General features: G+C 54.4%; 1 protein-coding gene across 1 annotated transcript; it reads left to right on the top strand.

Annotated features, from left to right (window-relative positions):
• Positions 1–33,506: 33,506 nt before the first annotated feature.
• Positions 33,507–60,872, top strand: RUNX3 (RUNX family transcription factor 3). Its single transcript, XM_016216303.2, has 5 exons — positions 33,507–33,823; positions 35,636–35,792; positions 43,382–43,486; positions 53,273–53,431; positions 57,877–60,872. Exons 1-5 carry the CDS (start codon positions 33,536–33,538, stop codon positions 58,419–58,421), a joined length of 1,254 nt encoding a protein of 417 aa, XP_016071789.2. The 5' UTR covers positions 33,507–33,535; the 3' UTR covers positions 58,422–60,872.
• Positions 60,873–70,092: the final 9,220 nt, after the last annotated feature.

The raw sequence follows: 70,092 nt of genomic DNA, 5'->3' as shown, positions 1-70,092 counted from the left end.
CACTCCAACTGCTTTCAGTTCTGTTTCTGGGCCGTGTGCTGAGGCCAGCCTCACAAATAAAAGCCATCACTTTTCTCTCTCTTTTTCCCTTTCTTTTTTTTTTTTTTTCCAAAAAGAGAGAAAGGCAGCCACAAGATCGGCTAAGAGGTGGTGACATCACGGCCCAGGTGACCGCAGCTCAGCCAATGGGCCAAGGCCGCGAGCTGGCTTCTTGCATCCTGTGAGCTGAGGTTGGGTTGACACTGTGAAGGCCTGGTCCCTCAACCACAGAACCACAAGACCAGGCCCTCAGCTGCCTTCAGGGCCCTGCGCAGGAGCTGGTTGGCTCCTGGTCCTCCCCACCCCCAGGCCACCCTCGCACCCACTGGAGCCTGGGCTCTGTCAGGGGGTGAGCCTCCTTCATTCATTCCCTGTGGCGCTGAGGCTGGTCTGGCTTTGCTCTCGCTGCCCCGCGAGCTCTTCCGCCCTGGCTGCCGAAGGCCCCTTCCCGCCATCTAATGATACACTCTGCATACGCTTCTGTTGAAAATTTGTGGCTAGACATTCCTGTGGGACCGAGAATCCAAATTCTTGGGTACAAACAGAAACTTACTTTCCTTGGGGATTTTTTTCTCTCTCGCTCACACACACTCTCGCGTTCTTTCCTTTTTTCTTTTTTGTAGCAGTGGGGGGGGGGAGAGACAAAACAACAAAAAAAAAAAACAAACAAAAAGCAACACCACCGCCACCCCTTTACTTTCAAAAGTAGCTAGGAAAAAATAAAACAACAGCCAACCAAATCGATCCCAACCCACCCCCCTGAAGGGCCGACTTCTCGCCTTCCTCAGCGCGGGGCATGGCATCAAACAGCATCTTCGATTCCTTCCCGACCTACACGCCGACCTTCATCCGCGGTGAGTAACTACTGCCCAGGGCCCTGGGCTGGGTCCTCTCGGGTGGGGAGCTGTGGCCGGGCCCAGATCACGTCCCTCCGACGGCCATCCTGGCTGCCTTCAAGTGCACAGCCTGTCTACCTAAATCCGCTGCTTGAGGTGGGAAGAGGGGTTGGTGGCCTCGGTGGCCTCCTGGACTTTGATCCTCGGCTGGTGGGGACAACTGGTGGTGGGGGCAATGGATACCTTAAGTCCTCAAGACCTCAAAGGGCATATCTTGGAGGGTCCTGGGGTAGAGGATTTGGGGAGTGTCCCTGTGACCCGTGGCTTCCTGCCTCACTAACGGGGCTCCTGGGTCCTGCAGCCCCAGTCCTTGGTCCTCCCGGAGAACTTGGACCCTCCACCTGGGCTCAGGCAGACACGGACTCAAGGAGACACTTAGTGTTCCCAGAGCCGGGCCAGCTTCTGAGAGCCGGGGAGCAGGCGGGAGCAAGGCTGCCCCTTCCTGAGCCCCTCCTGAGGACCTTCTCCCACGTTCTCTGGATGATCCCTGGGGTGAAGGAAGCCGCGGGACAAGAAGGAGGCTACAGGCTTTTACTGAGAACTTGTGTGACTCTGGATGGCACTGAAACTGTGTTGGTGTGGGGGAGCAGGCCTCGGGAAAGTTTGCAAACTTGCAAACTCGGGAAAGTTTACAGAGGACAAGAAAGTGTTTCTGGGCAGCTTTTGCCTCCATTCATGGCCTAAGGTGGCCCAGGGGTCTGGGTTGAGTCCCTCAACAAGGATAGGGGTCTGGGACCCCCCAATCTCTGATTGAGGCTGGAACTCAAGAGGAGACTTTCCCTGACTCTTTCTGGTCCGTGGGGCTGATGTGCCTCAGACAGCCCCCTACTGCCTTCCTTTCCCTTCTCCAGTGGGAGCTCAGATGGGCCTGAGGCACCTGAGATGCAGGGGGGCAAGAGTCCCTGAGCTTGAGTCCCAAGTCAGGTGCTGCTTTGCTGAATGCCCTTAGTCAAGTTACTTAACCTCTCTGTGCTGCAAACAGAGGCCCCTCTGGCTGAGATATGCTGATGGTCTGAGGCTGGGAATGGGCTGCGTCTGAGGGCAGTGAGTCTGGGCTGGACATGGAGACCAGCTCTCCCCCTGAATAGAAGGGCTGAGTATGCTCTAGAACTCCAGGGTTTGGGGGCTCGTGTTGCTATTCCCATCTGAGACGCTCAAGTCAGTCTGACTGTCCATCTGCTCTTCTGCCTGTCTGCCTGTCCAGCTGTTGGCTAACGGTCCTTGGGCGGCTGGTTCTGAGCAGGGACGGAGGCACATTTGGGTGCTTATCATCCGAAGGGCTTGCCTGATGGCAGGACTCTTCCTCCTCCCTGGGGAAAAGCCAAGGCAGGCTGTGCGGCTGTAGACAGGGACTGAGTGGGGGAAAAGGGGGACCTGCTGACCTTGCAGTGGGGACACTCCCAGCAAACCTGGTTGTGGCTGGTGACAGCAGCAGCCCCAGTCCAGGAGCCAAGAGCCGTGGGCTCTTTCCTTTAAGCTGCTCCTATTATAACGCTGTTCCCTTTGTAGTCCTCAGAGCTAATTAAAGGCAGTTCTGTGGCAAGAAAATAAGAGTTTATAAAAACCATTTGCTGGGTCTTTGTAATCTGTATTTCCCCTTCCATGAGCAAAATGAAGAAATGTAGAGTTTAAAACAAAGGAACACTGGGAGACGGGACGAAAGGGCTGACCCACCTAGGATGGGCTCTTGACGCCCTGAAGCCCCAGAGATGGCAGACGGCGACATGAAGGAAGAGAGAAGAGAGCTGGCGGATGGTGGCCCATTGTGTGCCCAGAGACAGGAGGCCACTGGGCAAAGCAGGCTGATCCTTGGTGGATGGGGACACTGATGTGATTTGTAGGTCTGGGGTCTGAGGCTTTCTCTGCAATTCCATGGAGAAGTTCTGTCCATCCCTTTGGTGCCCTCTCTCCTTCCCAGGTCTGTTCTCCAGGTTCCGTTTACAGCTCACTTTAGGGGATCTGTCTCCCGGATTCTGTCTCCGGAGGCTCCCAGGGCTGCAGTTGCCCATTTGGTCCTCACAGAGATCCAAGCTCTGGGTCCTGCAGAGCTCGGCTCCACGCTGCCCCACGCAGGGTCCTTAACCTGTTCTGGTCCACAGACCTTTCTGGAGTCTCCGGAAGTCTACAGACTCCTTCTCAGAATTGCATTTTTAAATGCATACAACAAAGTCCATAGGATTACAGAGGAAACCTAATCTTTGGAAATGTAGTTAGTAAACTAAAAAAGCAAGGTTGTGAGGTCGTGACCACATGACTCTTTAGTATCACAGTGAGTGAAAAGATCACAGCAGCTCTAGCAATTGCTGTGATACAGCGGTGATAAACAGTATTTCAAGATCATCTGTGACAACCCTAATGAGACTGGAGAATATCTATGATTTCCATCGTGACAAAGTCACTGTGGAAAAAGATGCTAAATTTCAGTTAGAGGTCAGTGAAAGGAAAGAAGTCTATGTGTTTCCTGCCCAAGTTCACGGACCCCTGAATTCTATATGAGCAGAAACTCCAGTCCCTCAGCAGGAGGTGATGAAGCCAGTGGGTCTGGGACATCACCACCCCTAGAGAGCTTTTAAACACCTGGATTCCCAATTCCCACCTCCAATTGTGGAATCTGAATCTCTCAAGTTGGCACCTGGGCACGTGTGGCTTTGAAAGTCCTTCCAAGGTGACTAATGCCCAGCCTGGGCAGGTTTCAATACCACTCACCTGGTAGGAGTCCTCTACTCTACCCGGCTCTGCCACCCATGTGCTGTGTAGCTCCACCTGAGTCACTTGACATCTCTGGGCTGCCATTCTTTCATAGGTAAAAGGGAACCCATGAGTTGGAATCGATGCCCAGCCTCTAGTGTGGCCTCCATTATCTTCATTCCCACACCCACCCACCCAGAGTGGTCGCCAGCACCATCACCAAACTCCTGCCACCTGTGTCCTCGTAGACCAAAGAGTGATGGCTGCTCTTATTTACACAGGCAAAGGCCGGGTGATGCTGAAGCATCTTACCCATCCCCCTGCCTTTAGGCATCTACACCCGACTAATGACAAGGAGCCTGTTCAGGGGCCTCTCGGAGGCAGTAAGGCAGATCCCTGCATCCCCTGAAGATCTGACTCCTTGTGAGTAACATCCAACGACTGCCCTGCACCACCCCTCGCCGGGGTTTCTCTGACTCAGGAGAGTAGGGAGCACTCATTTTGAACCAAGGACCAGGACTCCTCTCAGTTCACTGTGCACACGAGGTTTGGGAAGAGGGTGGAAAGACATGTGACTCCGGCCTGCAGTACAGGGTGAGGAGGAGACAAGGAGGGGGCACCGCTTACCCCCAAGAGCTGGCAGGCTGACAGCAGATTGCAGACACTGAGACAAAGACGTGAGAGGGCAAAGTGGCCTCCTAGGGAGCCGCTGGGCCCTCAGCATGGCATCCTGCCCCCATCTCTGCTCCAGGGACTCCCCTAGGCAGATCAAGGGATACCTAGTCTTCCCTGACAAATGGGGAAGCCGAGACCTAAGGTTCTGCCACTCAGCCATACTGCGTGACTATGGACAAGTCCCCTCTTCTCTTCGGGCCTTGGTTTCCCCGTCTGACAAACATGGGCAATGGCCTTAGGCTGCCTGAGGGCCAGCACCTTTATCCTCAAGCCCCATGAAACTCTTCTCTGCAACCCCTCACAGCAGGTCCCCCTCGCAGCACCCCTAAACTCACCCCCACAGACAAAAGTGCTCTCCCCAGGACAGGGAACCAGAGACAATGGCCCTCACTGCCACAGGCAGGAATTAGAAGGCCCTGGAGAGGCAAAGGTTTTTCCATTTATTCATTAATTCCACAAAAGCTTATTAAGGAGCAGAGCGGCGAGATTCAAGCTTGGGCTGTGAATCAGACACTCCAGTTCAAGTCCTGACTCTGCCTTTCACTAGCTGTGTAGCCTGAGGCAAGTCACTTCACCTCTCTGTGCCTGTTTCTGCATCTGTAAAACGGGGTGATGATTATACCAACTGCACCGCGTGGGGCTCCGGAGAGAATTAACTGAGCAGGCTGCTTGGCACAGAGTAAGTGCTCAATCATTGTTTCCATTACTCTGAGCCTGGCCTTGTGCTGGGGGCTCCGGTACCAGGGAGATTCACTGGGTCAGTCTCTCTTCCCTTGGAGAGCTCATGGGCTGGTGCGGAAAGAGATGGGCAAGCTGAAAACTGCACTGGGGTGTAATATATGTTATGGGGGTTTGGGGCTGGAGAGCAAAGAGGGGTACAGGCCCACCTCAGGGCAGAGAATAATTTCTCTGGAGGAGTGACGCTCAGCTGAGTCCTTCAGGGTGAGGATGTGACAATGGGGGAAAGGCTGTCCCAGGCAGAGGGAGAGGCCTGGGCAAAGGCATGGAGGCAGTAAAGAGTAAGACATCCCGGGCCTCCTGGGGTGGCTGGAGGGCGCGGCGCGGGGTGGGGAGCGGGAGATGAGCACTGCTCCGCTGTCTGAGCTCCTCCCCTGCGGCGCATGGGACGAAGGGCAAATGGCCTCTGCCGCCTGAGGCAGGCGTGTGGGGAGGCAGGGGTGGACAAAATGACCCCTCAAGTCTTGCTGGATGGTCTGACTCAGAGGTCACTGGACAGGAAGGAAGCTGCCTAGACCAGAGAGGTCGGGCACTGTGTCCTTTCCTGAACTCTGGGCAGTGGCCAACAGCAGGGGACTCTCCCGGTTCTAACAGCAAAAGTCTCGAGTCCCAGGCACCCCAGGATGGTTGGTCACCCTGAGTGGTGTGCCCATGGCGGCCTCTCCCTCCCCTCCAACCCTGGGAGATGAATGGACCGACCGCCAGCCATCTCGCGACCACCATGGCGCTCGCCTGGCGCCACCTCTGCCAGGCCCCTTTGATGGCAGCTCCTGAGGCCGCCCGGCACACATCCGTCTCCCCAGACCACCCTGCCTGTCCAAAGTGCCCCCCAGGCTGGAGGGGCATTCCTGGGAGCCCCCCACCGGCCACAGAGTCTGGGCGGGCATGAGCTGGCCCCACACAGTGGGACTGTGTGTCCAGGCCGCACCGCACCCACTACGGCCAGCGGCCCCATGGTCACATAGAGGGCCCATTGACAGTGCGGCCTTGAGGTGGCCGCATCAAAGCTGAGGCTTGCTCAGTTACCTGAGGGGGTGGGGAGCTTACAGAGGAGGGGAGGGGCTGGGAGATGGATGCCCCTGAGCAACTGAGCCTGAAAACCTGATCTTCCAGAAGGCTCCGAGAGGCAATATCACAGCACTGACCCCGGACTCCAGCCAGTCCAGACTCCCCCACTGAGGGGGTAACAGGCCTGGGCTGAAACACCAGCTCCTACTCCAATCTCCCAGGGATGCCTCCTCTGCAGGCCCTTCCTCAAATCCACCACCCCGAGTGGGTGGAGAGTCTCACCCACTCTCCAAGACTGAACTCAACATCCCTTCTGCCAGGAGTCTTCCCAGCACTACCTGCAGCCACCAGGGAGCCCTTTCTTCCCTGGTGGAAATAAAGGGGAGGGAGGGCAGGCTTTAGCCTCAGTGGATTTGGAAGCCGGGCCTCCATGACCAGCCTTGAAACAGCACCTCCTAGAGGAAGCACCTGGACACAGCGGGGGTTAAGAACTGGGACTGGGACTGGGGCTGGGAGTGAGACTCGGTCAGACCTTGAGAATCACAAGAATCAGGACCAATGAGCAAATTCAGGAGAGGTTCTGAGTTCCAAACAGAGGTAGAATTCAGCAGCAGGAAGATGGACTTTTCTCAGTTACCTGGGCTTTCTCAAAACCCTCTGCTTTGCGCACTGGTTGAGGGGTCAGACCAGATTTAAGCTGTTTATACCTGGGTGACCCAACATGTTAATTGACCTCTTTGAGTTTGTTACATCTATAAGATAAGGCTAGGAGTGCTGACCTCAAAGGCTGGTCGCACAGAGTGGATGTGACCTGCCCTGAAGCCCCAAGCATGGCACCGGGTACGTAGTGAGCGCTTAGGCAGCAGGGTTGGCCTCCTTGGGCCCCTTGGCTTGCCTCGGGTTGGATCACTTGCCACTTTGCAGATGTTCCCTTGTCTCACCCCCCCTGCTCCCTCTCCAGTACTGACCCCCTGGTGGGCACAGGGGAGACTGTAGAGGGACTGTCAGGCCCTTTTTCAATGGCTTCCGGAGACGGGGGTGAAGGAGAGGGCGCTCTTTGGGGAGGAGGCAACATGAATGCCTTTATGAGACCCAGGCCCCACCGCTTTCTCACTGTGTGGCCTTAGATGGGGTGCCTCCCTTCCCTGAGCTCAGTTTTCTCATCTGTTAAATGGGAGAACAAACAGTACCCACCTCCAGACATGTTGGGTGGATTTAATGCGATAATGTACATTATGTGCTCATTACAGGCCTGGGGCAGAGGCAAGCCCTCCGGAAATGCTACATTTATTACTATTTTATGTTCTCCATCCCCTTGGGCAAAAGAGGCTCTGAGCAGAATGGGGAAGGGGAGACACCTGCCCTTCTCCTCCCAAGGCCCAGCCCCTCTGGCGAGCCCTCCCAGGTCCTTCCCCTTCTCCCCTCCAGGCCTTGGAGTGCCCACCCTGTGCCCGCGCGCCTCCGCCCCACTGTCAGGAGGGCGGCCCAGGGAGCCGGCGCCTCGTTTCTTGCTCAGTGGACGGAGGAAAGGAGGAGGACTGGGAAAATAAATGAATGAACCAACGACTGGCCGGCCCAGAGGTTTCCAGCTTCTCCCCTCACTTCCCCCTTCACCGTCTGGCTTGGTCTTTGAGACGCTTCCTGGTGAGAGCCCGAGCTCTCACATCCAACGGTCCAATCAGTGCGGCAGCGGGAAGGTTTAGGTTCCTCTTTGGGGTTTTCTTTTGCGTCTGGGAAAAGTGTTTTTGGCAAAAGGTTCAGACTTACGTGTGGGCGGAAAGGGCAGATGCCGTAACTTACGATTTGCAGAGGTGACCAAAGTCAGCCCCCTCCAAACATCCTTCACTGTGACATGGTGACAAACACCACTGTGGGCACACGACCCCTTTGGACTGAGGCGTCACCCATCTGGCCTTTTTAAACATACACGGATGGCCTTTCTAGTCATGCGGACTGTGCTGTCTCAGAGTCCACCTGACCTGCTCACCTTTGTTAAGGTTCGAAAGGTGGCCGGTATTAGGGGAAGAAAAACTTGGGGCTCTCAAATGGACAAGAAACTGAGATGAAACGGGTGAAAGGAGGGCCGTGCCCCTGCCCCAAACTCAACTTGCCTGGGTGCCTGGTGGCTGAGGGCCAACACTCCGCAGCCCCAAGGAGTCCCCCTTCCCTGAGGGTTTTCCTTCAGCCCTCCCTCAGTGAACCTAAGTTTTGCCCCCACCCCATGGAGAAAGCAAGAGCAGGAGGCTAGACCTTTTCCCCCCCATGCAAGAAGCAGGAGCAAGAGGCTAGACCTTCCCCCCCTTGGAGAAAGCTGGGACAGAAGGCTAGACCTCCCCCACCCCATGGAGAAAGCAGGAGCAGGAGGCTAGACCTTCTTTCCCCCATGGAGGAAGTGGGACACAGGCTAGACCTGCTGACACCCCTCCCACAGCTCAGCACGCCCTTGTATCTTAGGAAGACGTGTCAAGTCTGGACTGGATGGAGCAAGGAGCCCCATGTTAGGGGTGGTAGGTTGCCCAGGGGAAGGGACCAGGCCACCTTAGAAAAAAGACTAGAAGGAAAACACTAAAATGCCATGGGTAATGCTACGCGGTGCACTAGTGCCTCATTTCTAATCCTATTGGTGATTGTGTGTTTTCCAAGCCTTTAAACACTAAACATGTATGACTTGTAGATTTAGTTAGAAAACTGCTGTATTTTTCAAAGAAAGAAAGAGGAAGAGGTAGCCCCACCCTCCCAGGAGCAGGTGAGCTGGGCCTCCCCTCAGGCCGGGCGGACTGCAGCTGGGAATGGGCCTGTTCCTCCTCAGCCAAGGCCCTGCTGGCCACCCCTCCTCTCTCTTCCTCTTCCCAAGTCGCTGTGTCTACCGTCTTCTTCCCCAGCCTTGCCCTGTCGGGCTGTGGAGCAGGGTCCGCCCTGGGCTGGGCAGGGCCGTGCATACAGCAGGTGCTCAGGAAATGCTGTGGCTTGCATTGTGGTCCCAGTCTGGAGACAGTCTCCCTGCAAAGGGCTGGTCTCCCTGGGTTCTCACATTCCCAGAGCTCAGGGCTTAGGGTGTGATATGGGCCAGTTGGTGCTGCTGATCATTCAGTAGACATTTATTGAGCATCCACTGCACGCCACACACTGTTCTACACACTAGGGATTTAGGAGCAAACAAAACTGGCAAAGGGCTGCCCTCCTGGAGCTGACATTCCAGTGACATGTGGAAAGAATTCGCCTCAGGAAAGCACCCCAGTGAGAGAGGCCAGCACCCCTTGGCTTGTGCCTTTTCTGTCGATGTAGAATCTCAACCTTCTGGAACTTCTACAAATCCTCCATTGCAGAGATGAATGAAAAAATAGAGTAATGAGGTGACCTGCTAAAACTAATATTTAAGAGAAGAGGCAATGAGGGAAGGCGAAGGGAACCACATTTGTTGATGACTTACAAGGCACTGTGGTGGTTCCTTTGCAAGCGTATCTCATTTCACTAAATCTCTACAATAATCCATGTAGTAGGTGTTATCATTAATATTCCCATTTCATAGATGGGGAAACTGAGGCTCAGCAAAGGGAAGTAACTCATGCAGCTAATCACAAGCAAAGCCCAGATTCATGCCAGGGTCTGTCTGACATCCAAGCCAGCCCAACAAAACTCTCCCTTCTACCTGGCAGACATCTCTTTTTCCTTAAGGCCCAGACTCACCACCTTGATGGAGCCCTCCCTGATTCCTCCAGACAGGGTGATTCATATCCTCCCGTATACCACCAAAGCACCTGCAGGCCCTTCTCCAATATCTCCAGAAGGCTTCCCAAAAAGGGTAGAATCCGATATGGGTCTAAAATAGGTATATCTGAGAAGGAAGAAACATTGGTGGTCCAGGCAGAGTGAACAGCATGGCAGGGCTATGGAAGAGGCTGAGGAAGGGGTAGGCCAGGCCTGGAGGTTGGGCATGGCCTTCAAGGCAGTGGGGGTCCAGGCAGGGTCTGAGCTGGGCAGTGATGTGGGGCAGAGAATCCCATGATGCACTGGGCTGCTCTGAAATAGGCCAGTGCAGACGTGCGCCTCGAATGCGTGCATGTGTGTGCACAGAGACCACAGGGCCCTCCTGCACCAGCTCGCAAGCCCTATTTTTATCACTCCCTAGACACATCTGAGCAGCCGAAGCACACTGGTTCTCAGGCACGTAGTGGGCTCCATGGATGAGCCTGTCTGTGGTCTGATGAGGACCAGGGCGGTGGTTCAGGGCAGTCAACATGCGGCCTGTCCTGGGGAGAATCTCAGGACTAGCGCCTATGACACAATTTGCCGGGCACAGCGCAAAAGGCAAATGCTGGGTCCCTTGTTCAAAATCCATTAAGAATTTCAGGATGGTGAGCGCAGAACATTAAATCAAGCATGGGGCTCTTCTAAGCCAGGGACCCCGTGTGATTGCACAGCTTGTATACCCAGGAAGGGTTCCTGTCTGCAACAGCCCCGACTGAAGGGGCCCTGGGCATGCAAATAAGCCTCTGTCTGCCTTTCCTCCTTTGCTCTTTATTTTTTTACTTGTGCAGGCTCCCATTCTTCAAGAGTTCACAATTCAAAAAATAGTAATAGTAACGGAAGCCTTGGGCGAGATCACACCTTGAAGATTTTAGAAGAGCAAGAACATCAGGGAAAACACAAATCCACAGCACCCTACCCCACCTACATTTATACTATAGCTCACCCAGAGGACCTGGGCAATTTAAAATGAAAGTCTGTTATCTCAACACCCCGGGAAAACCGCTAGCGTTGGGTGTACTTCCTTTCCGACTAATTTTCCAAGTGCCTGGTTTTTGCCTGTGGAGGCTCTCGTCCCTCCAAGGGTGGGGCCGCACCGAGCCTTATGACACATCCAGGAGCCTCACCAAGAATATTAATAATTATTGTGCACGTAGGCCAGCGTGTGTGTCTAGGCAGAGTCCAGAGCAGCACTGGCCCATAGCACTTCCTGTGACAATGGAAACATTTTTGTCCACACTGCCCAGCGCTGTAGCCACTTGCCGCGCGTGAATACTCGGTAGTTGAAATGTGCGGGCCCAGGGCCACAGCCTGTGCAACGGAGGGACTGAATGTTGAATTGTTTCATTTTAATTATTTTAATTGAAGTAGCCACATATGACTAACGGCTACCTCGTTGGGCCACGCAGATCTGGAAGAGCACTTGTCCAACTGTTAACCCAGGTTATCTCGTGGGGTGAGACTATGGAGTTTCTCATTTTCCAACTCAAAATGTTTGAAAAGTCTTATATGCAATAAGAATGGATGCCTTTAGTAATCGGAAGAGAGCTACTGAAGATTTTAAGGTTTTAACACAGTCAATGTTATAGGGGGAAAAATAACTTTAGATTTTCAAAGCAAATCGCTGGGGAGGATTGATCCTGGCAGAATGGGATCTATTTTTATTTTTCCTATTAATGCACAGAAGAAAGAATGTGGGGTTTAGAATCAGAAGCTGTGGGTTTGTGTCCTGGATCTGCCACTTACTGGCTGTATGGCCACTTAACCTCCCTGAACCTCAATTTCCTCATCCGTAAGATGGGGCTATCGACTCTGTGACCTCCCAAGGCTGCCACGGGGACTGAATCAGATAGTAAAGGCGAGAACGTAGGGGTCCGGCTGAGCGATAGGAGCGTGGTGTTACCGGAGATGATTTCTGTGGAAGGGAACCATGCATCTCTGAAGGGAAGTACTCTCAGCTCTCACTCCTGTCTGTCATTTCCTAGAAACAAGGGAACGAGGGGGCATCTCCCAACGTGTGTTCAGCAGGTGTTATCAAGTGTTAAGCAGAAATTCAGGGGCTCTGTGGCCAAACAAGATTGGGGATGGCTGTATCGAACATTGTTCAACAGGGTGTTTAGCTGCAGAACTTTTCAGAGCCTTTGATATGCTAATGAACGTAGGCTTCTCCCTGGGAAGTGGGGTTGCTTCAGGGAGCCCACTTTGGGAAAAGCTGCTCCAGGGAGAGATATGAAATCCACCTCAGCTTTAGACTCTGTGTTGGCAGAGAATTATCTTTTCAAGGACCTAAGAAACTGTATGAGACCTGAAAGGGAAATATTCTGGGTCCCAAATACAAAGAGGAGAAGTACAAAATTGGAATTAGTAAATGCATAGTTGTCCAGAAAATATAAATTATGACAACTGAACTCTTATATAGTTATAACATCAACAGCAAATGCTTACACAGCCCTTACTAATGGCACGCACGGGCTAAGGGCTTTACAAGTCTTCAATCATCTCATCTTCACAGCCTGTAAGACCAATTGCTATTATTAAGCCCATTTTATAGATGAGGAAACTGAAGTCCAGAGAAGTTAAACAACCTGTCCAAGGGCACCCAGCTGGGGTTCAAACCCAGGTAGCCTGTATCTGCAGCCTGTGTGCCTCACCACAGCGCAGTAGCTAATGAGTTAATGAGTTAATCGAGGTTTTCCTGGCTCCAGGAGCATCCCTTGGCTCCCACTGGCCTCCTTCCTGGGAAGAAGGTGGCACTTCCATGAGCCTAATCAATCGGAATCAGGTTTCTCATGGGAAAAGTGGGCCAGTAATCATTTGAGAAGCAAGAGAGGGGAGATTTGTACAACACAGTGCATGGTCCACTTAGCAGGCACTGGATGTGTGGTGGTCCTCTCCTTCACCAGAGCATAGTTGAGGAAACTGAGGCACAGAGACGGGGACATGGACAGAGCTGAGCTTGGATAGCATTCTGAGGAGCTGAACAAAACTCCCATGGCTGGCCCAGGTCCACAGCAAAGGGATTCTTTCTCATTGGGCTGGGACACAAGTTATCCTTCTCATAATAGGAACTTGGTGGGGGCCTTTCCCCCTGGCTCCTCTCCTGGGCCCCCAGGTCTCCCAGGGGCCCCTCCCACCTAGTGCAGGCTCTGTCTGATTCAGTATCATGCCCAGGCCTACTGCCCTGGGTGTCTTGCCAAAGTCCCCTCTCAGGTCCCCCACATGTGATGAAGGACATGCACACAGAAAGGCCTCTGCCCCTGTTTGTGGACCCCAGTGCTTGCCTAGGGGAGGACATTCCTCTGCCCGGAGTCCCTGCTAATTCTCACAACCCATGCTCAATATTTTTGTCCCCATTTTGCAGAAGAGAGAAGTGCAGCCCAGAGAAGCAAAGCCATTAGCCAAAGTTCACGTAGCTTACAAGTGGTGGAGCTGGGGTTCAAACCCAGGCTCTGCTCACCACTGCCGCAGGATCCCCATGGGCACAACCATGTGCACAAAAGGCAGCTCCTGAACACATGTGCTTGACTACACACCGCACACCCCTGCAGCCCGGAGGGGGTGGCGGACCCTCCTGTCTGTGCTGGGTCCCTCCCCCAGGCAGGGCCAGCTTCACAGGCTGCAACCCAGGGGGTGTCACAGGGCTCCAAGCTCAGAAAGGGGCCCCATTCTGCAGTTTCTGTTTTGAAATTCTTAATAATTTTATCATTAGATGAGTGTTTTGTAAGTGAAGTCTGATGCAACCGTGACCCCCACCATGGGCAGGGGCCTGGACACAAGTACGGGTTTGGGGAAGACAGAGGCTTGTGACTCATATGCCAAGTTCTGGGGTGGGAACCCAGGTGTCTGCGAAGGTCTGCATTCACCCCACAAGTATCCCCCAGTCCAAGAAAGTGCAACATACAAAACACCGTCACAGGTCTAAAGACAGCGGAAGCAAAAAGCTTTTTCCTTCTTTTTGATCAGAGGCCCCATATTCTCATGTTGCACTGGGTGCCACCAATTAGGTAGCTGGTCTTGACTGAGGACCGGGGAGGACACACAGGGCCCCCCAAGATGTGGTGCAGGTGGGGAGGGCATCCAGACCAGATCCACCCTGTTGCTTTTTTCCAAGTAAATGGAAGGATTCTCAGTTCCTCAGGTGTCCGGGGGTGTCCGGGGCCTTGTCAGGAAGAGGAGACCCTTTTTGAGGGTTTGAGGACTTGGGGACATGGAAGCCCCCCAGTGGCTGCCCTGAGTTCAGCAATGCTGTCTGGGGCTGCTGAGGGGGGTAGGGAGGCATGTGCACCAGCTCATACTCCCAGGGCAGCCCCATGCAGAGGCTCATTTGGCCAAGTGCAAGACGGGAGCTGAGCTTCTGTGCTCACCCTGGTCAGCAGGCCCCAGGCCACCCTCAGCCCCAGCTCAGTCCCTGCCCCAGGGAGTCTTGGCCTAGAGTAATGGGCCTGAGGGGGTGGTTGATGGTGTACAGTAGACCAGGTGAGGTGGACCTTGGCTTTTAGGACACATAATGGCCCATGAAAAGCTCATAGAAGTCCCTGCCGAATCGGGGAGGTGGGATAACAGCTCAATCAGCCACAACCTGGAGTTGAGATCAAGCTGTGGTCAAGGTTGGGGCTCAGTGTGTGGCCATTTGGGGGCTGAGACTGGGGCTTTGTCTGTCTTGATCACTGCAGAGTACCCAGGGCTGAGCGAGATCTGACTCATGGGAGGTGCTTGGCAAATGCTGCAGGAGGAATGAATAAGTGAACAGTTTGCCCAGGGATCCAAGACCTGCACCCTGAGAGGAGCTGAACCTTCAAATTAGCCAGGCCTGGGTTCCAGTCTTGGCTCGCCACTTGCTCCCCAAGGAAGATACTTCACCTCCCTTTCAGTTTCCTCGTCTGTACGATGGGGGGAAAGACAGTACAGAGAACTAAGTAGGACACTATTTAAGGCGCTTGGCTCCACCGACGGCACATGTGAAATGTTCAGTGTGTGAGAATTAATACGATTCTACAAAGACCCTGAAGACCCCCCACCCCTTCAAAGATGCTCACTCTGGCTCTGAGATTTCAGGCTTCAACATTTTAGTGTTTTTCTGTATTTTCCAATTTTTTTCCATTGTGCTCATATTACTTGTATAGCACACGTGTGTGTGTGTGTGTGTGTGTGCGTGTGTGTGTCTGTGTGTGTGTGAGAGAGAGAGATTCAATTAATGTTATTTATTAACAGTATTGTTTTAAATAGACAATAAATAAAAGAAGCAAGTCAGAGTCAGTTCCCCTCAAGCATTTACTGGGGCTCCAACTTCCTAGAGGCCCTCACAGCATTTGGGCCCTGTGCCCTCCCAACATGCACCCCTTCCCCTGCATGCACTCCTCTCCCACACACACCCCTCCCCTGCATGCACCCCTCTCCCGCATGTGCCTCTCCCCTGCATCCACCCCTCTCCCACACGTGCGCCTCTCCCATGTGAATCCCACCTCCAGGTTAGACCAGCACCAGCAGAGAGATTCTGGGTAGGAACCGTGGGTGTGGTGGGGCCTCTGTCGCATAAGCTTAGCAACCAAAGTCTGGTCCTACCCTCACCTTGTGCCTACCAACCCCCGCCCCTCATGCTTACCCCCCACCCCGCCTGGGAGCACACACCCTCACACAGGATAGCACACATCAGAAGCCTAACCCACTGTGACAGACAGCCAACTTTTCAGGAACCCCTGCCTGTGGGGACCAAGGGACACCTGGTGGTGTGGTCTGAGGGAGGCCGCAGGGGGAAGCTGCTTTTCCCTACCCAGGCTAGTCCCTGCTTCTCTGCTCAGGAAGTCCCTCCTCCTCCTGGGGGTCCCCAGACACTTTCCACTGGCCCTGTCCACTGGGCTTATGCTGCTGTAAGAAACCCAGGACTAATGGGCCCTCCTCAGACAGGTTTCCTGTCTAGGAGAGGCCACAGCACCCAATAGGTGGATGGGGAAGGGTCACCCCAGGAAGGTGGAGGCAGAGGAGGTGACCTGGCCCTGTGGAAGCACACAGCAGGGACAGCAGTGAGGAAGGCAGGCTTGCTCAGACCTCTCAGGGCTTCAGTTTCCTCACCCATCACACTTGGGTCAATCGGGGATCTTCCAGCTCCACAATCTGATGTGCTGGGAGCTCTAGAAGGCTCCGAGGAGCTCCAGGTGACAGCTACACAGCTCCCTGGCTGGTAGGGGACAGAGGATGCAAATAGGCAGGGTCCCCAGGGACCTGGGTTAACCCCTTGAACTCATTTCTGGCCTCTTCTTCCGGTGGGGTGGTTTAAAAAATAGTTTCCCATCTGGGGAGGCTGAGGGGGCCAGACTCCATCTGGGGCTGTCAGGTCCTCCCAGCCCAGCCTGGGACTGAGACCTGCCCAGTCCAACTCCCCAAAGAGCAGGCTTGGCTGCCTGTGGCGAGGTGGCTTGTCTGACACAGTTCTTTCTCGCTTTGACTCAGTGCTCAGTATCACCACTGCTCTGCTCAAGCTGCTACGAGCCCCAGAGGCTACCACCTGAGTCCCTGATCTCCCATTTTACAGATGGAGAAGGTGAGGCACAGTGACCTCCCAGGACACACGTGGAATCAGGACAGGGAGCAGGATCTGGCCACCCAGCTTTTAGGACGAAGCTCAGTCCTTGCTTCCCGGTGATGTGGGCACTGTGTCCTCCTTGGGTAGCAAGCAGCAGGTGTAGTGGGGCAGGGCCTCTGCACCCCCAGAGTACATGGTCCTGGGCTCAGTGGTCTACATGGGTGTAATCAGTGGTCTAAACAGGTGCAGCCCTCGGAGGGCAGGAGAGTCAGCAGCACACCAAGCCAGCCCAGCCTGGGGTGGATCTGATGCCCAGTTTCTTTGCTCTGTGGCCTCAGCTAAGCCGCTTAGTTCTTAGGCCCTCAGTGTTCCCATCTGTAAGATGGGAGACAGCCATCCTACCTCCGAGGGTGACTGTGAGGACACACTGAGAGGCACAGGCCTAGTACGAGGAGAGCTCGGTGAATTATTAACAAGCATGATGTCTACACAGGCCTGAGGTCACGAGCGCCCTCACTCTGTGGTCATCTCTGAGGCTGTCTTGGCTGGGACAGAGTGTCTGAGATGAAAACCATGAGCGCGAGACCATAATGTGAACAAATGGCTGAATAAATGGACATTTTCAGCCGAAATGGAACCAGGGAGGCCTTGGGTGTAAACAGGGCTTTTCTTCAAAGGAGTTCAAATAATTTCCCTGGTTTCCTGCCAAGCCCAGAAGGCCAAGGCTGCTGGTGGGAGTGGGGCTGGAGAGCCCAACAATGTCGACACCGGGCTCCCCCGGAACTCATCCTAAGTGGGAAAGAAATCGGGGACGTGGGGAAGACGTCGCTACCAGGGTGTACCCCGGCAGTCTCTTCATAACTGAGATCCAGAACACTCTAAAGAGCCAATCACGAGGGACCCCACAATGGTCCAGCAGTGCTGTGAGTGGGTGGGTCGGTGGGTGGTGGCCGCACTCCTGTCCCCACCATGCCCGATCAGCATGGGCAAGTCCCCTGCCATCAGGAAGAGGATTCATGACATGGGGAAATGCACACTATATGTCGGCGAGTTTTAAAAGCATGTACTATGTGTTCCCAACATTGTAAAAGAAGGGAGGAAGGGAGGGAGGAGGGAAGGGAGAGAAGAAATTAAATCTGTACATATAGTAAGAACACCAGAAGGCGAAAAACCAAAATGTTAACAACTGTTCTGGGTGGCAGGATTATATGGGTGGTTTTAATTTTCTTCTTCATAATTTTATTATTTTCTAATTTTTCTTTAATGAATGTGTATTATTCTTATAATCAGAAAAAAATGTGTTTTAAGAGATGGGGGTGGGGGGCCTGTTAGAGATTGTTCCTCCCCTTTTCATAGACTCTAAAACTGAGGCCCAGAGTAAGAACGATGTCCATTCATTCACTCACTCATTCTTTCATTTATTCATCCTCAAATGCTTCTGGAAAGCCCCCTAGAGCCAGACTCAGTTCTAAGTTCTATGGCCAAAGAGCTGAAAGTGACCCATGTCTGTCCAGAGAGAGGTCACAGTCTGGGGGAGTAAAGGAAGCAACAGCAAATCCTTTAAATGCATTCCAACAAGGGGCCATCGAAGTAGTAAAGACAGAGGGGCCAAGTCCTCCTGGGAGTGTCAGAGATGGTCTCACAACAAAGGGAAATCAGGACAGGGCTTTGGTGTTCAAGCAAGAGTTCTACAGTCAGGGAAAGGGGAGGGCACCCCTTGCAAAGGCACCATGGGCTAGCAGAGAGAATCTGCTGTGTGGGGGGAGTGTCAGGAGATAAAGCTAGAATGTTCTGTGAGCCACGTTCTTCAAGGGCCTTGAATTGCCTGGCTCTGTCTCCTAATGGTTGTGTGACTCGGTTTCCTCATCTGGAAAATAGTCTCATTGGGTTCCTGCAAGAACTGAGTGAATAACTGTAATGCACTCAGAACAGTGCCTGGTATATAAGAAGGGCTATGAAGCTGTTTGCTTTTATTATTTGCTATTATTTACACTTACATACCTGCAGGCATTCTGAAAGCCAAAAGGATTTTTAAGCTAGAAATTAATGTTTACTCATTCATTTATTTATTTCACTCCTTCAACAGATATTTAATGAGATCCTAGAATGAACCTAAGCACTTTTTTAGGCACTGGGGTTAGAGTTGCCAGACAAAATACAGGACACTCAAAATGCTTGAATTTCAGACAAACCATGAATAATTGCAACATTTGGGATAATGTGATACTAAAAAAGTGCTTGCTGGCTATCTAAAATTCGATTTAACTGGGGGTTCTGTTTTTTAATTTAATAAATCTGCAACTCTAACTGGGAATGCAATACCAAATGAAAAAACAAAAACCCTGCCCTCCTTTTACGGGGGCAAGAGACAGCAATTCATAAGTAAAGGTATAATTGATCAGGCAGTGACAAATGTGCTGAAAAAATATAAATCGGGGAAGAGGGGTGTATTTGTTTCCTGCTGCTGCTATAACAAATCACCACGCTTAATACAACACAATTTATTATCTTACAGTTTTGGAGTTCAGAAGTCCTAAGTGAGTCTCTCTGGGCTAAGATCAAGGTGTTGACAGGGCTATGTTTCTGGAGGTTCTGGGAGAATCCCTTTCCTCACCCTGTCTAGCTTCTAAGGGGCACCCACTTTCCTTGGTTGGTGGCTTCTTCCTCTGTCTTCACAGCCAGCAACACTGAGTCAAGTCCTTCTCATCTCTCCGGTTCTCGGGTCAGTTTTACATATCACATCTCCCTCTGTCCTGTCTGCCTCCTCTTCCGCTTGCAAGGACCCTCGTGATATATATTGGCCCCATCCAGATAATCCAGAATAATCACCTCATCTCAAAGTCCCTAACCTTCACCATACCTGCAAAGTCCCTTTTGCCATGTCCCTTTTGCATATTCACAGGTGTCAGGGATTGAGATGTGGACATCTTTGGGGACCACTGAGGAGTAGTGGGTCCTGACATTGGGCTCCCCTTGGCTACTGGTCATCATGTGACCTCAAGAAGCCATGTCCCCTCCCCAGACCTGTTTCTCCAGCACGAGAGGGTTGGACTCAAGGATCTTCAAGGTCCTACCAGCACTGACCACAGTGCTTCCCACACTCTAAGACTTTCTGATCTAGGGATCTTATATTCCAGACAAAACCTCATATCTGTGTGACCTTAGGCAGGTTGCTTAACCCCACTGAGCCTCAGTTTCCCCACCTGTGAGTGGCGATGATCATAGAACCCACCTCCTAGGGTGCAGTGAAGATGAGGAGTTAAGCCCCACCAAGTGCTCAGAGCTGTGCCTGGCACACAGTGAGCGCTCAAATAAACGTGAGCTCTGACAGCAAAGATCCTAACATTCTCGGAGCCCAGAGTCCGTGACCTTGTCTCCAGGAGCCTGACATTGGCTGGCTGTGGGATTCCTAGTCTCCAGTCCCCCCTACTGCCAGCATGCCCCCAACGCCCTGGCCTCCCCCACGTGCTGGGTGGCAGACCTACCCCATAACCACATGAAAAGCTGTTCCCCCAGGGTGTCCCCACACCTGGGAAAACCGGCAGCCTGCCCGGCGCTGGCCCCGCCCGGTGGCTGGAACACCGGGCAAGATCAATGAGGCCCGGCTGGGCTCCCAGTGCCTCCACCTTGTTCCAATCAGCGCTGGGCGCCTTCCGCCCGGACCCCCGCCCAGCCCCTCCTGGGCCCTGCCCAGCAGCCCACGTTTCCAGCCCCGTGACCCCTGAGGAGCTGTGCCCACAGCCTGACTCCGTTCTGGCTGCAGCCGGCCTGCACTTGGGCAGCTAAGGATCGTGCTGTATGATGGGGTGGCCCGAGCAGCACCGGGCCAGAGGTGGGGCCGGGTGTGGTCCTGGCATCGGGCACTAAGCAATGCTCTAAGAGCCCCTCCCATCTCGAGCCTCAGTTTCCTCAGTTGCCAGTGGACTACTTAAATTCACCTCATTTGGCCCTGGCCGGGTGGCTCAGTTTGTTGGAGCGCCGTTCCACACACCAAAAGGTGCTGGGTTCAATTCCCGATGAGGACACATACCTAGGTTCTGGGTTCGATCCTTGCTCAGGGCAAGTACGGGAGGCAACCAATCAGTGTTTCTCTCTCACATTGATGTCCCTCTCTCTCTCTCTTCCTCTCTCTCTAGAAATCAATAAAAACATATCCTCGGGTGAAGATTAAAAAAAAATTCACCCCATCTGGGGCTGTTGTGGGAGAAGAAAGGGAGATAAAAGGGAGAGCAAAGTTTTAGAAATGGTGGGCGTGCCCCATGCGGAGTGCGGGGGAGAAAGCCTGCGGGGAAGCCAGCAGTGGCCTCTCCTCCCAGGCCCCTCTCCCTTCCTCTACCCGGGGCCTTCTCAACCTTCAGTTCTCGGCTTTGCTGTCACCTCCTCCGAGAGACCTTCACTGACCACCCTGTCTGAAGTGCTAGCGACCACCCCTCGCTTCACACCCCCAGCCATGCCCTCTATCCCTTTGCCCAGGCTGTTTTCTTCACCTTTGGGAGACACTCGCGAGTTTGGGCGTGTTTATTCATCTGCCTCCCTGTCTGTCTTCTGCCTCCTCTGCTGGAATCGAAGCTCCACGGAGCTCCATTGCAGTAACTCCAGCACCGACAATAACCCCAGCACATAGTAGGTGCTCCATGAATGTGTGTTGACGGAACGAATCTGGTGGCTCCTCCTCCATCTGTATCTTATTTCTCCGTCTCCTTCCCATCCCAGCTCTTTCCCCATCAAGTGCAGGGCTCCCCGAGGCCAGGACTGGGAACATCCCCCCCACCCCCACCCCGGGCTCCTGAGGTGGGGCCAGGCCTCTGTGAGCTAAGAACCTGGAGACTATCTAGCCCACCCCTGATCTGAGGATCGGAAATGGGGCAGGAACGGGGCCCAGCCCCCACCCTGGGTCTGAGCACATTCTATGACCCTCCTTCCAGAAGCCAGCGCAGGAGCAGCCAGAGACTCACACACGATAAACATCACATTCCTGCCAGTGACAAGGTAATGCCAACAGCAAATGACAAAGAACGCCCAGTGTTTGAGCCTGCGGCCTAGACATGCCAGGCGGGGATTTATGAGCTCGCCCTAGCATCTATTGGGCTCTGCCCGCATCCTCAGCACCTCCCCAAGGGCCACAGGCCTAGTCGGCAAGGAGGATCCACAGCTCATTGCATAGGGCTGGCGTCACTCTGAGAGCAGATCTCCCTAGCTGCATCCCCAACCCCAGCCATCCACCCTTGCTGGCCTATAGGCCCTTGGGGTCGTCTGGGATCCTGGGTGACAGCTGTGTCTTGCTCCCATGGTGTTTGTGGGAGCACAGGCCAGGCAGCACAGTCTGCCTAGGTTCAAAGCTCAGCTCTGACATTCACCTGCTGTGTAAACTGGGGCAAGCTACTAACCTCTCTGTGCCTGTTTTCCTAGTGTTATATAAGGGTGATAATAAGAGTACCTTACACATAAGGTGGCTTGAGGATTAAATGAAATAATATGTGTGAAGTGTAATAGCATTAGTTATTATAATTGAGGGGCCTGGCCCTGCTACAGACAGCAGGGCACAATTTCAGCATCACTAGATCTTGGTTCAAATCCCAGCTCTGGCCCTTCCTAGCTGGGTTGAGGAGACTTACTCAATGAACTTCAGTTCCTCGCCTATAAAGTAGTCCAATGCCAAGCGCCTGAAAGGCTTTGGTGAGATTTAAGAGGCTTGGTAGGAAGCGTGCTCAGCAGGGGCTGGGTATCCAGAAACACCCCGCATGGGGGTTGCCATAATGAGGGTGGCTTCAAGGGCCACCAGATGATTCGGCTGAGAGTGATCTGGTGGACAGGTCAGCCTGGTTAAAATGGTGACCTGGCCAAGAATAGCCATCGCACAGCTTTGTTGCACCATGGGCGCTGCTCTGACTCTGCAAATATAAGCATTTTTGTCCATTCTTTTTTCAGAGGTTTGGGGGAAGGGAGCTTTCTCTAATTTTTATTTTTGCTTTTCTTTTTAAATATTTTATTGTAAAATATAATAACAGCATATAAATATAAATATTGTTTAGAGAAAAATAATAAAACAGGTAATTCATATACCCACCACCTAGCTTTTAAAAAAACCCTTTGTTAGGATCTTAGGGTTCCCACCAGTGTCCCCTCCCAAATCACATTCCCCCTTCACCCTCCCCCTGCTATGGCAGGAAGAGGGAACCACTCTTCTGGCCTTTGTAGTAACCATTCTCTTCCATGTCTCTATGCTTTTTGCTTTCAATGTCATTTTCTATTTATAAGAGCAGAAATTTGGGGATGAACTGCAAGGCAGTCATAGGGGATATGAGCTATTAAGCTACTAAAGAAGTTTACATGAGGGGAAGAGCATGAAAGATTGTTAATTCTCCCCATTTTACAGACGAAAAAACTGAGGCTTAAGGAGGCTCAAGGTCACACAGCCAGAAGGTGAAGATGCCAGAGTGGGAACTCAGAGCAGCTATGCATTGAATTGCAGATTGTCAGGTCATAAATGGAGCACCATCTCACTTGATCAATAAATGTTTACTATGAGCCAACCCTGTGCAGGACTTTATCTGGTCCAGCCTCCTGCCCCTTCTAACACTTGGAACTCGCTCTACAATATCCTGGCCTCAACCTGAATATCTTCCCTGACAGGATGCTCTCTGCCTCTGGAGGGATGTGTCTCATTCTCTAGCTGGCTCTCGATGCTGCTTTTTCTTGTATGTTGCCCAATACCCACTGGCCCTAGTTCCATCCCCAGCACCCACATGGTCCCCGCCACCCAGGAGTTCTTCACAGATCTGAAAGAGGAGCTCTCAGCCCCCAGGCCTGCTCTTCTCCAGGACAAAGTCCTCAGTTGCTTTAACAGTTCATCATGTGACATGGTTTCAATACTATTCCCCAGGCTGAAGTCCCTGGAGGTGTCACCTAGGCCCTAACAGCAGGGTTCAGGCTGACTGGTCCTCCAGGAGTTGCTGAGCTGTGACAGCTGCTGTTTCCAAGCTCCCACTGTGTGCCAGCAGCCCCTTTGTACCCCACTTCAAGCAGCAGTAATCACCCCCATTTTACAGGTGAGGAGGCTGAGGCTCAGGGAGGCCATGAGTCGTGCCCAGGGCATCTCAGCCTGACCCTGACCCCAGGCCAATGCTCTGCCCTCCAGCCCTGGCTTCCTCGGGGAAGCCTCTATGCAACCCTCTTGTTATAGCCACTGTTCTCTGAACCAGGAGGTCAGGCTCTCCTCACCGCTATGACACTGGGGACGAGGGGAGAAAGCTTAAAAGTCAGATGCTGGGGAAGAGTCTGGAAACCCGAGGCTGGCAAACTACCTGAAAGTCAATGCCCCTGAGTTAAGGAAAAGTGGAAACTCCCAGCGGCCAGGGTTCCACTCCGCCCAGGGCTGGCCTGGATTATAGACCCAAGCTCTGAGCCCTGATTCCACACCGTCTCAAAGTCTGTGTGTGGATCCATCCACAGGATGGTTTGTGTCCACGCAGCCTTGACGTGTACCTCTGCCTGTGTGTGTCCACACAACTTTCAATGAAGCCTATCTGCGTCCACACTAATGGGTCTGTGCATGTCTCCTTCTGAGCATCTCTGTCCACATGTACATTTAGCTGTTTACATGTGCGGCTGCGTCATTACATGTTGGCCTCCATGAGGGCTTGTCCACACAGATGTGTGTGAGTTGCAGTGAGTGTGTGTGAGAGTATGCCCATGAGCATGTGTGCTGTGTGTCCACAAGACGAGGTGTGTGTGTGCACTGGTGTGCACATGTGCACGCCCTGTCTGCCTGGGGCCCAGTGGAACCTTTCCCATCCTGGCTTCCCGGCACTCTCTCCCTCACCTGCTCCTCAGATCTTAGAGTCTGACTCTTCCTCCCCATTTTCTAGCCAAATTATAACCCATGGAAAAGGAGACTTTGTTATGGAAACAATGACACAGGAAACTGAGGCTTGGGGAGGCCTAACCGTGAATGGAGGGGGAAAAGACGTTGCCATCACCGGGCATATTTTTTTCTAAAGTGAGTCTTTGGTTCCTACCAAAGATCCTTAGCTGTGGATTCCAGATTTGGGCACTGAGGGTGCCTGACAGGCCAAGGTGGGCTGGGGGGTGGGGGAGGAAGACTAGACCAAGGCCAGGCCCCCCAAAGGCTTTTGCAGAGAAGAGCTAGGCCAGGAAGTAGTCCCTCAGAGTCAGTCCAACTGCCAGTGAGCATCCTGTGTGACCTTGAGCAAGTCCCCAGCCTTTCCTGAGCCTGTTTCCCCAGGCCTGTCATAAATTAACATGGAATTCTAGAACATGGGGATCAAGTGCGGTCCAGTGTACTTATCTCCCTGATGGGATGTCTGAGGCCCAGAGAGGCAAGGGATTTTCTCAGGGTCACACAGCAAGAAATAATGGGAAGGCTCCCCTGCAGCCAGTACTCAGGTCCATGAGCCTCAGGCCCAGCCCAGCTTACAGGTCATGACTGTCTTCAGGATCCATTCAGCCCAACTCTAGGATTCATGGGGGGTTAGGACTCGTTTGAGTTTATCAAGGCATACAACTGCTTCCCCAACCAATGAGGATGGCAGGGGAAAACTGGAGCATGAAAGAGCAAAGGAAGTCACAAAGAAGGACTTGCAGATGTTTAGAACGGAGAGCTGCGGGGGCCAGGACTCCTGCTACGTTCCAGGCCTGACTGAGGCAGCAAGCCACATAGAGCTAATAAATTTATAAGTGGAACAAACAACTGTAAAACTGGGACACGCCTCCCCAGTCCTATGGAGCCAGGCCCAGGCCCAGGTTCACTGCTGCACAGCCTAGGACTGAGTGCTTGATTCCTCATTAACTCTGTGTGACCATGAGCACCTTCGCCTCAGTGGCCTCAGTTATCCCTTCTATAATTTGGGAATAAAAAAGCCTGATGCATGCATCACCACCCCCTGGGGAATGGTGAAGATGGGATATTGCAGAATGTGGAGCCTTAAGCCACTTGCTCTAGAGTCAGAGCTCCCTGACTCCAAATCTAGGCTTCCCGGCCACCTGCAAGCCTCTCTGAGCCTGTTTCAACAGCTGCTCAATTCACAAGGTTGCTCTGAAGTTCATCTCAGACAATGTAAGCAAAGCAGGTGCTCAGAAACACTACTCTCCAGGCCTGGGCATGTGGTAGGGGCCAGGAGACGTGTATCAGTTGGCTGATGGAGTAACCTGTGGGCAAGACCGGTTACATAATTTGGGGGGAGCCCAGTGCAAAATGAAACTGCAGGCCCCTTGTTCAAAAAGTAGTAAGAAACTCAAGGCAGCGATGGCAGAGCGTTCAACCAAGCGCAGGGCCCCGTGTGACTGCATGGGTCTCAGGCCAGGAAGCTGTCCTGCCTGTGGAACATCTGGGGTGGCTCAAACCCAGTTCACGTGAAGAGGCCGAGGCCCTTCCACTGTGACTACCATCGCTGCGCTGCGGGCCAGCCCTCTCCCCAGGGCTGCAGCTGGGACCGTGACTGCTGGGCCCTGCCACTCTCCGTGGCCATCGGAGGCAGCATGAAAGACCGACTGTTCTCCACCTCGTTATGCCCCGTTTTTATCTCCTGCCATGCATACAGCACATAGTTGATTTCTTTCCGCAAAGGGCTGCGCTTTTTTTCTTTTCCAAGGGCGACTCTGGAAAGCCATGTGGCTTTTATTGCTGGCAGGAATGTCTGAGGCGTTCCTTCACCACCACATGAAATGGAGCCGTAATCTTCATCTGCGTAAGGCCAAAGCCCCTGGTCTCCTCCGAGCCATCAGCCTCTGAGATTAATTAAGGCTTCACAAGGACTGACAGTCATTAGGACCTTTTTGGGGAGGTGGAAAATCCCTAATGGGACTGGCTGAGCTCGGGAGCCACTGGGTGGGCGGTGGGGTGAGGAGGGCCTGCCGTGAAGAGGAAGGCATCCTGGGACCAGAGTCAGTGGGAGGGGCCAGGAGGGGGTTCCAGACTCTGCCCCTGGCCTGGGCTATGACCTGGAGTGTGACCCTTCCCTTCCCTGGGCCTCAGTTTCACCATCTGATAAATAAGGGATTTGGATATGCTATCTCAGAGCCCTGTTGAGTCTGACATTTCAAAATTCTGAATCTTGCCCACAACTCTCCTGCCAGGATTCTAATTCTATTCCATGACTGTAACTTCAAGCATCTGATTCCCGTCCATGAGAACATAGCGTGGTGGTCAGGAACGTGGGCTCTGGGGCCAGGCTTCCTGGTTGGGATCACAGCTCCCCACTTTTCCAGCTGTGTGTCCTTGAGCAAATTACTGAACCTCTCTGTCTTCAGGTTGTTTACTTGTAAAATGGGGCGATAACTGTACCTCTCCCATGACATTGCTGTGAGGCATAAATAAGTATAAAGTGTGGGATGAGGCCTGGTGTGCCGTAAGAGCTTAACTGTTGTCAGAAAAGATTGATAGAGATCAGGATTCTACTCTCATGGTTCCAATCCTAGTCCAAAAATTGGTTTCTGACTGGCTCCTATTCCTGCTACCTGATTAAAGTTTGGAGGCATTTTGAACCTGGAAATCCTCCTGTCTTTCCTCCACTATAGGGGATGTGAGAGATGACAGCCACTCGGAGGAGCCCTTTCTCTCCCTGACTGCCAGAGCTGAAGCCCATCCCAGGCTGGGGAAAGCACACGCCATTCCCAGAACCCTCTGGGGCTCCAAGCTGCCCAGGTCCCTCCCTCTCACCACTCCCTGCCTCACCCATAGAAGACTCCTCTGATTTGATGGCTCAGCCAGCAGGTCGCTCTGCACTGACCCACTGCTGTGGACAGAGAGACTAAGGCACTGTGACTAGCCTATAGGGCGGAGATGGAGCTTGGGTCAAGTCATGTTGAAAGAAGGGCCCTCAGGTTCTGAGGCCCAGAGCCGGGAAGCTCTTTATGCTCTGATCCTTAATTTCCCCATCTGTAAAATGGAAAGAAAGAATAAAATCTCTGCCGTGAGGGTTAGCGATAATTGGGGTAAAACTCCCAGCACATGGCCGGAGTCCAATAAATTAGGGCAATTATTAGTCATGGACCAAAGGGCTCTACCAGAATTATTTCTCTATTTTATAAATGACCAAAGTGAGAAGCACGGAGGGTGATAAGAATGCCACACTCAGTGGAGGAAGCAAAGCCAGAACTTACTTCCCTGGCTACGGATGGGGCCAGCCTCCCCTCCCTGCACCAGGTGCCCACTAAGACCATCTCTCTTCCCTTCCCTGTCTCTCTCATTCCCCAAACTGAGTGCCCTCTCAGGATGGACCTACCGTGGGGTGGGAGTGGGAGTTGGGAGTTCCTCCACCCCCCGGACGCCAGGGGCCAGCACCACCTGAGTAGGTGGTAAGTGGTCTGGGGGGCTCTGACCCGTGGTCACAGTGAAACTCAGCCGGGGTCTTGTGGGGAGCCTACCTGGTGCCTAGAGAGACCATGGAAGTGCACTCCCTTGTTCTGAAGGGGACTCTGGCATTTCCCCCTCCAGCTATGAGCTCAGGGTTGTTTTCGGGGTGATGTGGCGCCCTCAGGACCATCTCAGGACCACCGTACAGTCCTGGCCCTGGCTCTACCTGCCAGCCCCAGGACCCACTCTTTGGGCCACACCATGCTGCCCCCTGGACTTATCCAACCTCAGTCTCAGTCTCGCTTCGTCCTTGGTTACTCAGGTGACATCTCTCCCCCTTCCTGGGCACCTGTGCTCCCATCTGTAAATTGGGGGCTACAGCTGAGTCTACCTCCTCCCAGTTGGTTCTGAGGCTGAAGGAGAGCACAGGGTGGGAGGGCCTCGGTAGAGGACCCTGCAGCTACCTTCCTGCCTGTCAACCCGGGTTTGAAGGGTCTGCTGATTTCCAACTCTGTGGCTGTTCAACTGACTTTATTCCCTCTAGTTCCACCAGCACGTTCATTGAACACTTTCAATATCCATATACCTGGCTTTTCCCATTACTTTATTCAATCAAGGGGGAGGGTGTGCGCAACCAGGTGGTGCCTCAGCTCCCCCAGTTTTGAGTCAGATGGAGCTTTTAACCTGTCTCCGGTTCTCCCTAGCCCAGGACACCCTGAGCAATGTTCCTCCTCATTTAAATGGGTGTAACACCACATACAGTTGCTGTGAGCATGGGACTTAAAGCCCAAACACAGTGCCTGGATACGGTGACACCTCAGCAAACTGGCTCTCACTGTTGTTCCCATCATACTGGCCACAGGACCAAGGCTCCAGGAGGTGCAAAAGTTACACAGTCGGTCAATGGCAGAGCCAGTAGCTGTATCCTAACCACAGTGCTCCCCCAGCTCCCCCTCCTTCCCTAGGAGTCTGGCCATTTCAAAAAAAAAAAAAAAACTTCCATAATTTGAGAAGCGCATTTGTCTGCCTGCACATTCTGGAGCCTTCCAGAGGCTGCCCAGGAGGGATGGCTTAGAGCTGGATTGTCGGGTGAGGGCCCCCAACCCTGAGGCAACAGCCCTTTAAACATAATACGGTTTTTATGACCCTTTCTAATTTTCTATATATTTTCTATGTAACATATAATAATATATATTATATGTAATATATATGCATAATTATATATGTATAACTCTATATCTGAAACCAGGAGCAGGCGCCTGCTGGTATAATGAGCAGTATTGTCTTTCTTTTTCTTTCACATGGGACAATTAATGGCATTCTGGACCGGGTGAAATACAATCCATCTCACCTCCTAGACGAGATCTTTAATCCTTCGGATTTGTAAAATGGAGCGATTAGAACAACCTCCATTCACAGAAGAGGAAACTCGGGCTCAGTGAGGGACAGCAATGTCCCACCTTGGGTTCCAGGGCATGAGGCAGGAGGGTGACTTGGTGATATGTATCCCTCTGGAGTAGGGGTGTGGAGGCCAGAGTGGGAGAAAGCATTAGCTTCTAGAAGATAGTCCTTGTACTAGTCACTCGACTGGGGCTCCTGTGACGCTGGGGATAAAGGGGATAGATGCCTCCTGGGAGGGTAGGAGGGGCAGGTGGCTGACAGCATCAGCTGAGGCCAGTACCTACTTAGAAAAGTGTCTGTCTGTGGGGGAATGGATGGGGCCAGTGGGTTTCTAGAATGAGGGTCTGAGAGCCTAAGGAAGATGAATCATGAAGATCCACAGGCAGCCCCGTGATGGATGCTGGGAGCCCTCCTGCAAGATGCCTCTGTCTAGAACCAGGACACAGACAGTCTTTACCTCCCCAGGCAACCTCTAGATGAACCAAGGGGGTAGGATGACCATGGACTAGGCTCCGAGTCCTGGCAAGCTCTGAACATGAGAACTGGGTATTTCACAATGGGAAGTATGAGGCCCGGGGAGGGGAGGGGATGTGCCAAAGGCCCCTGACAAGGAGTGATCAGGCTTTATTTTTACAGTATAGCAACGAGGGGAGTGATCAGGCCTTATTTTTACAGTATAGCAACAACAGACAGCTCGCATGGGTGGAGCACCCCCTACGTGCCAGGTCTGTGCTAAGCACTTTACCCACGATTCTATGATGAGGCCACTATTATTACCTCCACTTTCAGATAACACAGGTGAGGCACAAAGAGGTTTTAAGCAGTTTTCCTTAGATCAGAGTAGGTGGTGGAAGACGACAAACTCAGGCAGTGGAACCACAGACTCAAGCTTCCTCCACAACCAGGGGATCTATTAGAAGGTTTTCCAGAGCATGTATGTCCATTGTTTGGCACATATGGGGGATCCTTCACCCTCCCCAAGCACCAGGACTCTCCAGGAACCAGATCTGCCCTTGGAAGCTCTCTGGCCAGCAGCTCACTACCAGGAAAGCATGTAGAGCACACTCCTAGACACCCTCTGGGGGCAGGAGAAGGTCATTCTCACCCCATGGGTTCTCACCCCATGGAAGGAGTGGCTCCCAGAACCAGGGCTCTGCAGGCCCCAGGTTGGGTCCCTGTTTTCCCAGCTCTTGTCTAAGGTAGGCCCAGACTTCCCGGCTTCCTCACCCTGCTGCAGACAACTTAGGGCTTCTTAGGTGGGAGCCATTTGAGAAAGAGCAGGGGGGCTGTCCATCAGTCTAGCGGAAGAGAGAGAGGAGATGGCTGTCCACACAAGATAGGGAAGGGAAAGGGTATCCACGTGTGGCGGGTAGGGGAGTGGGAACTGTCCAACTCTCTTTCCAAACGGTAAACAGAGAGGGAGGGAGAGGGAAGGAGGGGGAAGGGAGAGGAGGAGGGGGAGGAGGGGTGGGGGGAGGGGTGGGGGAGAGAGAGCGCGCCCTAGGTCTGTCGGTCCAGGATGGGGAAGAAGGCGGTCGAAATTGGCAATGAGCTGGTCTGTTCTGTGAGTCCTCCTCACCCCGCCCCCCAGAATGGGACAGAAAAGGGGTGCATTTCTCTCGGGAAGAGTGTTCTACTGGTCGGCGAGCGCAGGGACCCTCGGGATGTCTGAGATGCGAATGCAGAATGCGCCCATGTCAAAGCGTAATGTCCACTGGGGGCGAGGAGGGCAGCCTTCGGTACGACACGAACCCTTTGGTTTGTTCGAGACGGGGCCGCACAGACGGTGAGGAGTCGGACCGGACGTCTGTCCAGAACGCGTAGCTCCTAAGACAAGACCCCCCGGGCCGGGCCGTCCGGACCGCAGCTGACGCACACGTGTGCGCGGGGCCTGTAGGGGCAACTCCGCGGCTGGCAGAGTGCAGGCGCCAACTAGCGGTGGCTCCCGAAACTACTCCAGCGCCTCCGGCCCCGGCGGCCCGGGGCTGCGGACCCAAACGCCGCCCCCCGGGGTCCTCTGGTTCCCGCGCGCACCTTCAGCTAGCGCCCTCCCGAGGGCGGATGCCGAGTCGGGTCCTGTGCCAGGTGCCGAGGCCCACACGAGCCCCATTCTCAGGAAACCCTTCGTACACCCCCCCTCCCCGTCGGATGAGAGGGAGAACTCAGGCAGAGGGGCAAGTAAGGGCACGGGTGCAAAGCCAAACCATTAGACGAATCAAATTGACAAACCCCACATGGAGCGGGTCCTGCCCCACTCACTGCCCGCTTCAGGGCAGCACGCGTCGACCGCCCTCCCCGGCCCCGGGCCCTACCTGGCTAAGATGCGGTGGACCTTTCGTTGAGAAGCTCCCGGAGGTCGGACGCACCAAGGCCTAGGTCCCTCACTTTCTTCTGGCTCCGCTGCTGGTGCCAGCGCTCCTGAGAGCGCTCTGGCCTTGGTGGAGGCTCTATAAAAAGTCCAGTAAGGGTCCCTCGACGTCTCTGCTTTCGAAATGGCCCGAGGAGTTGACAGGAGGATCCCAGAGGGGTAGGGACAAGCGCTCCCAGCGGTCGAGGTTGGGCCAGATCCCGTCTGCTCTGCCGCGCGCGCTGGGCTTGATTTCGTTTGTTTACGACGAAATGGCGGCCAACGGGCCGGGGGCAGATCCAGAGCGGGATCTTGCGATCACCACCGGAGCCTACGCTTCTTTGTTCCTGAGGCTTGGAATCCGTCGTTTTGCACCTGTCGAGGGCCAGGAACAACGAATACCCTTCCCAGTCTCCAGGACGGCGGGGTCACGCGGCACGAGTTCGTTCCCCAGACTCCAGGGAGCGCATCTGGGGCGATCGCCCAGACGAATGGGTCTTCATCGGTTCCCGTTCCCCTCTCCTCCGTAGCCGGCCCCGGAGCCCGCTCGCCTGGCCTAGGAGGCGGGAGAGGAAGGGATTGTTTGACGTGAAGCCCGGGGAGTGGCTGGGCCGCGCCTCCGGGAGCGGGAGCGGGAGCCGGAGCCGGAGCGCGGGCCCAGGGCGGCGAGCAGACCGCGCCTCGGCGCAGCTGTCGGCGTTTCTGCGGCGCGGCCCGAGCGCTCCGCCCGGGAAGCCGTGGGCCTGGGCCCGCGGGAGCCGGTTTGCATCCACGTGGAGGGAGTAAATTCCCTCCCTTTGGAAGCCAGGGCCTTTCGCTTTGCAGCCATTCCCGTCCTCCGCACGCGTTTTCTTCTCGCCGCGGACTAGCGTCCTTCCCCACGATGCAGGGCCGTGGTGACAAGCCCGGGGGCTGGGGGAGGGGAGGATCAGGGGACAGCGCTCGCATTTTTTCAGGCCCCGTCGTGTTTTTCAAAAAGCCACAGGCCTCCCCAACGAAGGACTCGGCGAGGCCTGAGCGAGCCTGACAGTTGTTTTGACGGGAGAGCGTTGAGGAACGGGGTTAGCGGCCCCCTAAGCCGGATGCGGGCCCGTGGGGGACACTCTTCCCTCTGTCCCGGGGTTGGCACCGGGGCCTCCGAGGCCAGGACCAAAGCCGCACAGGGCTGGGCGCTGCAGAGGCCGCTGGCGCGCGCTCAATCTCCTGTACGGTGCAGGCTCCTGGGTCAAAATAATTTGCGGGCGGGGCGGGGCGGTGAGAAGCCTCTTGGGGCAGCTCCCCGCGCGGTGCCGCCCGCCGTGGGGGCCCCGCGTCTCCCCACGGAGGGTGCACGCAGCACAGGCCGAAAGCAGCTGGCGTTGGGGAGGCCCGACCGCAGGCAGCGGGGAAGGGGGAGAGAAGGGGCGGCTCGGCCCCGGGGACGGCGGCCAATGAGCCTCCTGTAGGACTCGGCCGTTTCAAACACATTTTTGAGTCCCGGCCGCGGTTCCCCAGAACCTCGAGGAGCCCCGGGCTATCGCGCGGGGCCTCCGACCCCGGGCGCCCTCCGCGAGGCGGGGCCTTCCGCCCCTCGCGGCGGGGCGGCCCTCGGCGGCCCCCAGGCCTCCCCCCGCGAGCTCCGCCGAGGTGCCCGCGAGGGGGGCGCCGATTGGCTGCGCAACGCGTCGCTCGGCCGGCCCCGCCCCACGGGCCCCGGGGTACTAACCCCGCTCGTGGGCGGCCGCTGCACCGCCACTTGATTCTCGAGGATTTGGGCTGGGGCTGCGGCCGCGTAGTTGGTGGGGCGGCCGCGAGCGGGCTGCGGGCTGCGGGCTGCGGGGGCGGAAGACTGCGGCGGCCCAGCCCGCGCGGGCCGCGCCACGGCCGGAGCAGCCGGGACCCGCGCGAGGGGCGGCCGCCCGGGGGGCCGCGCGCCCAGAATGCGGGACTAGCGGGCAGGTTGCGCGCGGCCGTCGGGGCTGCGAGGCTTCCCGGCGGGCGGGCCTCGGCGGGACGTCCCCGGGCGCCGCCCCCTGCGCCCCGAGGCCCCGGCCCGGCCGCTTCTGCTTTCCCGCTTCTCGCGGCAGCCGCGGCGGAGGAGGCGCCCGCGCCGGCTGTCCCCGGGGGAGCCGCGCCGCCGCCGCCGCCGCCGCCGCCGGTCGGGCGCCCTGACGGCCGCTGTTATGCGTATTCCTGTAGATCCGAGCACCAGCCGCCGCTTCACACCTCCCTCCACGGCCTTCCCCTGCGGCGGCGGCGGCGGCGGCGGCAAGATGGGCGAGAACAGCGGCGCGCTGAGCGCGCAGGCGGCCGTGGGGCCCGGCGGGCGCGCCCGGCCCGAGGTGCGCTCGATGGTGGACGTGCTGGCGGACCACGCGGGCGAGCTCGTGCGCACCGACAGCCCCAACTTCCTCTGCTCCGTGCTGCCCTCGCACTGGCGCTGCAACAAGACGCTGCCTGTCGCCTTTAAGGTGAGTGCGGAGCCCGGGGAGGCAGGACGCGGCCCCCGGGGCGCCGGGGCCGGGGGCGCCGAGGGAGGGGACGTGCCCGCCACCCCAAAGCTGGAGCCAGGCAGCTGGGCCCCAAGCCCCCTCTGGGTCTCGCTGCGAGCTCCGCCCGGAGGCTTCGCGGCGTTTTCCCTCGGATGCACCCCGCGCGGGTGCCTTTTCGGGAGGCTTACCCCTCCACCTTCGGGGCGCGCTGCGGAAACGCGTGGATGTGGAGACGGGCGGATGGGCTCCCCTCCCGCCGGCTCCTGCGGACACGGCCCTGCGGGCGGGCAGGGGCGAAGGGGAGCCCGGGACCGGGGACGCCGGAGGTGGGGTGCTGAGGGTGGAGAGGGCCTACCCTGCGCTGCCGCACCCCTCCTCCCGCGCCGCTTCAGAAACACTTCCTGCTCACACCCTCGACCTCTGGCTTCGGAAACTTCACACCGGGCGACTCCGGCCGGGATCAGACACACTGTCCCCAAACGGTTGCGGCCGGGGTCCCAAAAGTGAGGCAAAGATTGGGGGCGCTCCCCCCCCGGCAGCCCCCAGGCATTCAGAGGATCTTTTTTTCCTTGCCAAGGAGTAGGCGACTGTTTCATTTTCATTTTTTTTTTAAGGGGGCAGCGAGATGAAACGAAAACGCCTCGGTTTTCCCCTAAACCTCTCGCAGCTGCCGCGCGAAGGGCAGGGCAGGAAGGGCCGGCGGCGGGGGCGGCGGTGCCCGGGGCGGCGGGAGCGCGGCTCCCGCGGCCCGGCCCGGCCTCGCTCCCAGGACGGCGGCTCCAGGTTGGAGAGAAGGATGAGTGGCTCTTTGAGGTCTCCCGGGTGACATCTTAAAGTACCAGTGGGAAGAATCTCCCGGGGATGGGGAGGCGGAGACCCCTGTGACTTTAATCCTCGGGATCGGAGGTTTTACTGTCACTTGGAGCTTAAAAGGAATCTTTGAAATTAAAAGAAGACAGGATGTTGACAGGAAATCTGGCCTTTTTAATCAGACCCCAAACATTTTCTCCTTGAAATTTTTACCATCTGGATCCCTTGTCCCCGGCACGCGGTGGCCACGTTCAGATGGCGGAGACTGTGTTTGCAGCAAGATTCCTTTTCCCAAGGCGTCTGCCTCTCCCTGCTGGGGAGGCTGTCTTAGGGGGGCATCTACACCCCCATCCCCGCAGTTCCCAGCAGGTGCATCCTCCTGGTATCAAAGGCCCCCCTGGCACCTTAAAAGGGCTTCTCTGTACAAACCCTCTCAAAACGCCAGTTTGTTTTGCATTTTCCCTGCACAACGAATTCGGGCTACGCAGAGGCCGATAAACTGGGCCAGGGCCACATTTCATATCCCAAACGGCTCTTGTATTACTTGAGTCCCGTTATTATTGTTGTTGATATTATTTCTTTTTTTTTTTTTTTTTTTTTTTTTTAGCTTAGAGACTTGGTTGCTAGAGGCAGTGTTGATTCCTCTTTTGCTCGAGCAAAGGGAAGAAGGAAACTGCACGCTGCATCAGAGTGACTGAGCGCCTTCCCAGCTCTCCCTTAGATTCAGTTGAATCAAAAGGATGATTTTGCAGGACATGGCTTAACCGATTTATCTAGGGTTTTGGTGCGGAAGGTAGAGATCTTTTTGCTTTTGTTACAGTTGGGGGAAGGTCTCTATTACTCTTAAGCCTCTTCTCTACCCAGCATTTGAGAAATCCGCAGTGCGCCTGGGACCTCAGGGAGCTGCCTGCCCCGGCCCCTCCCCCCTTTCCCTTGCCTGCCCCTTCCTTTCTAAGCTGTCCCCCTGCCCCATGCCCTCAGGTGGTGGCACTGGGGGATGTGCCAGATGGAACGGTGGTGACCGTGATGGCAGGCAACGACGAGAACTACTCTGCCGAGCTGCGCAATGCCTCCGCCGTCATGAAGAACCAGGTGGCCAGGTTCAATGACCTTCGCTTCGTGGGCCGCAGTGGGCGAGGTGAGTGAGCGGAAGGGAGACTGCGCCGGCCCAGCATTGGCTGTAGCAAAGGTTGGAGGTTAGGAAGCTGAGAATGAGGCCTTGGGGTCCCAGTGGGAGCCGCAGAAATAGGTCCATGTACAGTTCTGTCTAAAACGGCGGCTTGGAACCTCCTAGGGTGTTACAGACCCCTTTGAAGAAGTGAGGGGAAAAGCGGCAATTTTCTCCCAGTTTCTGGGCTTTACAAACCCCTGAAGCCTGCCATACCTCCCCTTTCCTAAGTGTCCTGATCTCACAAAAGACGCTGGGGGAAGATCAACAAGCTCCAAGGGGGGCCTTATTGGTGTTTCAGCAGGTGGTTTAGAACAAATCCTTGGTCTGCGGGACCCAAGCACCCCAGCCACTCTCCCCACTGGGGCAGACTCTCCTCCACACTTCGAGGGTGCCTCTCCCCAGCTGTGGTCTCCCAAAGCCACAGTTTCCCCAGCCCTTTGAGCCTTAACGTGGTTTAGAAAAGAAGCGAGTGCAGTACAGGATGCTAAATACTGGAAAGCACAGCTCGAAGGCTGCCATCTCTCACCCCAGAAGCAAGGCTGACATGCCTGTCTGATCCACCTCCTCGGCCAGTATGAAGGGACACAGGTCCAGGATGCAGGCTGTGGCTGCCTCCAGGGGCTGTTGAGTAGGAAGGGCTGCTAGGACCTGAAACCCATCACCACTTCTTAGTGGAGAAATCCTAGAAACCCTGCCCTGGGGAGGTGGAGAACTGAGGGCTCGCCAGCCCTTTAAGACCAGCCTTTTGAAAACTGGGGAGCGCCCTTCCCGAGCACCTGGCCTGCCCATCCAGCTTCGTTAAGAAAGTAAGCTCGGTTCCCTCTGCTCCCTGTCTCAGCAGAGGCCGAGGCAGAATTGTACTTTTCATCACCAATAAACAAGACCTTTTCAAGGTTTTAGTTCCCTCTGAGCCACCAGCCCTGCTCAGAAGTGGGCATCTGGGCACCATTTTTTCCTCTTCAGCCGTTCAATGTATACATACAAATGTCAAACATATTTTGACTTTTCAGCATTAATTAAAACCAGGGCATTATTTGCATGTAATAACTGTTTACTTGTTACTTTTTATGAAACTGAAATAGTTTACATTCTTTCAAACATTTCCTGTTCCTGTTGGCTCCCTTCCCCATGCACAGATTTCTTTCAAACGTTGTCCTTAACTGGTTGCAGGTTGATGGATGGAAAATGTTTGCTTTTATGAATTAAGCTTTCATTGCTGCTCCTAATTAGTCTCCAAGCCCCTTTTGTCATCCCCAATATCTCAAGCCTTTTGCAACTTAATCCCAGCCCCAGCCCTGAGTGGAGAGTCGTTAGCTGCCACTGGTTGGCGGTGACTTGCTCAGATGCTGCTCGACTGTGGGGCGGTGGCCTTGTCTGCCAGCCCAGGTGGCTGTGGCAGTCGGGGGGGGGGGGGGGGCACTATAGCTGCAGCCCCTAGGAGGCAGGCAGAAGGGAAGGTCAGTCTCTGGAGCCTAGCACATCAGAAACTTGTCATCAAACCCCCTCTTTCTATATTGTACAAACAATATAGAAAGAGAAGAGATGACAATTCTGAGTTACCTGAGACCTTGCCTGGCCATTCTGCTCCTGAAAATGATTTCCTTGTGGCATTTATGCCCACAGACCTGTGCCCACCCGCAGGGCCTGCCGGGAGGGAACTGGGTTTCCAAAGCACTGTTGGGCAGCCCGCTCTTGGAGCAGGCACAGCTGAGGCTGGATTGTGGCTCTGGAAGATAGATGCGTAAGGCTGAGTTTCTCTCACCAGTCTCAGTGGTCCCGGGAGATAGCAAGAGGCCTAAGTGGGGGTTCTGATGCCTGTGGAACTCAACAAGGCTTTCAGACCTCGGAAGCTTTTGGTATTTAAACAGCCTGGGCTATAAAACCAGCTGACCTGGATTTCAGTCCCAGCTCCACCAGTGACTTTCTGGAGGACATTGGGCAAATGGCTTAATCTCTCTGTGCCTCAGTTTCCTCATCTGTAAAATGGGGATCACAGTGATACCTACCTCATGGGATTTCCTGAGGGTTAAGGAACTTGGTAGGAGTATGTCAGTTGGCTACATGTTATCGAGAGCTGGATACACATTAGAGATTTTGCTGTTTCAAATGCCTGGGCCTAGAGGAGATCTTTGAAGTCCCTTTGAGTGGTGACAGTCACTGATTCTCTGATTCTGGTGTGGTTTGGGCGGGGGTGGGGGAAACCCAGAAGGCATGAATTGTTGAGTGGGAGAAGTGGAGGCGGGTGGCAGCGAGGGAGGAGGGCAAAGGGGTCCTGTGGCAGCAGCGACGCATCTGCTGTGCCCATCCTGCCCATTGGGAAATTCCCTCGGAGAGAAGTCAGTGATTGACACAGACAGTTTGGGCTACTTCAGGAGTGGGAACAGGTTGGGATTTGGGATGCAGGGCCTTTCCCTGGCTCTCTGACTTCTGCCAGGACTAAGAAGCCAGATGGTCTGCTTGCTTTCTTGCTTTCCATTCCTCAATTCTGTCATCGTTCCTGGAAGATACCTTCCCATGAAAGACATTCACGCACCACCACCACAGAGCTCTCACGATTAGCCTGGAGGTGGGAAACGGGAAGGAAACCAAGTCATTGGTGTCTCCTGCTGTGATTAAGGGCGAGGTCCCCGCCTGCCAGTCACAGCGGCCCCTTCAATAATTTGTAACGCCCTTTACCACCATCTCACAATGAAATGTGTAGATAATGTAGCCCACCTACTTATGCACAGTTTCAAAATCTATATAATTCCATAGCCCTAATTTTAAAAATGGGGAAAGTGATTTGTAATAAAATACCTATTTGAATACGTAAATATTGGGCAGGACCACACTGTCTGGTGGATGGATGCTTACACCTCTGGTAGCAGGCCCGTGGCAGCCACGGCAGGCTGGGCAGGAGAGGGGTACATGACTCAAAGTCTGAACACCGCATTGCCGTCAATGACAGGATTTTCTGAAGTTGTGGACAGTTTGTGGCAAAGTTCTGAACAAAATTATTTTAAAAACTACCCTTCCTCCTGGAAAATTCAATAGACCGTAAAAGTGTGCAAAAAAAATGTTTGCCTTGTTTTATGCAAAATTTAGTTGGGTTCATGGCTCAGACCATCTTTATCAGCAAGTTTCTCACAAACAGGAAGCATGAGTACTTCACTGCCCTGTGCAGTGCTGGACATTGGCACCCTCCTCTCCTGTCCCACCTCTTGAGAACCACACACCACAATCCCCAAAACGCCCTCTAGGAGGCGGCCACGGGCCTAGGTGAAAGTAAAAAGAGCTTGAGTTCCAAACTGTAGTTAACTGGTTAAAAAGAAACCGTAGCATGAGGAGAGAGATTTGGGATGAGATGTGTGGGTTGCAGGCTTAGGGAGACACTAATAGGAGATAGATGGCCTCTTGGTCACTGTTGAGAAAACCCAGAGGTTCCCTGAGACACGTCCCCTCCGGCTACCCATGAACCCTGTGGTTGGGGCATCTCACACGGGAACCCTGGCTGAGAGGGACAGGGACTTGCCCAAGGTCACACTGCCAGACCCAGTTGTACACGCTGATTGATCCAGGGCCCCAGGACCTGCAGGAATGTCTCGGGCCACCCAAGGGGCAGCTATTTCCAGACTAGGACTTCTCTCCCCCACCAATCAGGGCCAGCCCTTGGAGTGCCTTGATTTACAATTCCTAGATTCCTGGCTGACGGAAAGTTTGCCAGGGTTCCGGCACAAAGTTAAGTCCACCTTCTTTGTTTTCTCAGGTCTTTCCTCTAATAGGGGGAGAGAGATGATGAGTGGATTTGCTGCTGGGCAGAGAGAGAGGCAAGGGGCACTCAAGGAGACAACTTTCCCTCACCTCTGCTTCAAGGGGTCCCTGCCTCTTGTGTTACCTGCCACCTGCTCCCCCCTCCCACTCCTGCTCCCAGGTCCCAGCCTCTCCCTTCCTTCCTCCCCCTGTCCCTCCTCCCTGGGAGTACCTGGGAGGGGCAGTGCCAGGACTGGAAACTGAGACGAAGCTATAGAGGAGGGCTGGTGACTCATGGGTAGCCTGTGGTTTGCTGCCTGGTGGGGATGGGGGCTTCTCATTAGCAGGTCCTGAGTGTGTATGTAGAGGGGCTGGCTCCATCCCATTCTAACCTTTCTGGGCCCTGCCTGATCTTGTGCGACCTGGTCTACTCATTGCCCCTCTGTCCCAGTTTTCTCATCCATAAAATGGGATCAGCAATCTCTGTCCTTAATTCATTTAACAAACTTACTATGTACCAGATGCTGTTCTAGGGCTGGGGAAACAGCAATGAACAACAAAAATGCTGGCCCCCAGGGAGCTTACAGTTTAATAATGGGAAACAACATAAATAAGCAGATGAATTATTAGAAATAAGCAGTTGGGGGAAATTCAAGTGGGGGAGGGGGGAGTGGGAGGGTCTGTGATGCTTCTGATTGAGCTTCTTCATCTTTTTTCACCCCACGGACTCCTTTGGAGTCTCAGAATAATGTTTTTTAAGGAACAAAATGAAGTACAAAGGATTGCAATGGAAACCAGTTATATTAAAATATAGTTAGCAAGATGTCTTTTAAAATTGTGATAAATGTAACCGCTTTGTTAGCATATTAAATAATAAGATCTAGCAGCGGGTGCAGTGACGACCATGATTTTGAAGTTGTGAGGAGCTTAAAGATGTTTAGAGGACTCTGCACTGTCTGTAATGTGATATGTAAATATCTGTGACGTCTTTTGTGACAAGGTCACAGGGACTTCTGTAATGCTTTGTGGCTTGTTGCCTCTGTTCAGACTCCAGAGAAATGCTAAATTTCATTTAGAGGTTAGGGTCAAAACAGTTGCCTTTTTTTTTTTTCTATTCCAGTTCATGGGCACACTCAATTCTTAGTGGAGGCCATAGATGTCATGTTAAAAACTCCTACTTTAGAGAAAGTAACCAGGGAGGGCCTCACTGAGAAGGTGACTTTTCAGTGGTGACCTGAGGGAGGTGAGGTGAGAAACAGGAGCACTCGGGGGCATTGGGGCACACCCGGCCTGGCAGCCCTCCAGCTCTGGGCTGCTGTCCACTAAACTCCCCATCTCTTGGCGCCCTGCAGCACCACAGAAGTGCTGGATAGAGGCACCCAGGGATCCCCAGACAGTGCCTGACTGGTTGGGGACAAGGGTGTCCAGAAGGGAAATAACCTCAGAGAGAGGGAAAGCAGTAGGAGGTGCCCTGGAAGCAGAGGGTAGGGAGCCTGAGCACGCCTGCCTGGCATTTCCCTAGACTGTCCGCACGTCCTGTTTCCAGAAACCATGGGAAATGCCCCTGTGGTCTGGGAGCGAGGGGCCATGATTGTCCCTCTGACCCTGTTTTCCAGCAGCAGGTGGCAGGTACGATTTTGGGCATTTGCATCCCTGCCTCTAGCCGGCTCAGGGAAATTTTTCCAGAGAGGCCCCACTCTTTCCAGTTCCAGTCACTTCGATTTGAGCCCTGTCCGCCCCCAGCCCTGTTGTCTCAGAGCCCTGCAGTCCCTCGGTGTGGCCCCAGCAGCCTGGCTGCTTCACTTTGGTTCTGGAGTCTCCTGTTTCCGGGGCTAGAGTTTTCACTTGATCACTGGACCGACAGATACCCAGAAGGAACCTAAGAGGACTGGAAGCTGTCGGTCCCGCCCTGAGTTTAATCTCCCAGCTGTGCAGTGGGGATATCAGAACCCACCTGCCTGCCTTGGAGAGTTGTGGGGAGCATGGGGACAGCAGAAGGGTCCACTTGGGCAGCCTCCCTCGGTGCCCACCCTGAGCCAGCTCTGGGGGACACAGGTGCCCTGGGCCAGTGGCCCTTGCCCTCAGGGAGTCCCCAAGCCTAAAACTGGGATCCAGAGATAGGGGTGCTCAGACAGGGTCAAAGTTTCACCTGGGGGATCAGGGAAGCTCCCCCACACCCTCCCAGTCTCACTTGTGTGGAGGCTTTGATGATAACAGAGAACGGGGGTGGGGGGCTCTCATTCCAGGGAAAGGCGCTGGGGAAAAATCCTCACCTTATACCACACAGGCCACGTAATCCCCCAGAAGAATCAAAGAATTAGATGTAGAAAGTAAAGAGAACGCTGTTTATCAGAGCCAAACCTTTATCTGCCTTGTTACTTGGGAAAACCTGCCTAATCGTAAAAACGGTAGGAGAAATCACGAACCAGAGATAGAAATGAAAATGCAAAACAGCTCGGAGTCAGAAAACGAAATGGAGAGCAGCGAACTGGGAAGCGGATGGCCACAAATAGGACACGGAAAGTGTGAACAGGCTTCTTGCAGGGTGATGTTTTACAGGCGCTAAAACCATAGTAGGAAAGCATAAAAGAACGTGAAGCCATAATTTTTGTTGATTTAGGACTGATAATACATATAAAAAGTTTCATTCTCACTAGTAATAGAAGAAAGTCAAGTTCAGTCGGGAGCATTTAAAAGATCTTCCACCTCGATAGACGTGGTCACAATGCTGATGGCGCCAGGGTGACAATGCCACCTCACGCCAATCATGGTGACTCTCTCTGGAGAGCCATTTCACTAGAGAGATCGGTGCCCCTAAGTGTGTCCCAGCCCTCTGCTGCGATGAACTCACTCACCACTTCTTGGAATCTACCCTAAGGAAGTAAGCAGAGATGTAGACAAAGATTTTTATAAACAGGTCATTTTCGTTTTATTTCAAATGGTAAAAAAATAAATTATTTTAAAAGGTTTTTTTCCCCCTCTCAGGAATTTTGAATGGAGACTTTGGAGCCAAATGTCTATTTAAAAATAGAACAGAGTTCTGGAAATAACAGTTGTGTCTGCAAATGAAATGTCTGCAGCTCCCAAATCAGCCCTTTTCCAGCCCCAGCCGCACACACCAGTAAGAAATTAGCAGCAGCCTAACTACCCGAGAGTAAGGAGATGGGTAAATAAAAGATGAGGCTCCTGAGTTGAAATATTTTGCAGCCATTAAAAATGCAGTTTATGAAGAATTTTTAATGACATGGGAAAGTGCTTATGATGTGATGTTAAGTGAAAAAACAAGCAAAGTAAGAAAATACATGTATTAGAATCACTGTTTAAATATACGTACCCACACAAAAGGATCAGAGGAGAAAACACCCAAGTAGTGACAATGTTTATCTCTGGCTAGTGAGATGATGGGCATTTTCTTTTTTATGTTTCATATATTTAATGTTCTCAAAGTTTTCTATAAAGATCACTAATTACTTTCAGGAAAAAAATATGTATCTCCATCCTTGCTCCCCACCCCAAAATCACAAGAGTCTCTGGATAGAAGGAACGGCACAAATAGGACAAGCAGCAGAAAGGAGATGGGCCAGGGCAGCCAGAGCAGGGGAGCAGGTAGAGGCAATAAAGTTGATGCCAGGCCTCTGGGAGCCTTGAATGCCAACCCCAGCAGCTTGAACTTCACCCAGAGCCCCATCTTCTGCCCAGGCTCAAAGGAGAGAAACCTGCCCCTATGGAAGGTTAGGGGCTTCTTGGGGAGGCAAAGGAGGCGGGAGACCAGCATGTTGTGAATGGATTCAGGTACCAACCTCCTGCCTTTTCCTCATTCCCCCCAGGGAAGAGTTTCACACTGACCATCACCGTGTTCACCAACCCCACCCAAGTGGCCACCTACCACCGAGCCATCAAGGTGACTGTGGATGGACCCCGGGAGCCTAGACGTAAGTTCCAGATCCACTGAGTGGGGCTTTAGAGCGGGGAGGGCAGCAGCCGAGGTCAAACAGATGGCACTGGGTCCTGGGAGCACTCCTGTGGGGGGTTGTGGTCCTCTGTACCCTCTGCATGCACACCCTCTACCACACACTGTGTGCCTGCCAGCAGAGCCCCAAACCCTCTGCTTGGCCTGGACTTTGGGAGGCCAGTGAGGAGGCTGGGACAGGGAGATAACAGGATCGAGTGACCCCCCCTCCCATAGGATGACTGCCATTGGGGGCCTGCTGGGGAGTATGGACTTGCATCATTAGGGAAAGGAAGAGGCTGGAAAAGGCTTGAGAGAGGGAGACTGTGTGTGTGTTTGGGGATGGAGGTTGGGCCAGGTGTGCTCTGCTCCACCCATTTCCTCTGCCAGTGGCTGAAGGAGGCCAGGTCCCCTCCTTGGAAACTTTTTCTTTGAATCTTAGTATATGACTTACTCAAGTTGCACAGGGCCCAGGCACTCTGACCCACCCAGGACCCACGATCTTGAGATCAGGAATGCACATTGATTCTGCAGATACATATTGAGCACCTGCTATGTGTAGAGAGCCCTGGTCCATGCACTCTAGCATCAAAGAGAGTTTGTGTTTAATCACTTCTGCCTGCTGAAGGGCCTGGCGTTGTTAGATTCAGATTGGAGAACCTGGAGGGACAGCTGCCACAGAATGGGCCAGAGGCCTGTGTTCACTGGATGAATGAGTGAGTGAGTGAGTGAGTGAGTGAGTGAGTGAGTGAGTGAATGAAACAAAGAACCAGCCAGCCACCTCTGATCTCTGAGCAGAGCTCTTGTCTGGACTGTCCCTCACTAGCTCACGCTCACCTGGGGTACTAAGAGCTGCCATGTCCTTCTCTTTCTTTGTAATTGTGGTCCCTTTCAGTTTAGACAACCTCTCACATTTGTTGTCTCATGTGGGACCCTAGGGACAGCAGAGCCAAAGGGTCACCCAGTTCTAGTGAGTAGAGAATCCAGGCCTGGGAATATTGAGATCCTGGCCAGGGCCTCACTGTCTTAGCTTTGGAGAGGCAGCCAGTGCCCCCGAGACAGCCTTTTATCCAATTCTGGATGGAGTGGGCCTGGGGCGGAAGGACAAGCTCCTGGTCTCTCAGTGCCTAGGAGGCTCACAACAGGAGTGTGACCATGTCAGGGCATGGTCAGTGAGAGCCACCCAGGCCTGCCCTGGACTGGCCCCTCCATTTTTGGGAATCAGGCAGGCCTGGCTGCCCATTTGTCCAATCCCTGGTCCCACGCCAGCGTCTGGCTACTCCAGAAAGGCTCAGAGCTGGGCGCAGTGGCCCTGGAAGAGTACTCTCCAGGCCTCTCAGGGCTACCTCCTGCTGCCTCCCCTGAGCTCTTGCACATGGTAATCAGGCCCAAAGGCAGGCAGCTTCCAGCATCTTGCTAGGATTGGACATGGATGTGTCCATGCCCCGGCCTTGGGTTTTATAGCCCCAGACAAGTCATGTCTCCTTTTTGGCCTCAGTTTTGTCATCGGTGAATGGGGTCAGTGATCCCCAGAGACCCCAGGTGATGATGGCTGGGAAGCCCTTGTGAGCCGCAGGCCATTGTGCAGAGAGCAGATTCTATGCCAGCTGGTCTGGCTGGGGCACCTCAGGCAAGTTGCTGACCTCTCTGGGCCTTGGCTGCCTCCTCCAGGGAGTAGGATAATACCACCCACCCCACAGGCCTGTAGATCAGTGCCTATAGGTGGATGGTCTCTGGCTGTGGCAGAGGGAGGCTCCCTGTGAGTCATTGGATTATGGTGTTCTGTTATCTCTGGTACTTGGCCACCCCCCTGGGCTCCCACCACCACCACCATTAGGGTAGCTGTTGAGAACCCCAGGGCATGGCAATAGAAGTATAAGTTTTTATTGAAGCAGGTGATGTTCTACTGAGTCTCGAGGGGCAGAATCAGGATGGATGGGAGCCACAAGTGGGCTCAACATGACTGATGCAGCACATAGGCGCCACTCCGCAACGCAGTGAGCACCCAGTGCAAAGAGGCATGTGAGCAGGGGCTTGGAGCCTGGTGGGAAGGCTCCCAGTGGCTGGGCAGCACCCGGAATCCCTCAGAGCCCTCCATGTTCAGCCCGCCCAGCCCAGAGCCGCCCACCGGCCCCCACTGAGGCCCCTGGATGAGGGTGGAGACTTGGTCCCCACTCAACCTCCCTGCCTGCTCTTCTCTCCTGAGGTCCTCCAGACCTGACACAGCCCCTTCCTGGAGTGAGCTGTGGGGGAGAGGATGGCACAGGAAGAGGGAGCAAGAAGGGAAGGCCTGGCCTAGAGCTAAGCCTGAGTCAGAGGCCAGGCTTGCTGCTGACCTGAGGCAGATGGCGTCCCTCTCTGGGCCTTGGCACAGGCCATATCAGTGGTTTGAAAGTGACATGTTCAAACAGAATCTTAGCAAAAGCTCATTTATAGAAAAAGAGCAGCCATGGTGGGGGAAAGGCACTCCAGGTCTTCCATCCTGGGGACCCTCTTGCTCCTGCCCCAGCTCCAGCCCTCAGGTCAGGTCTCACCAGCATCCTGGGTTCCAGTCTTAGCCTGGCCTTCAGCCTGTGACCCTGGACAAATCCTCCCCCTTTCCGGGCCTCAGTTTCCCCACCTGAACTGCTGCTGGTCATCAAACCCTCCCCGAGTGCCAGGCCAGTGTAAAGTCTCTGTTAACTGATCTTTAATAGCCCCAAGAAGAGGCAGGCCAAGAGGCAAAGCCACTTGCTCAAGGGTGAGCTTCAGTGAACTCAGGGCTCCGGCCTGGGGCTCAGGAAAGTGAACCACTTGTAAGGGCCTTCCCACCTTCACATGCTCATCTGTAAAATGGGGGTGATATTAGCATCTTCTCTGGGGAGTTCTTGTGAGCATTAAACCAACTTATAACTGCTCAGACTGCAGGAAGTGCCCAAGAACCCTCATGAATTATTGTAGGAGTTTCTTCCTGGGCCTCTTTCCTGCTTTGTGACTCCCAGCCCAGTGTGAGGGCTGAGCCTTTTATGGGGTGGGGTGGGAGTAGGGGCTGGTCCAGGGAGCCAGGGAGTGGAGCCTGCAGATCCCTGAGGCCACTGTGGGTTCTGTGGCCAGGTCGTTACCCTCCAGTGCCCTGCAGAGCATGCCCGATCTGCAGCCAGGTGGCCAGCTGGGTTTGAAGGCTGGCTTGGTGGCTTCCTGCTTGTGTGGCCTTGGTTTCTGAGGTTCTCAATGTTGGTGTCCCTCACAGTCACTGGGGGCGAGTTAAGAAGCAGGTGGCTGAGCAGGATCCAGGATCTGGGCAGGAGGCAGGACAGTGCCCAGCAGTTCTGTCGTGGACCATGGTTTGGGAATTGTGTACTCCATGTCTCCAGGCTTAGCAGGTGCTGGTACCTGAAAGGGTGGGATCCAGCTTCTTAATCCTGCCTCAGGTTGAGAGAGGGCAACCCTGGCATCTTGCCTATGGGCCCTTCCCAAAAATGTACATGGAGTGATTTCAACAAATATTTTCCTAGGCACTTACCACGAGTCAGGCACTGTTCTAGAAGCTGAGGACACCACAGTGAACCCAACAGACAGGCTTTACTCTCTTGGGTCTCACACATGGGTGGAGAGAGATGGTAAACAGTTCTGTTAGCACCATGGCAACAGGGCCCCACCAGGTCCATGCCCGTTACTCCTCTGTCTTCCTCTCAGATACCTTCCTCCTCACTCACCCCCCTGGGCTCCTGGCTGGTCTTCAGGGTGGGTAGCCGCACTCCTGAGCCAGAGCCTTTGCACTGCTCTGGAACACTACCCCCGAGCACCCCCAGATTCATGGCTCCTTCCCACCCTGAAGTCTTGCCTCAGACTTTGCAGTGAGTTCTTTCCTGATCACCCTGTTTCAAATCACAGACACAGCCGTCCCCCCACTTCCCCTTATACTTCCCTGCTTTCATGTTACCTCGAGCACTTAACCAGCGTCTAAGATGCTGTATAATTCACTCTTTTCTTCCCCATCTCTCCCACTAGTGTATATGGTCCACAGGGTGTTTCCTCTGCCTTGCCAGGCACTGGTATAGACCTGGGAATACTGACATGAGCACTTAGTAGATGCTCAGGAAATACTTGTAAACAGATGATTAGCTAATTTAACTTCAGGTTGTATGAAGTCCTATGAAGAAAAGCAAAGCTGGAATAAGGGCGCAGAGTGTAGGGGATGGGACATGGCAGGGGTGGGAGACAGGGGAGACCTCCTGAAGAGGGACATTGGAGCAGGGGCCCAAAGGAAGTGAGCAAACAGTCATTGTGGCTGCTGGAGACTCCGGGCCACTTGGACAGGAAAAGCCACCCGAAGCCGGCAGCTGGGCCTTTGAGGGCTCCAAAGTTGCCACAGTTTTGTCCTCAGCTCCAGGTGTGGGGGGGTGGAAGGATGCCCCAGTTAAGAAGAGCCAACTGCTCCTGGCCCCAGCCCCCAGGACCCCCATGGTCCCTAGGGGAGCGTGCCCAGCAGGAGGGAAGGGGTTAACCTCAGACCTCCCTGGTTCCCCTAATCAACCCCAGGCCGCTGGAAGCCCCAGTTGCAGCGCTGGGAAGGAGAAGCTTGCCTCCCTGCCCGCTGGCCCCCCGCCAGCCCCCGACCGCCTTTCATCTGCTCACAGGGGGCCGATTCACGGCAGACCACCCGGGGCCCAGCACCCGCCCGCGATTCCACGCGGTTGTTAAGAGTCGGGTGTAAATCTCCTGACAGGCCGCAGAGCGGGCCTAAGGCCCGGGTGCCCCACCCCTCGGCTGGCCAGACAGTGGCTGCTGTGTCTGGGTTGTGGCCACACCAGAGCTGGGCCAGGCAGCCGAGGAGGCAGCCGAGTGGCTTCATATGGGTGTCCGCATTGTCCCCAAAGATGATCCTGTCCTTTGGCCCTGCCCAGCTCCTCTGCTCCCTTCTCCCTGCCCTTGTTGGCCTCCCGTTCCCCTCCACCCAGCTGAGACAAGACACTGAGCTGGCCTCCTGCCAGTCAGGCCTCATTGCCAGGCAGCCCAGCTCTCCTCTCTTGGAGGTCTTGGGAAGCCAAGACCTTGGCAGCCAAGCTCCATGCAATGTGCTGGCCGTTCTAGGTTTGACCTTGACCACGTGCCTCCCCTTTCCCACCTGTAAAATGGGGTGACCATATCAGCCTCTCCGAGGGTTGTGGCCCTTGGAGACAGTATGCATGGCCCACTTGGAACAGTGCTTGGTGGCCCTGGAGGGGCTATCAGTGATTTGAGCCCAGCTGCTGGAGGCTGACAGGCAACCTAAGCCAGGTCCTAGGGGCCAATGTGTTCCCCATCCTTCCCTCAAAGTGCTCGGCATTTAAACACTGGGCTCTGTCCCCAGCTCCTCTTCACTCTTGGGGAGTTGACGTGTGATAACCAGTTTATAGGTGTGGAAACTGAGTGCCAGAGAAAAGGGACTCTGTGGGTTGAGCAGGGCGTGATTCAAGTTGGCCTGTCAACGCTGAGCTTCAGAGCAGGGCAGGGCTCCTGGTAAAGTCCACTGAGACCCTGTCATCTCCCCAAGCCCGTCCTCCTAGACCTGCAGAGAGTCACTCTGGGCCCTGAGCCTGGGCCAGACCCTAATACCCATTGTCTAGAGCCCCTGATTTTCAAAGCCCAGGCTCCTTTCCTGCAGGGTAGGCTCCAGGAAGAGAAAGTAGCCAGGTGCGTTCTGTGTGACCTCAAGCATGTCATCAACCACTTTCCAAGCCTCAGTTTTCTCACCTGTAAATAGGGACAGTGGTGGACCTCCCAGGTGGGATGATGTAGTGCCACCTTCTCGGACACTGGAGTGGAGGAAGTACCCAGTGAGAGTGGCTGCTCTTTCATTCCACTGCTGCTGGCTACTGCTCAGGCCTGCAGAGCCGCTGTGGGGCTCAGTGTTAGGAGAAGGGGACTTCCTGGGGGAGAGGCCCCTGGGCTGAGCCCCAAAGGACAGGAAAGCATTCCTGTCCGGGGCTGTGCCTGAGCTGTGGCTCTGAAGTGTGGAGGCAGAGAAACCCTGGGCAGGGCAGCAGCAGGAGGTGGGCACTGGAGCAAGCAACCCTCCCTTCTTCATTCTGGGGCCCCAGTCTGGCCAGTGGCTGATTCTTGCGATCTTAAGTCAGGGACCTACAGAACCAGAGGGGCCTGCGTGAGCAGCCTGTGTGGTGGGGAAACGGAGGCACAGTGAGAGAGCCCATCCGCTCCCACTGTGGGTAGCCAAGTGAAAGAAGTCTATTCTGCAGGCCCATCGTCTTCCTCAGGCACAGAAAGTTCCATTATGCTCCCAACGTGAAGGCCCAGGCCCCGTGGCACTGAGACTCTCTGGCACCCTGGCCATGTGGAGCCGCCTCAGCTTCCCTTCGCCCCTCCCTGCAGTGGCTCCAGCCTTCACAGCAACAAGGAAGCAATTCCCAAAGTGCTGTTAAACTCCCCTCCTCCAGGAAGTTACCCCGTGTGAAGGCAGAGCAACACGTGGTGAGAGCATGTGCTCTGGGGCCAGATGACCTGATTTGTACCCCAGACTAAGCCCTTAGCGTAGATCTCATCTTGAAGTCTCAGTGGCCCCATCTGTACAATGGGAGTAAACAGGAAGGTGTCAAGAGAAAGAACTTTGGACTTGGAGTTCTTGGGTTCTGGATGACAGTGCTGGCTCTGCTGTCCTGGCTTTGTGTCCCAGATACATCTTACCATCTGGTCTGTGTCCTGGTCTCCAATGTGAGCACGATCATCCTTCCTCCCCTGGAACGAGCTGGGGTAGTAGTTCCAGCAGGGACCCATGTGGGTGGAGAGCATTCACCCACACTTGTTTGGCCAGCACCATAGCCTGTGAGGGCACCGTGATGGGGACACTGTGGCTTGGGGTGGGGGAAAGGGAGTGTGACTTTAGTGAGGCCACCAAGCTGCAAGCAGCAGGGCCCATCCTCGAACCCTGGCTAGCTGTGAACCCTGCCTTCCTGCCGCTGGGCCACAAGAGTAACTGTGAACACTTTGTACACAGTGTGACTCAGAAACGGGACTTTATTCGCCAGTGACAACAATAACAAGGCCTGAGGTTTTGCACCAGCTTTTGTATAGCCCCATTGGCTCACTTCAAGCTTGCGGTTGACTAAGACACCCAGATCCTTTGCACCCAAGCTGCTGTCAGGTCAGTCTGCAGTCCCCAGGTCCATCTGGCCAGCTTCCTGCCTGTTGAGATTGTTCTGAATTTGTTTGTCCCCCTGTTTGTCCACTTCGCCCTGCCACTTTCGGTTGCCTCAGCAGCAGGGGCCGTATTTCCTCCAGGGCTGAGGCTGAGCCTTTCGGCACCCCACCCCACCCCCGGAAACCACTCCTGAGGGGTATCCATTAACCAGTTCTTGGTGGCTGAGGTTACACAATTAACCAGATAATGAAGTTTCAAACCTGGAGGTTACAAACTGGCAGCCCCAGGGCAGGACACATCCTACAAAGTGGTCAGTTTGGCTTTTTTTGTTGTTCAGGGCTTGAATTCATTGCCAACATGTAAACTATGGGAGATTTCATATCAAAGCAGGTTATGGCTTCTCCTGGTGAGCTGGAAGCTCTGGCAACACTCAGCTGGACTAGATGGTAGCTACCCCTCTTACACAGCACACATCCTATATAGTCTGCCCCAGTCTCCGCCCATCCTGTGTGCCTCATTTACTTGACTTGCCCACATAGGCATCTGAATTTTTGGCCCTGGCTCTAGCCCCAACCCACATTTTCCCCTTTGTTGCTGGGAGGCAGCAGCGGGGGGCCTGTCTGGAGGCCCAGTGGTCTTATTCCAGCTGCCAAGTGTCCCCTGGGCTCCAAGCCTGGGGCCTCTTTGGAGGAGGAAGTGGCTTCTCTGGTTCTTGGTGACTTGCTGAGCCCACTGTGGCTCCCAGGACTGCCTGTACGTTTCTAAGTGCTCTCAGATTCCCTTTGAGTTTGCAGCAGGGTGTACAGAGAGCATAGGGTTTGGAGCCCCAGGATCCATTGCAATCCCATGTTGAAAACCAGAAGTGAGGCGCATGACTAGGCCTCTGACCCTGTCCCCTCATTCCCAGTGGTGGTCAACACTTTTCCAGGCCCCAAGGATGTGATTTTCCAGGCCTCAGAAAGGACCGTGAGGTGTTCTGTTTTATCTCCCACCTACTTTTCTCCCTGTCAGTCTAGACCTAAGGACTCAGGCAAGCCTTGCCCTCTCCCTTGGCTCCGCCCCTTATTTTTTCCAAGAGATCTCAGGTCCAGGAAATCCTTCCCCCTTCCTTGCTCTGTGACCCCAGGCAAATGTTTCCACCACTCTGAGCTGCCATTTCTCTTGCTGTAAAAAGAAGAAAGGGCACCAAGCCTGCCTGACCTCCTCTCTCCAGGTCGGGTGGAGCAGAATGGGCCAGCCTGTGCTGGGCTGAGCAGTAGAACCCAGGAATGCCAGCCCTCTGCCAGAGCAGTGCATTCTAGTATCTGCCCTGGAGAAATCCCCAGAAACATTGAGGTGTGAACAGGGACATGCCTGGGAGTACGGCACATGAGGGAGTAATGCAGGAAATCTGGAAACAACCTACGCATCCATTCGAGATCAGCTGAGTAAACTCAGTGTCCAGTAGATGTGTCCAGCGGAAGCAAGGGATGCCCACTGGCCTAGCGCTGCAGTCCTCCTGCAGTTCTCTTGCAGGGACTCTGTTGTTTTCATGGGGCTGGCTTCCCTCCCCGTTTTACAGATAAGAAAACTGAGGCGGCACTCCAAAGTGTGCTACTGGAAAAGCAAGTTACAGAATAATACAGCCAGGCTCAGACCATTCAAGAAAGTTCCATGAGAAACCTGCTCTGTGTTTTCCATGCATGTGAAACCAAAGAAAGGCTGGAAGGAAAGACCTCACACAGGGACTTCTGGGGAGGGGCTTAGGGTGGCTTTAAGGAGCGATAGCTTTGTCTGAAACGCTTTTATTTTTGTAGATGTTCATGTGTTGCTTGTGAAACGTAAAGTGAGTAATTGAAAAATGGGGGGGGGGTTCCTGTGACCCCCCCCCCTAAGCTCCATGTCTTTCAGGAAGCCTGAGGGTGGCCTTGGCTGGCCGCATGAAGCAGGGGCATGGCCATCTTGACCCTGCCAGCACCTCTAGGGCCTGGAGAAGAGGCGGGGTTCCTTCCTATATGCGCCATGGCAGAGGGGTAATGAGAGATGTTGGCAGTTTCTCCAGGTGTGGTGCCCCAAGCCAGGTGCACTGGTCCCTGTCCCCAGCTCCCAGAGATGGGAGTCCAGCCCCTCGGTGAAGTGGCCCATGCCTGTTCTCAACATCCTGGTGAATTTTCCCTTCTCTCTGAGGCCCAGAGAGAAGGCATGTTGGTCCCAGTGTGACTCAGGGCTGGATGGGGCCACAGTCCCATTCCACGGCCGCCTTCCAGGTGTGGGGGGTGGGTTCTGGGATGCTGGAAGGCAGAGGATGGCAGCACTCCTGGGCTCTCTCCCTGATCCTCCAAGGGAGCGTGCTTGAGTCACTTGCCCATGCCTGCTGCCTCAGTTTCCCCTTCTGCCAAACAGTGTGTTGTAGAGGTTCAGGTATGAGAATGAATATTCCTGCTCAAGGAGGCAGGGGTGAGATCATTATGGCAGCCCCGGGGCAGTACCTATGACCATTCTCTGTTCAGAAAGCCTTTGAAGAACCTGAGAAAAGAGGTTGGTAGTGATCTAAGGGTTCTCCCTGCAGAGGCCTAAGGTTAGACCTCAGGGAGAACTTCCCAGCAGAGCGAGGCATTTCTGTCTCCCTGACACTTGGGAACCAGCTGCTAATGGGCTCTCCATGTTCTGCAGGGCACCGGCAGAAGCTGGAAGACCAGACCAAGGCGTTCCCTGACCGCTTTGGAGAACTGGATCGGGTGCGCATGCGGGTGACACCGACCATGCCCAGCCCCCGCGGCTCGCTCAGCACCACGAGCCATTTCAACAGCCAGGCCCAGACCCCCATCCAAGGTACGGCACAGCGGGGGCTGCGGTGGGGGGAGGTGGACAAGGACCCGGGCGTGGTCCTCCTGCTCCAGATCAAGAGCTTATCCAGAGGTCATTCGCTGCGCCACCCTTGTGATGCTCTGGGCCTAGCCCTGGACCAGGCCCTTCATTCATTCACACAACAAACACTTATTGACAACCACCACGTGCCGCGCCGGTGCCTGGCCCCAGAGATCAGCATGAACAGACACAGTCCTGCCCTCCAGGAGCCCACTATCCCCTGGGGAAATCTCATAGTGCACCCATTAAAATTGGGGCATGATTTGTCCAAGGAACCTGTGGCAGTCTTGTTCCTGCTGAGACACCTACCCCCAAGCCTCAGCTTCTCATCTTAAAGTGGGTGGTGGTGGATGCCTCTGCCCAGGGCTGGGGTGACGTTCAGATGCTGTTACTGCACTCAACAAACTTTGTAAACTGTAAAGTGGTACAGCCCTGGAGAGAGAACGAGCATCGCCTGGGAAAGGCCCCAAGGGCCCAGAGACTCCTCCCAAACAGAAGGGAGGAGAAAGGCCTCTGTCTGGGCTGAGGCCCAAACAGAGGTCTCTGTCCCCACTGCCTGATGGATACAGCAGGGACAATCAAAGCTAGATCTCAGGCAGGCCTTCCAGAGGAGACAGGTGCTTGGCACACAGCAAGTGCTCAGTGAATGGCTGGATGAGGAATATTGACTCTCCTCCAGGCTCTGTCAGCCCGTGGGTTGGGCGCAGGAGGCCGTGTGCACAGCTGGCCCTTGGGCCAGGCCGGGCGGAGTGTACTCAGCAGCAGCACTGAACAGAGGCTGGAGGCTGGCTGCTGTCAGGCACTGTGGGTGTCGTTCTTTCTCGGTGCTCCAGGGCAGATCGGTGATGGTGGCAGACTTGATGTAGCCCTGTAGTGTAAAGAGAAGGACCTATCTTGTCTGGCCTGAGAAGCTGGGCCTTGGTGAGGTGGGAGGGGCCCCAGGTCCAGCTGCTCCAAGCCTGTGCGCTAGCAAGCTTGAGATGCTTGGCAGCTCTGGAGCCAGGGAAGGGCCCTGGGGGTGGGGGCCTTCAGGGTGGGGCTCTGACCTCAGGAGGCAGCGGGAGGTTCTCTGCACCCTGGGCTCATGCCCACCTCTGCCTAGAAACTGTGCTGTTTCCCACAGGCCAGCATTTGTCAAGGTGCAGTAGCCTAACACAGCAGGCCTTACCCTGCCACAGGCAGAGAGCCCACCTCTGCCTGCCCTCAGTTGTGTGGACATGGCTGGGGAGTCTATGCCTTAGGGAGCCTGAGACAGGCTATCCACCTTCTGTCCAGGCCCAGAGGGCCAGGTCTAGCCAGGCAGCAGGTAGAGTCCCTGCCTCCACTTTGGGGCTGGGAGGAAAGGTAGGGCCTGTGTGGGGCGTGGCTGACCCAGTCTTTCCCCTTCTGCATTCTAGGTAGAGCTCCCCAGCCCCTCCCTGACCCGCACAGCACTGGGCCTCAGGCTACCTATGTGGCCTTTCAACACTGCCAGGCTTCCCCCTCCCCAGGCCTGTCCCCTTCGGAGTGAGAGGAAGGGCTCTTGACAACCAGGACCAGGAAAGGAGTATGAACTTTGCAGTCAGATAGACTGGGCTTGGAATTCTGCATGTGCCAGGCACTGGCTGTGTGTTCCTAGGCTAGCCACTTCACCTCTCTGAGCCTCAGTTTTCACATCTGTTAAGTGGGAAGGAGGTACTTGCCACAGAGGGATGTTGGCAGGGCTGGGTTTGGGCTCTTCTCACTGACCCTCCCCTTCTGGTGGGACCAGCCTCTGCCTTTAGACTCTATCCTGGGGATCCCCTCAGGACACTCCACCGCCACTTCTCTTGGTGCCTGTTAATAGCTTTGACCCCCGACTTTGGTCACTGGCAAGCAGTGCCGAGGCCCCATCCCCTCCATACCCCAGCCCCAGGCCCCCCCAGCTGCAGCCGCCCACAATGGGGGCTTCTAACAGCTCAAAGGGCTCATTCAGCCACCATGAAGCAGCTGGGGCAATTTGGAGAAGAAAATAAACATTTCCTTCCAGTGTTGGGATTGGCTGCTCGACAGCCGACCAGCTCCGGTTTCCTGGGGCTACTGGGCTGGGAGGGGCTGGGAGCCTCAGGGGTGCTGAGGGCAGACACTTCCCCACCACCCTGGGAGGGAGGGAGGCAGGAGGGGACAGTGGCAGTGGGGGCAGGCCCAGCTCAGAGCCTGGAACCCATGTGAACTCCAAGGGCTACACACAACAGACCCAGGCCCACCTTCCCCAGCCTGTTTCCCGGGCTGCAGCCCTGCTGTCTTATGCTGGGGTCCCTGTTGGGATTTCCTTCGCTTTGAGAATGGGGTTCCTGTCAGGTGGACAGCATGCACTACCTGGGCTCAGAGCAGAGGAGTCAGCCTCATGCTTGGCTATGTTTGGGTACCGGGTTCTGAGGGTGGGGAGCCAGGCACCCCTGGCCCTCTAGGTCTCAAGGCAGCACTGGCCAGCCAAGGAACCTATCAGGGAGGGTACCAGACATTCCAGAGGACCCTTTCCCCCCATGTCCCCTCACCTTGAGTCAGGGAGCATCATTCCCTTCTGATCCACAACCACGGCCCACTGCTGAGGAAACACTCCCCAGCTGAGTCGGGAAGACCCCAAAGCCCAGAGAACATCCAAGTCTCACCTGAGGTCACACAGCACCTCAGGCAGATCTAGGGAAGCAAGAGACCTGAGGGCACCTGCAGCTGTCTGTCCTCAGCCAAGCCTCGGTCACAGAAGGCAGTGCCAACCTGGAGCCGCACAGGGTCAGAGGATGGTTTCCCTGCATCCTCTTTGGTGGGGTGCCATAGAGGGCTTAGGGCCAGACAGACTTTCCCTCAGGACCACTGCTGGGGGCTCATCCACCTCGCCATTGCTGCCAGAGTCACCCCCTTGGCCAGGATACAAGGAAGGCTCAGGGTCGGGGGATCATCTTTCCAGGGCCCTGAATGGGCCACTTCTCCTGGGTGCACAGAGCAAGAGGTGTCACAGCCACCACAGCAGCACAGACCCTCATCAGGCCTCTACCTGGTGCCCAGTCTAAGCACTTTACATGCATTAACTAATTTAATTCCTAGGATCTGTTACTGTTCCCATTTTTCATGTGGGAAGACTGATGCAAAGAGAGGTTAAGTGACTTGCCCAAGGACACACAGCTAGTGTCAGAAGCAGGGTAAGACCTCACAGTGAACCTTTGTTCTGTGCTGCCTCAGAGATGGGCCAGCTACCTATCGGGCCCATATTGGGGCTCAGGACTGGAACCCTAGAATATTGTGCCAGGTCCAGTGTGCTATGTGATCTACCCTCTCTGGGCGTCAGTTTTCCTACCAAGGGAGTAAGACTCGATCCCAAAGTGTGAATACAAAAATAGGGGGCAAAGGCTCAGAAGCCGTTGTCTTAGAGTCCAGTAAGGTACGAAACTGGAGGAGCTGGGGCAGGACCTGGGCTGGACACTGGTTTCTCTTTGACAAGGGCAGGGTCCAGGCCATCTCACTTTGCTGCCAAGGCAAATGAAGGCAGCTCTGGAGACACAGGCCCAGGGCGAGGTGTGCGGGGGGTGAGGGGCACACAGTGCTGCTCTGGACCCAGCCCCCACCACACAGGCATAAGCTCACGTACCCTAACTGAGCCCCACCCAGGCAGGAGAGGTGTGGGCATGCACAGCAGCCCAGGGATGAGCAGAAGAGAGGCCTCGTGAGGAATTTGAGTCCTTTCTGTAACATCCGGAAAATTAATCTTCCTCTCTGCCTCAGTTTCCTTATCTGCAAAAGCAGGCTCCAGATCTCCATTTCACAGGACCACTGCAGACCCTCTCCACACCCACGGTCTTGCCAGCTCTTAAGTGGGAGGCAGGGAGAGAGGGAGGCAGAAGCTGCCAGGCCAGGCCTGTACTGTCCCTGTCGGCCCCACACACCCCCAACAGCCCTGGGGGGGCCACCTTCACCCCCTCCACAGGCCTCTGCACTGCTAGGCTGTGAAGAGGATTCCATGAGGTAAAGAAGAGCCCCCCTTCTCCATCTGGCCAGGGAGGCCCCATGGCCACCTTCGGCCCAGGTACCTGTTCCCACCTGCTTCCCAGGCAGGGCCACGCTCAGGGTCAGGAGGGCCCCCGTCCCCAGGCAGCCGAGGCAGTAAGAGCAGAGCCGGGTGTAGAAACAGGCAGCCTGCCACAGGTATGTGAGCCAGAGCCCTGAGGTGGTTCTTTTTTAAAATTAAATTTATTGGGGTAACATTGGTTAATAAGATATGTAAATTTCGGTGTACAGCTTTATAATACATCCGTATACTCTAGTGTATGCTCACCACCGGAAGCCCAGTCTCCTTCCGTGACCATGTATTTGATCCCTTTACCAAGGTCATTCTTAAATAAGTCCGCTGGGGTGGTGTCAGGCTGCGACTGACCGTCCTCCTTGCTGTCCCCCAGGTACCTCGGACCTGAACCCTTTCTCCGACCCCCGCCAGTTCGACCGCTCCTTCCCAGGGCTGCAGACCCTCACGGAGAGCCGCTTCCCAGACCCCAGGATGCATTACCCGGGGACCATGTCAGCCGCCTTCCCCTACAGTGCCACACCCTCGGGCACGAGCATCAGCAGCCTCAGCGTGGCCAGCATGCCAGCCACCAGCCGCTTCCACCCCACCTACCTCCCGCCGCCCTACCCCGGGGCCCCACAGAACCAGAGCGGGCCCTTCCAGGCCAACCCGTCCCCCTACCACCTCTACTACGGCGCGTCCTCTGGCTCTTACCAGTTCTCCATGGTGGCCGGCAGCAGTGGCGGGGGCGACCGCTCGCCCACCCGCATGCTGGCCTCCTGCACCAGCAGCGCCGCCTCCGTGGCCGCGGGCAACCTCATGAACCCCAGCCTGGGCGGCCAGAGTGACGGCGTGGAGGCCGATGGCAGCCACAGCAATTCGCCCACCGCCTTGAGCACACCAGGCCGCATGGACGAGGCTGTGTGGCGGCCCTACTGACCCCCAGGTCAAACTGGACTGCTCCCAGTGGAGTCAGGGACCCCAAGAACCTTCCCAACAAGTGGCTGGCCCAGCTCTGATGCTCAGGGCAGGAATAGGACCTATGCCCCATGGCAATCATGGGCCCAGGGTCCACAGAGCTGGTGGTGGCTCCGAGAGCATCTAGTCCAGCTGTGTCTTTGTACAGAGGGGTAGGGACCGCCCCCAACCCAGATCCCAGTCATCTCATCCCACCTTCCTGTGGGAAAAGTCTCCTCCTGCCACCTCCCCTGGTGACCTGGCTGTCCCCAGCTATTCCCAGGTTGTCACAGGGCCCAGGTCTCCTGGGACAGAGACCATCTCTGCTCCGGAGAGAGGCAGCATTTGCCCACACCGTTTGGCCCTAGAAAGACCTACCCACCCCCACAGTCCTCAGAGATCCTGCACCCCATGGGCCCAGCCCTTCCTCCACATTTACACAAATTGAGGCAGAACTGGAAGGTCCCCCCACCATAAGAGGGGTTCCCTCATTGTATAGACGGGGAAGGGACCCATCCAGAGTTCCAGAAAAATCACTGGCACAGATGGGATGAGGGGCACCCCTAAGCCAGCCCCCCCACAATTTCTAACAGGTACAGATCCCCCATCCCCTTCTAGCTGCCTGAGGCTCCCTGGCCCCAGAGTAGACTAGCCTATGGCAGCAGGTTCCTAAAACCAGGGAAGACGCCTGCAGTTGGGCCCTCCATGCACTTTACCAGCCCCAGGCATTCTCGCCCGCTGTTCTCTTGGTGGGGGCCAGTGACCTCCCTTCACCCTAGGCTGGTCTCAAAATTACAGTTTTTGGAGAGAGCACAGGGGCCAGATAGGTTCTAGCAGAAAGCACTGGAGTGAGGGGTCATGAGGTCAGATATCAGCATCCCTGTCCCACATAGGTCCGGCCCAACTGTGCACACCCCCACCCCCGCCTTGTGGGAAGGCCCAGCCACACCTTCCAACTCGTGCCACACAACTCTCCACTTTAACCAACCTATGTTCCAAAGCTATCTTGAACATAAAGCTAGTTTTTGAAGCTGATTTTAGAAAAAGAAGCTTCAAACGTTTTCATACACACAATCTCTTAGAGGTAAAGCCCCACGACAATGAACCTCAATACCTCCTCAAGAGGTATCTTTCCTTTGGCAGTATCCCCCAACATCCCCCGAAGGCCAGCCCTGGTGGGGACCAAGGGAAACGCCAGTGACATGCTGGAAACATCTTAGACGTTTGCCCAAGAGGATGTTCTGAGTGTTCAGAGCAGGTGGGTGGGATGAGGGGCGGAGAGCAGTGGCCCAGTGATGGTGGAGCAGCAGGGCAAAGAGCTCACCCGCCTTGGCTCAGCACCCCCGCCCCGTGCTCAGAGGTGAGGTCTCGCCCCTTCCCTTTGCAAATGGGAAAGCAAGCCTTGCACAAGGGTTCAGGCTGCAGGGATTCCTGTGTCTGAGTTCTTTAGTTCTAGAAAGGCTTGGGCTTATGTGGAAAAGGGCGAGAAAATTCATGAGGAGTAGACGGCATGTGGTTTTCAGCAATTGTTCCAGCCACACCCTCGGTGGATGTGGAAATTTCCCCTACAAAATGCTCCTTAGTGGTTGTCTCTGTCATAGCACTTGGCCTGCCGTTCCACCCCCACCTGTAACAAAAGCCAGAATCACACACCGGTTACACACACTGGCAGGTTCGGAAGTCCTGGTGATACTATTCGGACCCCTCCAGCTGTGGTTTCTCTTACCCTGCCCTCCCTGGAAAAAGCAGTCTCCATCTCCTCAAAATAGCTGCTGGGGGGGTCCTGCTGACTCCCTGCACTTGGGGGCGCTCCCCACCCCTTCTCAGGAAGCAGCTCCAAATCCATTGTCTTTGTATGGTCACTCCCCTTCTGTGATTGTAGCCTGGCCCAGGCCTGTGTGGGAGCCCCCCCACCCCGGGGTTCCCAGTGCCCAGCACTTTGTAGCCCCACCCCAGATTGCTACCCCTTCTTGATATCCAAACCCTGGTAGGGGCAGGGACAGGAAATAAACGGGCCCTACCGCCCACCCCCTGACTAAAAGTGACAGCCACCATGCTGAGTCTTAAGGCCCATAGTGGGTACAAACAGCCTGGGCTTGTAGAAATGGGTCCTTACTTACAAGGCTACTTTAAAGTTGTACTGGCAAGCACACTGACTTAGCACAAGGAAGCGAGGATTGGATGCCATCTTACTGTGCGCCCGTTGGTGGTGGGTACAGATCCGTTGTGACATATTGTCATGCTGAGGTGTTAATACCTGCTACACTCACATCTTCCATACAACGGCCCCAGAGCTAGGAAGAGGGTGGGGAGGGGTGGAAACTGCTTTGCACTATGATTTGCTTGGTGTGTTTGTTTTTAATGCACAACTTGCTTGTACAGTAAACTGTCTGTCTTCTGTACTATTTAACTGTAAAATGGAATTTTGACTGATTTGTTATATAACTCTGAGATGTGTTGCAGGGTTCCAATGCCAAGCTTCTACGGCTGGGAGTGGGGTGGGGAGGATGGGGACCCCTCCCCCCACTGTGGCCCTGGAGGAATGGGGCAGGGCCTTGAGCAGGAATAGGACTAAACCCACTGCTGTGGAGACGTGTGCGTGCACAAGTGCGCACACACACAGACACCCTGACGCCTTGGCCTGATGCATCAGCTCCATCAGGAATGGCCACAGAACCCACCCTGGGCAAGTGCAGCCGGTGAGGCCTCCTCCTGGTGTGGCTGGGATGCCAGAGGAACGTCAGGTCTTCAAGGTGCCACCACCCCTTCTCCCCTCACAAGTGGCCTGTGATTTTTCATGAGTAAACAGAAGAAACTGCATCTCTCCCGGCTCGTTCCCAGGCTCAGCGCTGGGGAGAGGGCAGAGGCAGGTGGAGCATAGTGCAGCTCAGTGAGAGCCACCTCTGGGACCTGTGCTGCTGGGACAGTGGCAAGTTAGCAGCAATCAGCTGCAAAGCAAGCAGCTGTGTCAGCTCCCCCATTTTGCAGATGACAAGACAGGTGCCAAGAGGGGTGTCATCTGGCTTCACATGTCCCTGGAGTTGTTTGTGGCTAAGCGAGGACCGCAGCCTGTTGGTGGGGGCTGTGGGTGTGATGGTTTCGGGGGCCTATTTTGGCAACCCCCCTCCCCACCCTGCCAGCAAGGAGGCCTGGCCAACCACGCCTGTCTAGTCGGGCCTTGTGGAGGGGAATTTTCATAAGACCTTATTTTCAAGTGAAAGTACCCACTTCAAAAGCTTATCCTAAGAATTAGCCCCATTTAGTTAGGTTGGTCTCCCTGAAACCCAACACCCAACTGGAAGTTCCATTTCCCCAGCCTAACCCCACCCCCAGCATCCCTTACGCCTGTGCAGACAGCAGGTCCCCTGAGCAGGCTCCAGCCATAGCTGCAGAATTTCTCTCTGGGATGTGCGGAGTAGCATCTGCCTGGGTGCGCAGGGCTGGTCCCTATGCAGCACCGACAGGCCAGCACTCTGCTTCCATCTATGTGTTTATTTGGAGTCACTTTGTAGGAATGATGGAGATTGGGAGGTGACCACAGTCCAAGCCCCTCCCCACCAGCCGCACGGGTGTCACAGCTGTTGAGAGAGGAGCTGGGTTCTCCAGAGCCCCTGACTCAAAGCTCCATCTTCACCCCACCAGGCACAGACCAGCGCACCCAGCTTCCTCGGAAAAACTGAGGCCCAGAGAAGGCGGGACTTGCCGGGGGTCACACAGCTTTGAGGGCTGGAGGGGGCGAGCCCTGCAGTAACCACAGCGGCCTGCAGGTGGCAGCAGGTGGGGAGCGTGACCGACATTCCCCTCCCGAGAAGGGCAGGAAGGGGCCGCCTCAACTGCAGCCAGAACCCAGGTTAGATTTTAGGAAGAACTTCCCAACCTCAGGAGGCTCACCCCTGGAAGGGCCGGGCAAATGCCTGAATGTGGCAGAAGGGTTTTCTTTCCCGTTAGCTCTGTGGCTGTGGGAGGGCCCTGTCCCTCTCTGAGCCTCTTTTCTATTCAGATCTTACAAGGGCACCTACTGTGTGCCAGGCGTGTAGCTGAATCACTGGTCGCATGGCTTTGGCTTGTACTCTGAGAAACAGAGGTCCCGGCTGGGTTTTACAGGCCTCGATGATGGTGTGTGCCCAAGGAGGAAATCGTGAGGGTCTCCGGAGACGGCTGTGAGGGGCTGTGCAGTTCAGGGCCAGCATCAGTGTTCCGGGGAGGACCGGGCTGGACACAGACCCTGGCCTGCCTCACTCCTCCCTTGCCCCAGACTGCCCCCCATAAACACAGCCACCCAGGTCCCCCCAGCACGGCGCAGGGGGCAGCTCTCTGCCCCACCAGACACCCAGCTTGGCCGTGTGAGCAGGGAACGCACCTCAGTGGGTTGGTTCATTTTGGGGTCATTAATGAAATGAGCTGTCAGACGGACAAGGGTAGGGGGCAGCCAGAGAGAAAGAATGAACTGTTCCTTGTGGAAATCCAGAGTGCCCCAAGCCCCCCCACAAGGGCTGGGGAGCTGGAAGGGGGTGAGGGGCCATATCCCCCCCAACATTCGCACCCACACTGTGTGGTCCAGCGGCTAGAGGAGCCCGGGAGCCGGATTCCAGGCTTCCTATTTTTAGTTTTGCAGCTAAACGCTCGCTGTTTGTTTTATATATTTATATTCACCCGCAGAGAGAGCCTGCCCTGAGCCGGGCTAGGAGGAAGCCCTCAGGCGGGGGGGGGAGCGGGGGGGGAGCAGCCCTAGAGCCAGCTTTCTGGAGCCACCCTTCCTTTGTGCCCATGCCGACTGCTGGAAACAGTGTGGCCTCGTGGGTGTCCTAATGGGTGGCAGCTGTTTGGGCCACCCCACCCCACTCTGCTCTGTGGGCCTGGTGTCTGCGAGGCCTTGGCCAGAGTTCATTCACTCATTCACCAAACATAGACCCAAGCCGCACCCACCCCCAGGTGCCAGACAGCAGGAAGAAAAGGCACATAGTCACTGCCATGCCCTTGAGGAGCTCAGGGCAGACGGGCAGGGAAACAATGCTAACCCATGGGCTACATGGGTGGGTGCGACAGATGGAGAGTTGAGAAGACATTCCCCAGGCAGAGAAGTAGCAGGAAGGCCTTGGAAGTAGAGGGAACTGCATGGCCTGGAGGGCAAAAGTGTGGCTGAGCTAGAGAGGATGGCGGGGAAAATGGCATAATGGCCATGGGGTAGGGGAGACAAGCAGGCCCAGGTCATGGGGGCTGAGGCCAAGCTGAGGGACTCGGATTTGGTCCTGGGGGCACTGAGGAGGCACGTCCTGATGGGTGCATGTCAGAGGGCATTGCCGTGGCGGCGTGGAGTGTGGGCTGCATGGGGGTGCTGAGACCTGTTCACAGGCTACTGCAATAGTCCAAGCAAAGAAGAATGAAGCTTGTGCAAAATGGTGTGAAGAGGAGCTAAACGATCCTAAGGCATCTTTAGCACTGAAGTTACAGGAAGGACCCCATGTCTCAGTTTCTCGGGGTTTGAGGCACTTGACGGAACCACTGTAGACAAGGTCTTGGTAATAGTTTTTGTTCTTGCCTACTGTGCAGTCCCAATAGCCCTGCCCTCTCCCTGACTCGCCCACCACACGGGTTTTTAGTGAAGCCTATGTTCTGCTTCATGACAACCGCCTGACCACACCTGAAGCCACACAGCCTCTTTGACTAAAAGGTCCAAGGCTCAGAGTCTGGTCCAGCCACTCGGCTCTCCTCCATGCCCCAAAGATGGAATGATTTTAAGACTCTGAGTATGATGTTCCCAAGTTTGATATATTAAATTTTTAAATCACATTTTAAAATTACACTAATACATAATCATGGGAGAAGAAGTAGATAATACAGATTACCGACGAGAGCACGAGAAAAACTACCCATAATCACACCCTTCCAACGGTAAGCATTGTTAATATTTTCAGGGATTTTCCCCCATCCAGATCTTTGTTTTCTATAAATATATAAATACTTCCATAGGAATAAACCCATGATTAAACCCGTGCTGTGTTATGTGCCTTCTCTGTGCATTTATCTTTGTAATAATAACAACATGCCAGACACTATTACGAATATTTTACCACCTTCAACTCAGCCTGTTAAGGCGAGTACTACCATTGTCCCCATTTTATAGATGAGAAAACCAAGGAATACGGACAGAACCCCCTCTCAGTCCTCACAAGGACAGAGCAATGCCTGAAAAGGTTGAGTATAACTTTCTCATCAGCTAAAGGCATTGGAGGCTTAAAGTAAGAATTAAGTCAACTTTAGGAAAAAGGTGATACTTCTTACACACCTGAGCTTGTGCCCCATGACTTATACTTGCTATAAAGACTGATCACCAAGGGGAAAAAGAAAGGAAGGAAAGAGAAATGAGAAAATGGTTTTTTAAAAGCGGAAGCAGAAAGGACACACGGCTTCATGGCCCGTCTCTGCTTCTGAGAGCGATGTGTCTGCCTTTCTGAGTTGTGATTCTAAGATTTCACAAATTTGGAAGTCAAAATACAGAAATCACTGTCTCTGGACCCTCCGGTGACCCCCGCCCCTCCTGCCCCACTCCAGGGGACGCCCTGTGAATGAGGCCCCGGCCTAGATACGCACACGGTGGGAAATTCTGCCGAGGTGGCAGGCTTCCCCTGTCTCACACAAGTTCCAGTTCTTTTTCCATGAAAACAACTCAGTCCTAAATCACCGACGCCTGAAATTAGAAAAATACGAGGCCCATATTATCATAAAACTATTTTAGCACAGTGGGGCCCTCTCGGTGGCAGGAGGGGTGGCCAAGAGCTCGGCAGCCGCCCCTTCCAGTCGCAGCCCCTGGAAATGCTCAGAGGGACGAGAAATTTGGTTTTCATTAGCAGCGAATGTGAAGAGCTGTCGCTCTGAATGGACCTTTGATTCTGGCTGGCAGTGGAATCTTTCCAGGACCCAGTGAGTTTTGTTTTGTTTTGTTTTTTTCATATAAAATGGGCCAGGCCCTTCTAGCTTATATCTCCCTGAACTGCACAGGAATTGGGCAACACCCCAACCTCTTGACTTCTAAAGTCAACATCTGGGGCGGGCGGGAGGGTCACTCGAGACCATTCGGCTTTATTGACTCTGAGGTTTTATTAAAAATGTTATGTTTCCTTGAGGTCTGTGCCAGACCCAACAAAAAGACCGGCCAGTGAGGGGCTGGGACGGGCCGCGGAGATTTGCAGCACCTGGAAGACGGCCCACCTTGACCTGCGATCTCCCACCCTAGTGAACCTCAGCAGTGGCCTCCACTTTAGAGTCTGCAGAAAACCCTCTTTACTCCTTTCTGTCTTCAAGTGAAAGGAGCGGGCCTGCTCTTTTAGTCATTCGACACGCGCTGGTGAAGCGCTTCCTACAGGGCTGGGAGCTTGGGATGCAGCCGCAAGTCAAAGCCCTCAGCCCCATGGGGCACAGGCCCCCACTGGAGAAAGGTGATAAATAGATATGTGGCATGATTTCTGGTAGTAATCAGAGCTATAAAAAATAAAATGGGAGAATACGACGGAGGAAGTTTGGGGGTTACAAGGCGACATGACACGGTGGTCAGGAAAGGTCCCTCTGAAAGGGGACTGCAGACTCCCATGAGCTTAGCCAGGTGCAGCCCTGTGCTAAATGCGGTACCTTTACTGGGGCAAGTCAACAGAGTGTCTGGAATTTGCTATCGGCTATCGATTTGGCAAAGACTTTCTTCATGATGTCCAACAGCAGAGAGGAGCCAAAGCCATTTGCCTTTACGTGGCAGGGACTGCAGGACACCTTCATGGCCCTGCCCATGGGTCCATGTTAACTCTGTTCCCCATCATCTGATAGTTGCCAGGGACTATCTTAAGTGAGGTAGCCCAGGAGCAGGTTCAGAGCCAGGGGTTTTCTGGGGTGGGCTTTCAGAAGTGGAAGGAGGAAAGGGGGACAGAGCAGGGAAGGAAGCCGATCCGTGATGTCTTTGGGCCAGAGACTGGCCCACTCTGGTCCCACAGGGGCCTCTGGAGCATGAGTTTCACCACAGAGTTGCCCACCTTTGCATGTCAGCCAGCCAGATAGTGGGACTGGCTGCCCCCTGGAGGGAGGTAACCTCCCTGGCAAGATCCCTCCTATTAGGCAGAGAGCAGTTCTCCAGAGAAGGGGGTAGCTAAGAGCTGTTGGCAGCCAACACTCGTGTGACGTCAACATGATGGACCTGGTGATGTCTGTGGAACATCAAGTTGATCAAGGTCACTGTAGTAGGCGCTGCTGGAAAATTACCTACAGGCCCTTCACTGAGCCAGAGCCCCAGTCCCTCGATGCTGTGAACTTGAGGAGCTGCACGTGGCAAGAACAGGTGTGCCAGAGGGTGGGCGATAAACCCCATGAAGACTCAGGGTTCCACCGTGTTGATGAAGATATTAAGGAGCCAGGGAGCTGAGCTGAGGCATGCCAGGCCATCACCTCTAAGACAAAGACAAGTTGCTGCAAGGTGCACCTTGCACCTTCTACCATGCAGTAGGCAAAAAAATAAAAAATAAAAATAAATGCTCCCCCCACTCTTCGCCCCCCCCCCACACACACACCGCCCCCCTTCAAAAGACACGCGCATGTCCTAAATGCCCTAATCCCTGAAACCTGTGAACGTTGCCTTATTCGGAAAACGGGTCTTTACAGATGTAATTAAGTTAAAGATCTCAAGATGAGGATTATCCAAGAGAGTCCTAAATTAAATGACAAATGTCCTTATAAGAGACACACAGGAAGAAGAGGTTACAATGTGACCACAGAGGCAGGGACGGGAGTGATGAAGCCACAGGCCAAGGAATGTCTGGAGTCACCAGAGGCTGGTGGAGGCAAAGAGTGGATTGTCCCCTAGAGCCTTCAGAGGGAGCACAGCCCTGCCAACACCTTGATTTCAGACTCCTGACCTCCAGAACTCTGGGAAAATACTATTGCTATTGTCTTAAACCACCCTCTCTGGCCTCCTTAAAATTTGGAGCAGCATATAGCACACTTGGGGATACTATTCTGGCCTGTTTATTAGGAGATCATAAAGCTATCAGTTTTTTATTGTGTTAAAATACATGTGACAAAAAAATTTACCATCTTAATCATTCAAGTGTACAGTTCAGTGGTATTAAGTACATTCACAGTGTTGTGTAACCGTCACCACCATTCATCTCCGTAACCCTTTTCATCTTGTAAAACTGAAACTCTGTGCTCATTAAGCAATAACCGTCCCCCACTTCCCCTTCCCTCTTGCCCCTGGCAACCATCACTCTACTTTCTGTCTCTGTGACGTTAATTACTCTAAGTATCTCTTAGGGTGGAATCACACACTGTTGCCTTTCTGTGACTAGCTGATTTCACTTAGCACAATGCCCTCAAGGTTCAGCCATGTTGTAGCATATGACAGGATTTCCTTTTCTTATTCTAAGGTTGAATAAATATATCATTGTATGGTTGTACAACATTTTTTCTTATCTATTCATCCATCTATTTTAAATAACATTGCTATAAACATGGGTATAAAAATATCTCTTCAAAACCTTGCTTTCCATTCTTTTGGGGTATATACCCAGAAGTGGAGTTGCTGGATTATAGGCTAATCCTATTTTTAATTTTTGAGGAGCCGCCATGCTTTTTCCGTAGTGGCTATCCCATTCGACACTCCCACCAACAGTGCTCAAGGGTTCCAATTTCTCCACACCTTCACCAACATTTGCGACAGAATGCCATCAGTTTAAGACAAAGAAAGAGATAACTGCAGAGACCTAAGCTTCAGTGCCAACTGCCCTTCTATTCGAGCCACATGACCTAGAAGATTCCACATTGATAAGACTACTGGGCGGAGTCTTTGGCAAACCCCAGTAGAAGAGTGCTGGTGAAGACTTCTGGCATTTTCTTCAGCAAAGAACTAGCCTCCCTTTGAAAAACAATTTCTGGCATGCAACTGGGTCATAACAGAGCCTGACAACCTGCCCATGCGACGCCGAGCAGCTGTGCTGCCTGAGCCGGGTATTATCAGGTCCAGCAAGTCACCGTATCAAGAAGGCACAGCAAGAGTCCCTTATAGAATGGAAATGATATATTTGGAGTTGGGACGGGGCAAGTTCTGAGAATCCAAGTAGGTTGAAGAGGTGCCAGGGCCCCATGTCACCTACTTCTGTTTCATCTACGCCTAGCCCTCAACACACACGTGGAGCCTCATGGTCACAGTTCCCGATGGTCAACTGTCAGGCAAGTAAGACACAGGCCTGGTTCCTGGGCTGGCACACAGGGTGACGAGCAGTAGATGGTCATCCCTTCGTGTGGAGGAAGGAGGGCTACGCACCAGCACGAACTGCCGGGTGGCCGGTCAGCGGCGTGAAAGGACTGAATCGGGTGACGCGGTGGGGGGAGGCCTGCCCGAGGAAGGGACAGCTGGGCAGGGGGCGTGGGAGACACTCAGTGCTCGCAGAGCTTTGCTCCCAACTAGAGACCAGTGAACTGGGCTTTCATTCTCCCGTATGCATGCCTGTCAGTCACTATGGTGCCAAGTCTGCCCCAGGGGACACAGATGCCCAGGCACTTCTGGCTGCGTGTGTGCGTGTGCACAAGCCTTGCACGGTCACGCAAAGCAGCTGTAGTAGCTTGAGGAGGGGCCTGCAAAGGGAGTCACAGACCAGGCTGTGAGAAGCAAAGGCACAGAGGAGGGGCTCCCAGAAATGGGGTGTCAGCTACAGCCACCTTCCCAGTTATGCCCTTGGCATTTCCTGGTGCCCTGGGTTGCATAGTGTCCCCTCTGAAATTCTTGTCCTTCTTACGACTTCAGAATGTGACCTTATTTGGAAATAGGATCACCACCGATGTAATTAGTTAGGCTAAGATGAGGTCATGCTGGAGTGGGGTGGGCTTTTAATCCAATATGACTGGTGTACTTATAAGAGAAAGACACAGAGTTAGAGACAAAGGAAGAAGGTCATGTGAAAAAAAAAAAGTCAGAGATTGGTATGCTGTACCTACGGGTCAGGGGACACCAAGGATTGCCAGTGGCCACCAGAAGCTAGAAGGGAGGCATGGGATAGATTCTCCCTCACAGCCTCCAAAGGAACCAACTCTGCCAACACCTTGATTTTGAATTTCTAGTCTTCAAAACTGAGAATATACATTTCGGCTGTTTTAAGCCACCCAATTTGTGGCACATTTTTATGGTTGCCCCAGGAAACGACTATACCTGGACCATCTGGATGAGGGGTAAGAGAGACAGCACATGGAGCCACTGGGCTCTGACAGGGAGGCCAAGAGGCCTGCAGGTCTTCATTTGGCCAGAGAGACTCAGAAACACACTTATGTTCCAAGATGAGAAAAGGAAAACCACACACTTCCACCACCTTCCAGGAGGTGAGGAGCTGCTTCCCCACTCAACAGGAACCTGGGTCCAGGCTGTGGACAGGAGTGCCATTAGTTAGGGCTGGAAAACACATCCAAATAGTCCTGAGGTTGTTTTTGGAATCACATCTGGCCAGATGGTAGAGGTGTCGAGCCTGGTAGCTGGACCAAGGCCAAGTTAGGGGAAGAAGAGGGAGTGGCTGGTACCAGGTGAGCAAGTCGGGGAGGGGCTCTCTCCCTATTGCTCCTGGAGACCCCTTGTTCATGAATACAGGTCTAGGAAGAGCAGAGGAGGTGTGCCTGGCTTGGGTATTGC

The sequence above is a fragment of the Miniopterus natalensis genome, chromosome 9 (assembly GCF_054644295.1).
Source record: "Miniopterus natalensis isolate mMinNat1 chromosome 9, mMinNat1.hap1, whole genome shotgun sequence".
NCBI classification, from domain to species: domain Eukaryota; kingdom Metazoa; phylum Chordata; class Mammalia; order Chiroptera; family Miniopteridae; genus Miniopterus; species Miniopterus natalensis.
Note: the sequence above shows the minus strand (reverse complement) of the source record. Positions and strands in the feature narration are given on the sequence as shown.

Coding starts and splice junctions, on each gene's coding strand:
- RUNX3 (XM_016216303.2), top strand. CDS start 33,536: ATGCGTATTCCTGTAGATCCGAGCACCAGCCGCCGCTTCACACCTCCC. Junction 35,793..43,381: donor CGTGGGCCGCAGTGGGCGAG/GTGAGTGAGCGG, acceptor CATTCCCCCCAG/GGAAGAGTTTCACACTGACC. Junction 43,487..53,272: donor TGGACCCCGGGAGCCTAGAC/GTAAGTTCCAGA, acceptor CATGTTCTGCAG/GGCACCGGCAGAAGCTGGAA.